A 72089-nucleotide genomic window follows, 5' to 3' on the forward strand; every position below is an offset into this window, starting at 1 on the left:
TATCTCTGGAACCCAAGTGAAGTACGCAGAACTTATATGGGTCATTAGAACTTGTCTTTATTATCAAGTTGCTAAACACTAAGGGACACATGCAGATGCTATGACAAGTATAATTTAATTAAGCTTTCCATTCTGTTTGATGAAAAGACCTGAAGGCTCTCATCTTAAATTCAGTGTAAATCCCACAAGAAAAAGTGGAAATGATTTCACTGAATGAAAGAGTTCAGTGAACTTTTTAATTCGTATTGAGCGAAATGGATTTATGCCCATAAGCCAAACACCATGAATGCACAATGCCGTGCCAGTCCCTTCACAGAGAAGTAGGATGCTTTTGCTTCACCCAGACCTTAACTAAAGAAAAATACAGTAAGCAAATGCCGCCAAACAAATCATCTATGTCAAATCCATGGATTTCTTACATCTTTGACATTACAGATCTGGAATTCAAATAAATCTAAAAATATGTATGAGCCTATTAATTCTGTAATCCGAGTAAAATCATGATAGTGTGCACTGTATGAAAATCTTACACCCACAGGCAGCCATTCAACAACATATTTCTGTTGTAGACCTACTCTACCGGGCAATATTTTAGGGGGCAGGGCTACACTGACTCCTTTAAGACTCACAGGTCCTTGAAAATATGTTTTCCTACAGCCATGACAAGCCTGGCACCTTCCTTTTTTTTCCCTCAGTCATTGAAAATTTATTTATTTATTTATTTTAAATATTTTATTTATTTATTTAACAGAGAGAGACACAGCGAGAGAGGGAACACAAGCAGGGGGAGTGGGAGAGGGAGAAGCAGGCTTCCTGCTAATCAGGGAGCCCGATGCGGGACTCAATCCCAGGACCCTGGGATCATGACCTGAGCCGAAGGCAGACACCCAACGACTGAGCCACCCAGGTACCCCAGTCCTTCTGTTTTTTGTTTAAAGATTTTATTTATTTATTTGACACAGAGAGAGAGAGAACTAGAGAGGGAACACAAGCAGAGGGAGTGGGAGACGGAGAAGCAGGCATCCTGTGGAGCAAGGAGCCCGATGCGGGGCTCGAGCCCAGGACCCTGGGATCATGACCTGAGCCGAAGGCAGATGCTTAATGACTGAGCCACTCAGGCGCCCCAGTCATTGAAAATTTATTGAGCACCTACTATGTGCCAGTTTTTGTGTTGGCGCGGAAATGCAGAACTGCACACACAAAAAGAGTCCCAGCCAGAGGCCAAGTCTTAGCCAGGTAAACAGACATTAAACAGCTAATTCTAATGGAACTGGACCATTTGTAATCATTAGAATTACTAACAGCTTGATTAAAAATGCAGATTGGCCAGGCCTTCCCTGGGAGACTAGAGGTCAATGACGCTCTGAGTGTGACCCCAAGGGAGTTAGAGTCAGGTGCTTGCAGCCTCACCATGCAGGAAGTTTTTTTTTTTTTTTTTAAAGATTTTATTTATTTATTTGAGAGAGAGAGAATGAGAGAGAGCAAGCACATGAGAGGGGGGAGGGTCAGAGGGAGAAGCAGACTCCCTGCCGAGCAGGGAGCCCGATGCGGGATGCGATCCTGGGACTCCAGGATCATGACCTGAGCCGAAGGCAGTCGCTTAACCGACTGAGCCACCCAGGCGCCCCATGCAGGAAGTTTTTAACCACGGTTGGAATAAGTGCTCAGTAGAAAAATGACGCAGCGCTGTGAGGACCAGCTTCTCCTTGAGGAATAAGGGTTGGTACTTGGGCCCCAAGATACTTTTCAGGGCCCTCAAGAATGTTTTTTATCTTAATTTCTCCCAAAGCTAGAAGAAAAATTAATGTAACAATAATGAATCTAGAATAATAGTTCAGCTGGGATTATATCCATCTTTATGCCAATGCAATGGCCAAACATAATTTTTAATATCCTTTTTCGGAGAAAGGGACTCACAAAGGCTAAAATACTTAGGGTCCCAGCTCTCTCTCCTTCTGAAACCTTCCTGATCCATACCATCTGTCTGTCCTCTCTTCACAGTTTATAAGCTGTGTGACCTTGGACAAGTTACTTAACCTCTCCGTGCTTCTGTTTACACACCTGTAAATAACTTTCAGTCTCGCTGTGAGGACTAAATTAGTTTATATGTGTAAAGAACTTAGAACACTGTCTGGCACATAATAGGTACTCAATACATACTAGCTAGTTTTATTATTTAATCACATCTTAATTATCTTATATTTTAGATATCTTTCAGTGCAATTGAAAAATCCTTTATGTGTTGATTCTACAACTTTTATCTTGCCTCTCTCAAAGCAATTAGCATGATACGACCTACAGAGTAAATATTCAATACATATTAGGGAATTGATAAAAATAAAATTTAGCACCCATATAATTAGGATTAGAATCAGTTGTGAATAATAGAAAAACATCATGTAAGAGTTTATTTCTCCTTCATGAAACATAGATTTGGGTCTGTCTAGGGCTGTGTGGCACTCCATCATGTCAGCAACTGGGCTCTTTCTATTTTACTGCTTAGCCTGTCTTTCATGTGGCTTTGGCCTCATGATCCAACCCTGCTGCTCAAGCTCCAGCCATCAGACCACATTCCAGTAAACAGAAAGAATGTGGGAAGGTCAGAAAAGGAAACATCCTCCTTAAAGACAATTCCCAGAAGCCATCTATACCACTCCCCCTTACAGATCATTAGTTAGAATACAGTCATATAGCAACCCCTCGAAGACCAAAGGAAGCTCAGGAAACACTCTTTTATCTGAGTGGCCACATGCCAACTAAAAGTTGGGATTTTATTGCTGATAGAGAAGGGGAGACAGACATTGGGGCAACTAGTGGCCTCTGTCCTGGCAGTTTGAGTTTGGTATGTGAATACCACAGAGAATGGGAATGATCTCAGCCCTCTTAAAGGAAGCTGGTAATATGAGGCCTAACTAACTTTTGTAGAGAAACTGTTTTATCTTCCTCTTAAAACTCTATTAATACTTTTAGAGTTGATACCTTTCCATTTAGAAATGTCAGTGTTCACTTATGATGGCACTCCCTACAGAAGAAAAAGAAAGACATAAAGCCAGATGATTACAAAATTTTTCTTATATATGGACAATTTCAAGCAAAATAGAGAGAAGGGTGGAATGAACCTCTATCTACTCATTATACAGCTTCAACAACTATCAACTCCTGAACCTCTTCTGTTATCTACACCCTACTTCTTCTTCTATGTTGTTTTGATGCAAATCCTAGGTACTGTATAATTTCATCTATTGATATTTTAGGATCAGTAAAAGATAAGGACCTTTTAAAAATGTATCTTTATTTTGGGGCACCTGGGTGGCTCAGTCATTAAGCGTCTGCCTTCAGCTCAGGTCATGATCCCAGGGTCTTGGGATCGAGCCCCACATAGGGCTCCTTGCTCAGCGGGAAGCCTGCTTCTCCTTCTCCCACTCCCCCTGCTTGTGTTCCCTCTCTCTCTGTGTCTCTCTCTGTCAAATAAATAAATAAATAATCTTTAAAAAAAATAAATAAATAAAAATAAAATGTGTCTTTATTTTATTTATTTTTTGAGAGAGAGAGAATACACATGTGCGCGTGCACATGAGAGTGGACGGGGAGGGGAGGGGCAGAAGGAGGGAGAGAGAGAGAGACGCCCCGCTGAGCACGAGCCCTTCCTGGGGCTCGATCTCACGACACTGAGATCATGACCTGAGCCAAAATCAAGAGTTGGACACATAACTGACTGGGCCACCCTGGTGCCCCAAGCTAAGGACTTTTTTAAAAAGCATCATCACAATATCATTATCACACCTTACAAAATTAGCAAAAAGTTTTTAATATTATCAAAGATTTTGCCAGTGTTTAAAGTTCCCTCGTCTCAGAAATGAATAAATTACATAAAATAAATTGCCCGCATCTGTCTCATGGAGTTTTTTGTTTTGTTGTGTTTTGCTTAATTTATTTGTTTGAGAAACGAAACAAGGTCTTTACGGTGCGGTTGGGATGACGTGTGTCTAAGCCCCTTTTAATCTAGCTGCACAGTTCGGCATAGTAACCACTGGCCACATGTGGCTATTTAAATCAATGAATTTTTAATACAGCAAAAAAATTCAGTCAGCCACACAAGCCACATTTCAAGCATTCAGTGGCCTCATATGCTGTGGAATAGCACCTTCCACACTGGACAATGCAGATACAGAATATTTCCATCATTGCAGAAAGTGCTATTTAGACAGCACCACCCTGGAGGATGCGCGACCCCTTTTTCCTTGCAGTTTATTTGTGGAGGAAACTGAGGGTGTTTGTCCTGCCGAGATCCACACATCTGAAACTCTGCTGATGGCAACCCTCCCATGTTAGTTATTCTCTATTAACCAGCAGTTAATAGAGTTAGAGTTGTTTCTCTGTTCTCTGTATTCTCTATTAACCAGCAGTTCGACCTGCTGCCTTGATCCAACTCAGGGTCGATTCCTTGGGGCGGTTTAAGATGACAAGCAACCCAATGCTGGTAGTGTGTTAAAAAGCACATGGAGGGGGAAAAAAAAGCACACAGAGAGATCAAAATCTGGAAGGATGTACATCAGAACATTATCAGTAGTTATTCTGGGGAACTAGAATGACTTTGTTTTTTTTGCCTTATTTTTGCTAATCTGTATTTCATTATTTATTCCACAGTGAGCATGCCTTTCTAGTGAAAAGTAAGCAATAGCTATTTATTGTACACAATGTGCCAAGCGCTGTGCTGAGCGATTCACTTACATGAGCTCATGGGATCCTTGTGACAATTCTATGAAGTAATTACTATCTCCATTTTGCAGTAAACACTCAGGAAGATTAAGTAACTTGTCCAAGGTCATATAGTCAGTATTTGGTGGAGTCTGGATGTAATCTCGTAGCTGCCTGACTCTCAAGGGATTCTGACTTTGGTAAGTGCGGTGTGGAGCCTGGGAGACTTCATTTCTGGAAAATTCTGTCAGGTTATTCTGAGGCAGGACCCAGGTCTGGGAACCGAAGAGCAGGGATGCACTGCATCATCATCCACAAACATGCTGTCTCCCCATGCTAACCCCTGCTCTCAGCTGAAAAGTATTCTACATCTGGCACGTACGGAGCTTAAAGCCTGACGCTTGCACAGAGCCTGTGCTCAGCAAATGGACCTTCCTCTCTCTTTCCCTGCTCTTTGGAGATAGCCCTTGAGAGTGGATACCACCAGATATCGTCTGCACTCTTTTCTCATGCAACAGCTTGTGTTGAGCTTCCCCTATATGCCAGGTAGATTAGGGACATCAGGACACATTAGTGCACCAAAACAGACGAAAGTTCCTGCCCTCATGGAGCTTACAGTTGGAACTTTGGGAGAAGAGATAAAAACGAAGATAGTAAGTTAAACATGGAGAAAGGGGAGCCTGGGTGGCTGTCAGTTAAGTGACAGACTCTTGATCTCAGTTCAGGTCTCAATCTCAGGGTCTTGAGTTCAAGTCCCATGTTGGGCTCCATACTTAAAGAAAAAGACAAAGAATAAATATAGAGAAAGCCAGATCATGAGACCCTATTCGGAAAGGATATGAAAAATGGGGTGTGTGTGTATGTGTACCTATAATTTGGGGGCGGACGGCCAGGGAAGTACTCTGTAAAGCAGGGGTCGACACACAAGGGACCGAGGGCAGCCAAATCCAGCCCACTGCCTAAGAATAGTTTTTCCATTTTCAACTTGTTGGAATAAAAAAATTTTTAAAAGAACAACATTGGGGTGCCTGGGTGGCTCAGTCGTTAAGCGTCTGCCTTCGGCTCAGGTCAAGATCCCAGGGTCCTGGGATCGAGCCCCGCATCGGGCTCCCTGCTCAGCAGAAGCCTGCTTCTCCCTCTCCCGCTCCCCTTGCTTGTGTTCCCTCTCTCGCTGTGTCTCTCTGTCAAATAAATAAATAAAATCTTTTAAAAAAATTTAAAAAATAAAAGAACAACATTTTGCAGCGCATGAAAATTACAGGAAATTCCATTTCAGTGTCTATAAATAAAGTTTTATTAGAGCACAGCCCTGCTTGCTGTTTATTGTTTATTAGTTGCTTTTGCATGACGATGGCAGGGTTAAGTATTGCCAAAGACCTCATGTGGTCCACGATGCCTAAAATGTTTACTCTGAACATCCAAGCAGATGTCACAGCACATTCAAAGGCCTGAGATTGGACCATGCCTGGTGTATTCTTGGCAAGACGAGGAACTCATGGTGTTTGGAGCAGAGTGGATGAGGTCAGAGAGCACATGGGGGACCAGATCATGTGCAGTCCATCATAAGGACTTGGGATCCTAGCCTGAGCAAGATGGGGTCCATGGCAGTTGTGTGGTGAGGGGTGATGTGGTCTGGCTTATTTTCACAGATTTCCCTACTTTAAGAGCAGACTGTAAGAGGGTGCGGGAGAATGGAAACAATGAAACCAGCTGTGAGGGCACCCTAATAATCTATGTAAGAGATGGTGAGGGGTTGAACTAGGAAAGTGATAGAATTGCTGGGATTTATCTAGGGGAATTCCTTTTTTTTTTTTTCCTTTTTTTAAGATTTTTATTTTTTTAAGTGATCTCTACATTCAACTTGGGGCTCGAATTCATAACTCCAAGATAGAAAGTTGCATGTGCCACCGACTGAGCCAGCCAGGCGCCCCTATCTAATGGAATTCTTGATAAATTTTGAAAGTAGCGTTGACAACGTTTGCTCTGGGTTAGGAACAGTATCTGAGTGAAAGCAGTGGTGAAGGGTGACTCCAAGGTTCTTGGCCTGAGCCAACATAAAACTGGAGTTTTCTTTAGCAGAGCTGGGAAGATTGTGGAAGAAATTGGTTGGGCGGGGGAAGAGGAGGTGTTCAGTTTGGGTTATACTCATCTGAGATAGTTTTAGACGTCCAAAAGGTGAGTAAAGACAGAAAAGAGATATAGCTCATTGGATGCTCGCCTTTCCTCCAACAGATCCAGCTCACCCAGTCCTAGGCCCTGTGTCTGCTCCCCCCTCTGCCGGGAACACTCCATCTGTAGACTCTTGCGGGGTTTGCTGGCCTACTTCATTCACAGCTCCATTCAAATATCAGCTCTGCAGGAACCTTTCCTGACTCACCTAACCAAATAGCCCCCCACCCAACTTACAACCATGCTTTATTCGCCTTCTGCCTGTAAATTCCTATCTTTAGTATTTTCTTCTGTGAGACCATAAGCTCCATAACGGCAGAAACTGTCTTATTCTCAAGCAGAGCCTGACACAGGGTAGAGACTCAAATATTTGTGGCATAATTTAATAAAGGAATAGATGAGGTATGGTAATTTTCTACTTTTTACATCCTGCATTCTCTACCCCCAAATTGTCTAACCCCTCTACCACCTACACACTCAGTTAAGAAGTCTGGTCACAGTTGTAGGCTTAGGAGTTCAACACTAGACACGCGTGCAATAACGAAGGGGATTGTGAGCAAGACATCACATCTTCAAGAGATGGCAAGAAAAAATTCTGTGTCTGGGCAGCATAATAAGATGATCAGGGGGGCACCTGGCTGGCTCAGTCGGTAGAACATGGGACACTTGATCTCAGGGTCGTAAGTTCGAGCCCCATGTTGGGTGTAGAGATTACTAAAAATAAATAAACTTAAAAAAAAAGATAATCAGGATGTGCAACTATAGAACCAGGTGAGGGGCCAGTGCTCCTTAGACACACCCCTTCCAGTTTCTAGCTTGTTTGCTCTGTCATTTTGGGGAAAGGGGCTCCCTCTTGGGTGTTTGGCAAAGCAAGTTTTGGTATTTTCCTGCCTGGGCAAAAATACAGCAGGAGAGATCTTCCAAGGATGTGTGAGTTGCAGCCATACAAAGTGGCTTTCTGTGGGTCTCTCTGCCAAAAAGGAGAATCAGCTGTCATCTACTCCTAAAATAAAAGTCTCTTGGAGAAGGTAAAAAGGGGGAGGGGGAACAGCAGTTATGTTGAAAGTACAGAATTTAGCCTTTTCTCTACCATCACGGTGAGTGCAGTTGACTCTTCCCCTCCAGGTCTTCTCACAAGACTTTCAGGATCAAGCAATTCCTGGGCAGGAAACAAAAGCAGAACCGTCCCATTCCCCAGTGGATTTGGATGAAAACTGGTAATAAAATCAGGCACAACTCCAAGAGGAGGCATTGGAGAAGATCCAAGCCGGGTCTATAAGGGATCGCGCAAGAGACGGCACACATGTTGATGCTGCGTGAAGGTCACATGCTCCTATCCCATCACTGCGTAAACATCACTGCTGCCTGAACCGTAGACACGTTTTATCAGGGAGATGATGTATCTCTGCTGCTATGCTTCTGCACGAGTAGGCTGGTTCAGTAATAAATATGTGAGACCTTCTGTTTGAAAGGAAAAAAAAAAAAGGACAATTTAGAATAGCTGCTTGCTGGAACAAAAAGGGGGAATTTTAAGGGCATTCAAACTGTTCTGTATGATACTGTTAATGATTGGATACGTATCCTTACACATTTTTGAAAATCCATAGAACTTTACGACATAAAGGATGGACCTTCATGTCATCTGTGGACGTCAGTTAACAATCAGGCATCGGTATTGGTTCATCAGTTTTATCAAATGTACCACACTAATGCAAGGGGTAAATAATAGGAAATTGTACGGGGCAGGGGTGGAATGTGTATGGCAACCTTCTGTATACTTACAACCACTCTAAAAAAGTAAAGTCTATTAATGAAAACAAATAAAAGTTTAAAGGGCACACTTTTTAATGAGAGCAAAACTTGTAAAAATACCCCTTGGTTTCAGTATCACACAAATGGGAAATAGAATGCCAGCCACCATTCATTAATTCGGAATTGATCCACTCTTCCTGAGTTTGAACTGTGTGTAGCTTTGCTTTTGTTGTTGTTGTTCTCAGTATTTTGTCATCCAAAGAAAGCCCGCAGAGGGCTATGACTCTTAAAAAACAGTATCAAAATGTTTCAACAACTGACAAACCTCAGACTTCCTGTATTTCTGTAACTTGCAGTTTTCCCTCCCCTCTTTTAATTTGTTAATGATCTCTCAGCCACAGGCTCCCTCTGTCACATATCCCTAACTAGATCAGTAGATCAAAGGTGAGGCTTTGCTAAGTAATCAGTGTAATTTCAACCATGTAGCCAGCTATTAAAAACAGACCTATAGGGTTTTTCAAGGACAACCAAGGTATTGATTTGGCATTAAAAAGAAAAAACAACAACAACAAAAAACTCCTGTAAGTGCAAGCAGTAATATACCAGGGCCAGTGTTTCCACACTGTCCCTGTTCCTTATTCACTCGGTCCCTGGGGAAATCCTGAAAGGCTCAGAAAAGGCAAATACACCCAGACCCCCCCACTATCTCAGCCCAGTTCCTGCCTTCAGAAAGGAATTTCACTCTCACAAACTAGACAAGGGAAGAGAAACCGCCTCATTTCTCTGACAAGCATTTTTCTTACTTTTTTTTAAGAGATTTTGTTTTCCCCTGCATTAATTTTCCTTCCCGGTTATTACACCTTTATGTGGAATTTTTTTAAAGAACACATTTCTTATGTAATCTGTTTTGCATTGCTGGAATGAGGAACCTTTTTTGCTCATATTGTTAAAATCTAGACAAGGCATCCGTGTGATAGATCACCCTGAGCCTTGGAAGGAAATGATTCACCACAATACTGTAACCGAAAGCGTTCTAACACCAGGGAAGAAGGTAGGTCATTAACCGTGTCACCTACACAAAGCAGCTATGGGGGCACCAGAGTCTTAGCTTAGCCTTTGCTCTCAGAGGTACCCTGAGCATGGCTTAGCCTGCTCCCATCAGCTCTGCCCCTCTTCTCTGGTTTCTCTGTCCAAATACAAACAACTGATGCTGGGAACTCAACTCCATTTTTAATTTTTTTAAAAGAAACCTACCACTTTGTGATTTTTAATTGTCCTCATCCATTCATCTGCTTCTAAAGGTCCTTCTCAGGCTATTCTTTTCTAACTGTTGTACTTAAATTTGTTAGATGAATAAATGAATGAAACCAAAATATGTCCAGAGTAAATCCAGAGTAGTAAAAGTAAAATAGATCTTTTAAAAAATTAAAAATGGAATACATTTTTATTTAAACAAACAAAAAAATGCACTAAGGCAACTTGTGGGAGAGGTGAACACTGAACACACCTATTCCTGATAAAAAATAAAAGATGTCAAACAATAAAATCAAAATAAGGGGGAAGCTGAAAAATGAAAAATGTGTATTTTATTTCTCTGTCACTGTGTTGGTGAAGGCAGATCACAGACACGCCCAGAGGTTCATCATTCTTTATGAAAAGTGATGTGAACTATTTCTCATTTTCCCTTATTTAGTCACATTTCAAAATTGAAAACTGATCACTATTGATGGAAAATTATCTGAATATTTTACACATTGAGATTCAAGCTGTTACTTTTATTCTTATTCCACATGGAAGTGACCATGTGTTTGATTTGATCCATGTGTTTTGAGCAAACATGCTAAAACTAGGTAGGGCTGTAATGTGACTTCCATGGGTCCCTTCCTTTATATAAAAAAAAGAAAATAGAATATATTTTATAACTGCATCAGTATAAAATGAATCAATGTGTTCATATCAAATATTAAAACATTTTCTTCAACCCAAAAGGTCATGTTTTTCTTCTGATTTTATTTATTTATTTTTTTAAAGATTTTATTTATTTGAGAGTTTTCTTCTGATTTTAAAAGATACTAGAACTGGGGCACCTGGCTGGGTTCAGTCGGTAGAGCATGTGACTTTTGATCTCGGGGTTGTGAGTTTGAGCACCATGTTGGGTGTAGAGCTTACTTAAACAAAAATAAAAAATAAAAGACACTTATGTTGTTTTTGGGGCCCGCTGTGTCTAATGGAGAAATCTGCCCTGGAGGACGGTCATTGTAAAGAAACATAGATTAATAATCATAAAGCCAACGACAGAAGACAGATATTTTTTAATATTTAAGAAGAGCCTGTCAGTGAATTATCACAATTATGAAAAATATTTGTATTCATTTAAAAAAAGAAAGGAAAGGGGCGCCTGGGTGGCTCAGATCGTTAAGCGTCTGCCTTCGGCTCAGGTCATGATCCCAGGGTCCTGGGGTCGAGTCCCACATCGGGCTCCTGACTCAGCGGGGAGTCTGCTTCTTCCTCTCCCTCTGCCTCTCCCACTGCTCATGCTCTCTCTCTCTCTCTGTATCTCTGTGTCTCAAATGAATAAATAAAATCTTTAAAAAAAAAAAAGAAAGAAAGGAAAATCCTTCTGCAAAATAAAAACCAACTGAGTGTTCATCCTGGGGGAATAGAAATAAATTGTGGTACCTCAATGGAACATTTTTCCATCACTAAGAAAATCAGTTTTCAATAGATAACCATTTTTTTAATGTTTTTGAAATTAAAAAAAAATTTTTTTTCAGTGGATTTTCTCTCTGGAGTTAGTGAAGGTTTGTGGAAATAAACACTCATTCATTTAGTAGATAAACCAGCATTGACTTTTTGGAACATTTTGGAAGGCATATTGGTGATATCTATTGAAATGAAAACTTCACTTCACAAATTCCACTTCTAGGCATTTATTCTATAAATCCATTTCCACAAGTGTGCAAATATATAAAGTCATATATGTGACTAACTAGAACAGCAGAGAATCGAAAAGGAAATTAGTATCCATCATTAGGGGGAAAAAAAAAGAGTCACATCATTAGGGGACTGGTTATATAAATGATGGTCTATTTTCACTATGGAATACTGTATAGTCATTAAGAGGAGTAACATAGGTATGTCCTACATGGCTCATTGGCCAGGGTTCTAGAACCTGCTTATTCCTAAGTTAGTTGTTCTCAGTCAGGTGCATTTTTGCTCTCCAGGGGACATTTGGCAATGTCTGGAGACATTTTGGTTTGGTTGGTTGTCACCATTGGGGTGGAGGGGAGGTGTTGATACTGACATCTAGAGGGTAGAGGCCAGGGACACTGTGAGATACCCGACAAGCCCAGGACAGCCCCGCAACGGAATGATCCAGCCCCAAATGTCCAAAGTACTGAGGCTGAGAGATGTTCTAAACTGATCAGTGGCGAGGATAATGGAACATCCAGATTTGTGTGTTAGATTAATCAAATCTTACCTTCTGGGACAAGGGTGGGTCCTGCCTTCACATTAGGTAAAATGCCTGAAAAGAGTCAGGGTTTGTGAACAAGAAAGAATAGAATAGAATACTTGCTGTGTTGTGTAAGCAGCCAACAGTGGGTGCCACAAACACAAAATAGAGAACAATATAAAACAAAGAACATTTTCATATGTATGTAAAATCCTGGAAGGGTTTGCACCCAAATGGTTCAAGTCCTTAGCTGGGGAGAAGTAGAGTTGTGAGTGATGTTTTTTTCTGTTTTTGCACTGCTTCATATTTTAAACATTTTCTGTAATGATCATGTCTTCCTTTTATTATCAGAAAAAAACCATAAAAATATGTCAGTTAAATTTAGGTATAAATCTGGCAACAACATAGTTTTTGAGTTTCGTTTTTTTTTTTCTATGATGCTGCTATTTTCTAAAGTTGATGGATGAAATTTAAAAACGAGTGAATGGCTCTGTGAAACCTGAATACATCTGACAAAATCTTGATTTCCCAGATTACAGCTGAAACTGAGTTAAGCTGATACAAATATTTAGTTACTTAATTTTTTTGCTTTGGGTGATCTTAGTTTCCATACATAGCCTTGAATGGAAAGAGGAGGCAAACGGGAGTCAGAAAGTCTGGCTTCTAGAACAGTTTGTTAGGCATGCGAACCTGAGAAAGTCGTTCATCTGTCACAATAACAACAGCACCCAAAGGAAACGGAATTGCTATCTCGATGAGATATCTACACCCCCATGCTCATTGCAGCATTATTCTCGAAAGATAAGACATGCAAACAACCTAAGTGACCATCAAGGGATAAATGAGTAAAGAGAAAGTATATAATATATAATGGAAATATTACATTGGAATATATATATTTCTATTATATATTATAATGGGATATTCTGGGATCTTCATGCTCTGAAATATTATTCAGTCATAAAGAAGAAGGAAATCCTGCCATTTGCAACTGCATGGGGGAAACTGGAAGACATTATGCTAAGCGAAATAAGCCAGACAGAAAGAGACAAATACTATATGGTATCACTTAGATGGAGAACTTTTTTTTTTAAGTTGAACTTATAGAAACAGAGAGTAGAAAGGTGGTTACCAGGGGCCGGGGGTGTGGTCTTTGAGGATGGGAGCAGAATGAGGAGAGGCAGGTCAAAGGGTCCAAACTTTCAATTAGAAGATGAGTAAGTTCTGAGGAGCTGGTGTCCAGCATGGTGACTGCAGTTAATAATACCATTTTATTGAATACACTTGAAATTTGCTACGAGAGTAGATCTTAAGGGTTCTTACGCACACTTAAAAGGTAACTGTGAGGCGATGAGTGTTTCAACTTGATGATGATAAGCACTTGACAGTGGATACAACAGCAAAGCATCACTTTGTACACTTTGAATATATCATCATTTTATTAGTCAATTATACCTCAATTAAGCCGGAGGAAAAGAATCATAGTAGGGGCGCCTGGGTGGCTCAGATGGTTAAGCGTCTGCCTTCGGCTCAGGTCATGATCTCAGGGTCCTGGGATCGAGTCCCGCATCGGGCTCCCTGCTCCTTGGGAGCCTGCTTCTCCCTCTGCCTCTCTCTCTCTCTCATGAATAAATAAATAAAATCTTTAAAAAAAAAAAAAGAATCATAGTAAAGACCTACATAGAACCTACTGTGAGCTGGGCACTGTTCTATGTACTTTACAGCCATTTGCTCACGGAGTCTTCACAGCTGCTTTGTGAGTTGGATGCTGCTGTTGTCCCCGTTTCATGCAGGTGGACTCAGAGCCCTAGTGCTTTTCCCAGGGGCCCAGCGCTGAGTGGTGAGTTTGAGACCTGAACCCAGGCGTTCTGGGCCCAGAGTTCATGCTCTTGGTCACCATGCCTCAGGTGCCCTACAATGGCCTCCTAACTTGTCCCCTACCCACAATCTTGGTCCCCACCAATCTGCCCCATGCCTTTTTGCCACAAGAGTCATTTTTCTAAATGACTTGCAGGCCTTGGGACCCCATGGCCCTGCAAGGCGGGTCCCCCCAGCCCTTGAAGTTCCAGCACTGGTGGCTGAATTCAGCTTGCAGACAGGTGTAGTTTGTCCTCACAGTGATTTCGTGTGTGTGTGTGTGTGTGTGTGTGGTTTCATTTTTTATAAATTACCTTTTAACATCTAAAATCCTAGAGAGGGGCCCCTGGGTGGCTCAGTTGGTTAAGCATCTACCTCCGGCTCAGGTCATGATCCTGGAGTCCCATGATCGAGCCCTATGCCAGGCTCCCTGCTCAGCAGAGAGTCTGCTTCTCCCTCTCCCTCTGCCCCTTGCTGCTTCTCTTTCACTCAAATAAATAAATAAAATCTTAAAAAAAAAATAGGGGTGCCTGGGTGGCTCAGTCATTGGGTGTCTGCCTTCGGCTCAGGTCATGATCCCAGGGTCCTGGGATCGAGCCCTGCATCAGGCTCCCTGCTCAGCAGGAAGCCTGCTTCTCCCTCTCTCTCTCCCCCTGCTTGTGTTCCTTCTCTTGCTGTGTCTCTCTCTGTCAAACAAATAAATAAAATCTTTAAAAATAAATAAATCAAATCAAATCAAATCCTGAAGAATGAGGAGATAGCCACACAAATCCCCCCAAAAAGACATTCTACAGGACGACTGGCGTGGTGCATTTAACAAGGCACAGAGGAAGGAAGAAGGGACTAAACTTGATTGGAAAAGACAGGCATGACATAATAACCCAGTTCCGGGCCTGGGCCTGGACTACATCTTGGTTTGGGTAAACCAGCTGCAAAAGACATTTTTTGGGTCAGTGGGGAAATTTGAACATGGAGCGATACCAAATAAAAAATGTATTGAAATCAGAAGGTGGAGACGATTAAGTCAATAAATCAGGGATGATCTCCTTGTGGTCAAAAATACATGGATGTTTATGTATGCATACAGAGAAAGATCTGGAAGCATAAGAGGTTGGAGTCTCGTGCTTCTATGTTTACATTATCGTTTAGCTCTATTTTCTAACTTTCTACAAAATGCTTGTGTACTATACTTGGGAAAAAAAATGTTTTGTGTTATTTTTAAGATTTTATTTATTTATTTGCCAGGGAGAGACACAGCGAGAGAGGGAACACAAGCAGAGGGAGTGGGAGAAGGAGAAGCAGGCTTCCCGCTGAGCAGGAAGCCCGATGCGGGGCTCGATCCCAGCACCCTGGGATCATGACCTGAGCCGAAGGCAGACACTAAATGACTAAGCCACCCAGGCACCCCGAAAAAAAGGTTATTTTTATTAAAAATAAAATAACCTGGAAACTTTATAACATCCAGATTTGGGGTTTATCTTGAAAAATTACCAGACATTCCTAGATTCCCTTTGGACTCAGTCAGGGAGCGAAGAACGAGGTGCCCCTTTGGATGGAGCATGGACTCCTGATAGTTCAGAACCACCCTATCTGGCCTGCTTGTTCTGCTCTCTTCATTCTTTCATTCATTCATTCGTTCATTCATTCATTCATTCATTCAACAGATATTTTTCTGAGGGCTTCCCCTCTTCCTGTCACTGTGCAAGACACAGCAAATAGAAGTAAGTCTCTGCCTTCGCATTAACTTCGGTTCTCACAAAGGCAAGCAAATAACAATCAAATGATTACTTTCCACATGCCTCAGGTGGGAATACCACTCAGCAGAAATATAAAGCCTGGTGAGGGGGTGGTTTTGTCTAAGCAGGCAGATGGATAAACAAGACCAAAGTTTGGCCTGCTTGGGGGGGACGTGCGTGACTCTTAGCAGGTAGATGAGGTGTAAAGCCAGGGGGATGGCTGGGGTCACAGAAGCAGGGGATGTGGTGTCTGTTTGGATCCAAGAGAGCTCAAAAGTGCTAAGGAACTAGACAGTGCTCTTGGCCTATGTCTTGACCCAAATGCCAGACAAGGAGGGGGAAACAAATGTGAAACAAGTGGAGACCAAGAATCCAGTGCTAGTGAGGTGATGAGGTTCTTGGCCCTGAACTCCAGGCTGGCCAGGCTCACCCCCCAGAGACAGGCAGCCCGAGACCTCTGGGGGAAGTCAGCTCAAGGGCAGGACATGGACGTGAAGCTTGTCGGTCCAAAACTTTGACAACACATGCTCTTTGCTGGATCCCCAGAGAGCAAGTGAGCAGAGGGGACTGAGCTAATCCAACCCAGGCCGCAGCTCAAGCTCTCACAGGTAGTAAATGAAGGCGTCAGGATCCGAACCCACCGCTCGGACTCCAGAGTCTGCACCACTGATGCGAGAGCTGGCGGGTAAGGCGCGTTCCCATAACAGGGAAAATGGGCATTCAGGTGCCAGTTTCCGGCAGTCACTGGCTTCGAACCTACCTTCCCTCCAGCTTGTTTCTCCCTCTAAAATGGGATGATGCTGATAGCAGGGTGCTGGCCTCAAGGGTAGGTTGTGACCGCTGAATGACTGAGCACATCTAAAGCGGGTCTCCGCAATCTCCCGCCGGAGACAAACGGTGCAGGTGCCTGTTTTTATAAATAAAGTTTTAGTGGAACACACTTGTGCCCATTCGTTTATGGATTACCTACGGCTGCTTTCTCATGGCTTGCTGTTGGTGGTTGAGACAGACTCTATGGCTCTCAAAGACTAAAACATGGGGGCGCCTGGGTGGCTCAGTGGGTTAAGCATCAGCCTTCCGCTGGGGTCATGATCCCCGGGTCCTGGGATGGAGCCCAACGTCAGACCCCCTCCTGGGCCGGGAGCCTGCTTCTCTCTCTCCCTCCACTGCTCTTCCTGCTTGTGCTTGCTCTCTCTCAAGTAAATAAAATCTTAAAAAAAAAAAAAAAAAAGACTAAAACACATGTCATCTCACCTTTAAGAATAGGTTTGCTGGGGCGCCTGGGTGGCTCAGATGGTTAAGGATCAGACTCTTGATTTTGGCCCAGGTCATGATCTCAGGGTCCTGGAATTGAGCCCCACCTTGGTCTCTGGCCCCAGGCTCAGTAGGGAATCTGCTTGAGGATTTCTCTCCCTCACCCTCTCCCTCTGCCCTTCCCCTGCTCACAGTTGCTTGTGCTCATTCTCCGCCCCCCCCCATAAATGAATAAATCTTAAAAAAATAATAATAATAAATAAATAAAAAAGAATAAGTTTGCTGACTCTTGAGCTACAATCTTTTGCACCTGGGAGGTACCTGATACTTATATTTAATGTAAAGTCAAGAGCAGACATCACGTCCTGTTTATCATTCTTTCCTTGGGTCCAGCAAAGGCCTTACATAAATTAGGTGCATTGCAAAAAATAAAGTGAGCAGGATGCCTGGGTGGCTCAGTTGGTTAAGCGTCTGCCTTCCACTCAGGTCATGATCCCAGCGTCCTCCCAGCATCCTGGGATGGAGTCCCAAGTCAGGCTCCCTGCTCATCAGGGAATTGCTTCGCCCTCTCCCTCTGCCACTCCCCCTGCTCCTGGCTCTCTCTCTCTCTCACTCACTCTCTCTCTCTCTCAAATAAATAAATTTTAAAATCTTTAAAAAAATAAAAAATAAAAAAAATAAAGTTAGCATTATTAGTGATAATAAAATGTAATAGTATGACACAGCATTCAGAGGAAATTATTTAACAGTAAAACTTCAGCACATTTCTAACTTAAACTGACCGCAATTTTTCGCAAGTAATCCGTATAAACATTGGGATGTCGCTCAGCTGGCTCACACTTACATGGAGGAGGGTTGGTTGATGTAGGAGACCAATTTTGCCATCTTTTATTATTTTTCAAGCTATAATGCTCATAAGATGAAATGTAAATATATTCTGCTAGCTTTGAATAGTGTGTTTTAATGGCTTACACCCCTACTAAAGTTAGCTTTTAGAGCAGACACAAAATAGAATAGGATACTGGACCTGGTTGATGCAGCGATGACAGGGTGGAGACAGAGTAGAACAGAGGTCAGAAGAAGAATGGGAACAGGCGTCACTATCTCACCATCCCAGCTGCAAATCAGGAGGACACAGTCCCCACCACTACCCATAACTACCCAGTATGGGCCCATCTAAGTACACTCGTGGGCATTTTTTTTTAAAGATACTTAATTATTTATTTGAGAGAGAGAAAGAGCAAGAGAAAGAGCACAAACAGGGGGAGGGGCAGAGGGAGAAGCAGATTCCCCGCTGAGCGGGGAGCCCGTTGTGGGACTCGATCCCAGGACTCCGAGATCGTGACCTGAGCCGAAGGTGGACGCTTAACCGACTGAGCCACCTGGGCACCGGGGTATTTTGTTTTTAAGGGAGGAATGTTAAGTTCCGAGCAGAACTTAACCAGAGGTAACACTTCAGGATTCCCTGGAGAATTATCAGCTTTGTGGCTTCTCCACAAATCCATTTGGGATGGCAGGCTACACATCAGTTGTAGGGGTCTTTCCCTTACCAGTCAGTGAGTGTTTCCCTTACCAGTCAGTGGGTCTTTCCACTCATTTTTACTATTGATATAAGACAAAAAGAAACAAAGAAAACCAAGACTCTTAGTCCAAAGTACTTTATTTATTTATTTATTTATTTATTTATTTTTAAATATTTTATTTATTTATTTGACAGAGAGAGGCACAGCAAGAGAACACAAGCAGGGGGAGTGGGAGAGGGAGAAGCGGGCTTCCCGCTGAGCAGGGAGCCCGATGCGGGGCTCGATCCCAGGACCCTGGGATCATGACCTGAGCCGAAGGCAGATGCTTAACAACTGAGCCACCCAGGTGCCCCCCAAACAAAATACTTTAAAAGCTAAACATAAAGAAGCTTGGGAACTAGCTAGTTTTGCATTAGCCACTTTTTCTTCAATTAGTGCAAGAAACTGTTTAACAGTGTTCATTCAACCAAGATGGCCTTGCTTTATTTATTTTTTTAGTTTTTTATGCAAAGATTTGTAATCCATGAAGATAGAAACCGGCTCACAGCTTTATTGCCAACATCTAAAACAACATCTGACAGGTAGCAGGTATTCAGGGCTATCTGATAAAATTTGGGAGTATGAACTGGTTTCATTCGAACCCATGGTGATACAGTGGTGAGCAAGAGATATGTTTTCCCTGCCCTCCTCAGGCTTATTTACTAGGGAGAAGCTGACAATGATCAAGACAGCAAACTAGTTCTTTTTGCTAATTGTAATACATGTTAGGAAAGCAACAAGGTGTTCCATTCTAGGTCCAGGGTCTAACGCCAGACTATTCCCATCAATGTTATTAGTCCCATGGAAGTCCTTAGGAAGTACTTAAGCAATAAGTCAAAATACTTCAGAACACCAAAGGGGCTAGTTACTGTATTTCGTCAAACCTAAAACATCACCTTGTAAGATGCGCCATTATTTTGTGAACTATTAAGGAAGAAAGAAATGCTTCCAGTTATAATTGCAAGATGCACACTAATTTCAGTTATGTTAAAAATGTAAAAACTAAAGTGAACTTTAGAATTGATCAACTATGGCACCGGGCGCCCCAATTCTAGCAAATTGAATGAAGCAAAAATGTGTGCCTTAAAGATGATCAATTTCCAAAAGATTGAGTGTTTAAGTAAATATATTTTTTTGAAATTTTGGCCAGTTCATATAATCAAAATTCTAGGATCCCTGAGCATCTAGACCAGTCTTGTTGAATAATGACTGTTGAACGAAAAATGAATGAATGGAAGACGAAAGAATTAGAGCTACAATTAAAAAGAGTCTCTGCTCAGCAACAGCAGTAGAAATTCTATAAAACAACAACAAATGCCCTAAGAGAGCTAGATGGAAAATTATAATGATACAAAAATAAGGGAGACTTGCAAAGACATTTTCTTAATTAAAATAGCAATGTCGACATAATAATACTGCCATGGTTAACCTGGAGTGTTATTCTTACTTCTTTTAACTTGGAGTGTTTTTAGAGCTCTACATCATTTTGACACAATGACTCTATGTTAAAATCCACTTATACACTGAGCACCTGTCCTGTCTCTATCCTGGGTATGTATATTGGTCATCAGCACTTTTAGGAGGTGGGTCCTAATAAATACTGAATAAATCTGAATAAATAAATGAATGAATTCTGTACATATGGGAGCCTGAACCTATTCTCAGACCAAACATGATATAGTCCACAAATTTAATCAGTCCAATTTTCAACTGTAGGAAAATATTTGGATTACTCCCACAGAGAGAATATTCATAGTCAGCAAGCATCCTTTCAAAGAGATTGGGCTTATTGTACTATACTAAGGGTTTTTTGTTTTTTGGGTTTTTTTTAATATTAAGGTTTTTGACATTTAATTTAAAACTGTCTATTTTGAAAACTAGTATTTCCAGACATTTTATGAGAAAGGAGTCACACACATTTCTGTAACTAATAAACTGTTTTCCAGCTTAGAGTTAAGTTTTTTACAGTCACTTTGGTTAGATCCATGAGCTAGTTTTTCCCAAGATTTACTAGTTTTTTGTGTGTTTTTTGGGAAGATTTTCATCTGAATTGCCTTGGAATATTATCACCATTCCACATTGTTGTTTTGTTTAAATACATGCCTTTGCATTTATAACATTTTGTAAATACTATTACTGTACCTTTCTAGTTATGTTCTTTTGAAGGAAGCAGGGGAAATAATTATCCCTCCTATGTTGAATTAAAAGTACACAGGCTTCTCTTTCCCCTTTTAAAAAACTGTATTTTGGCAGCTGAAAACAGGTGCTTGTTTGGTTCATTCACAATATGAGAAAGATCAATGTGCATTTGAAACTCCTCTTTCTTCAGAGCAGAAAATCGTAAGCGTTGAGCAAAACAGAAAACAGAGCCCTTTTCTAAATTTAGCAGTGTCATATGACCCCACTCGTCTTTGTACTCAGAGCATTAAGGTATTAGCCACATTGCTTCATGGATGCAGCATATAATTACTCTAGGAAAAGGGGAGCATGACCAACCAGCACAGATATAAGTGTTGGGCTTCTGTCTGTCCTTTTTGATCTAAGGAAATAGACTTTTTAGAACGCTGTTGGGACGTCCCGCATGACAGCTTGTCATTTGGGTAAACTTTCCCACTGCACACAGAAAACAGTTCTTCCATCTCTTTGGTTTTATTTTTATACCTCTTTTCAGAGCAACCGATGTTTAAACACTTTTCACATAGATTTTTTTTTCCGTTTGTTTCTTTAACTGTGAGATCTCAAACGAGGCAAATTCACTTTTGTCGTCATGATCACTCATGCCAACAGTATATAGTTCTCAATAGATCCCCTGTAATGAATCTCTGAATGTGGTGTTTTGTTTTACTTTTAAAGGATTGTTTATAGGGTAATTTGGACGTGGATCCTTAAAGCTTTTTTTTTTTTTTTTAAGAACATTTCAGGTTTACTGCACTTCTGGAACTTTCTTTTTTTTATTTCAAGTTTTCATTTAAATTCTAGTTAGTTAACACGGGAACTTTCAATTAAAGATGAAGTTGGGAATGAGAATCTCAAGAGCTATCACTGTCTTTAGACGTGTTTATCTACAAACTAAAATTCTTAAAATGCCATTTCTGTTTTGCAGAAGGTAGACCTTTCTAACCAAGGGAAGGTTTGCAAAGCCATGGTTAGGAAGAAAACTTGCTTTTGCAGCCCTGGGAGGTGGGGGGAACTGATACATATTAAAATTGAGAAAAGGCCTACCCCATCTTGGAGAAAAAGGAGTGGCTCTCACAAGGTATGAGCGTTTATAAGGGGGAAATTTTTTGCCCTCTGGGCCCATGGGAGGGAAGGAGTAGGAGGAAGTAACTAGGATTGTCCCACACTTGAAGGAAGCAGAGGCCTCAGCTAGTTGCTAAAAATTCAATAAAAAAAAAAAAAAAGAAAAAAGGTAGCTCAGGCATATACGAAGCTGTGGACCAGAATTGAGAATTTGGTTTTAAGATTCTAGTGTTTCTACTTGGAAACTTATCACCCTGTTTCCTTAACCAGCCTTTAAATATGTCTGATGATGATGCCCACTGATTAGTTTTGGATGTCCCTTATAAAACCCATTTTTTTTTCATAAACCTTTTACTACATAGTGATTTTTTTTTAACACTCAGAATGTCTTGAGATATTATCATATAGTTTGAGGTTTTTTTTTTTTTTTTTAAGATTTTATTTATTTATTTGACAGAGAGAGAGAGACAGCTAGAGAGGGAACACAAGCAGGGGGAGAGGGAGAGGGAGAAGCAGGCTTCCTGCGGAGCAGGGAGCCCGATGCGGGGCTCGATCCCAGGACCCTGGGATCATGACCTGAGCCGAAGGCAGACGCTTAACGACTGAGCCACCCAGACGCCCCGTAGTTTAAGTTATTTTTTGAAACTATTCTTGACAAATAAGAGACTCCAAATTTTTTAAAATATCTTTTTTTTTTTTTTTTAGTGATCTCTATGCCCAAGGTGGGGCTTGGACTCACCACCCCAAGATCAAGAGTCACTGGCCCTACCGACTGAGCCAGCCAGGAGCCCCTAAATACCCCTCTTTTCAAAACAACCCTCCTGAAGTTAGATTAAAAGTTGAGTTGGTCTCTGTGACCTTTACTTGTCTTAAAAAAAGAAATTAAAATTAAACTGCTGTTTTGGAATGTCCCTTGCAAAACGATAAATCATAACTTTATCAACTTCCCCAGAGGCCTTCAGAACGAAAGAAAAAAAAAAAGTTCAGCTCAGCTCAGTTGCTCTGTAAATTCATCCTAAGAGGTAGCATTCCTCGCTGCGTATTCTGTTTACAGGGCAGCAAACACACTTTCCTTTTTGACGCAGGCTGAGGCTCCTCAATGCAAGGGAAGTTTGGGCAGTCAGCAAGCAAGCTCGGCCCAGGGACTGCTCAGCTGCAGGTTTAACTTCCTCAGGTTCAGAACTGAAGGCTGCTACAGGGGGCCTGGAGTGACCGAGAGCTCAGAGTCTCAAAATTAAGGAAGTAGTCAATTCATTTCCAAAGTGGTCTTCCCAAACGACTCCTGCTTCTAAATGTGGAAGCTTCCTTTGTTTCTCAGTGTATGTGCATACACCATTTTCCCAGTCTGTGACAGACTGCTCTCTCTCTCTCTCTCTTGCTGTCTCTTAATAATCCAGAGTACTTGAGAGCCCATTAATACTCAAGAGGGTTTTGTACTTTATAAAATGTCTAGCATGTCAAGAAGGGAAAGAGTTCCTCCAATAACATTATCTATGGACATTTTTTGCCTCTTTTTAAAAAAAACCTCCCTGAATCCTACTCCTGACTACATGTCTGATTAATCTCTGGGCTCACAGTTAACTCAGGAACCACACTCCACTGGCAGTGAACTATCTTTAGGAGATGAATTCACTGAAATTCACTGTTTTGCTACTCGGATTGGCCCCCACTGCAGCATTTTTTCTCGGAAGCTAAGCAGGGTCGGGCCTGGTTAGTACTTGGATGGGAGAACATTTTCTCTTCTAATAAGATCTAGATCTTTCCATCTTTGCACTACAGGAATGAGATGGGTTTTTAAAAGACTCACTATTTCCCCCTATTTCTCTAATCGTTTTCATTTTATCTCAAAAATGGAGAATTAAAAATCTCCAGAAATATCTGGCTTCCCTTTTCTTCTTATATAGTAAGTAGGTCTGAAAACCCATGTGGAGTAATAGGAAGTGGATACATTAGAAATACATTTTAACAATTCTATCATATGCAAATCATTTCACCTTGGTTCCTTAGAACTTTTCATTGAAGTGTGTCATATTTTCATGTATATATAATGTATATTTATATATGTTTATACAAATATACATACTTAGGCTCGATGGAGTTATTGAGAAAGCTGACCTGAAATCAAAATACTAAAACCACAGCACTTGAGAACTGGAAATCATACAATTTTGTTTATCCCAGCTCTTTAGTTATACAAAGGGAAATTAAGGCTCAGGAAAGCTATTGCCCTTGCCTTAGGGTCTTTGGATTCTGGTCCTGAATTTGCCGTATCATTTCGCACAGATCGCCTACGGTCTTTTGTTTCCTCATCTGTAAAATGGGTGCACTGGGAGACATGCTCTTAAGCTATCTAATGTGTATGATTCTGCAAGCATAGGATTTGGATCACACAGAAGAGGTCATCCAGGACTCCCCGTGACTAGTCAGTCTACCTTGTCACCAGTGGGTCAGCTTATTTTGGCCCTGGACAGGTTTTAGCCCCCCTTCACTAAAAGGTTGGGTTCTGGCAGCTGGAGTTTCCTGCCTACTTGGGTTTGTATATTTTCGCCAGCCTTTGACTCGGAAAAATCCAATTCAAGTCGATTCCTTTAGCGCAAGTGGCAGTAGATACTAGAATATCCAGAATTGTTAGAATCTTGTTTCCTGCTTCCCCCAGCCTCCCTGTCTCTGTCTTGCGTGGCTCTCAGCTTTGCCAGAACGGGCCCGTTGTACTTTTGGGAATTCCCTCAACTACTCATCATTTCAGGCTGAACATGAATGATTTATCCAGCCAGAGTTAATAAAATTGACTGTGGTCTCTGAAGAAGGGATAGTTTGTCAAAGCTCTATCTTCAAACTAGTTGAATATATTTTTCATGAATTGTGATTAATGCCAGGTACTTTCAGATGGCTTTTACTAATTAATAAATCAATCACCTTGACTCATCTTGGCAGCCTAAACTTTAAAAGTTCACTACCGCCTTGTTCAAAACCAGGATCCCATCCGTACCTAGTTTAGTGGCTTAATGTAATTCTTAAGAAAGCAAGCAGATTGAGCAATACTTTAATTCAGAAACAAGTTGCTCAATGTGTGTCCACTGAAAATAACAAGCCTGAGAAGGGGAAACTAACCATAAAACACAGGCAGTAGCTAATGTATTCCTGCTTCTTGACTGATTTCACATTTATAACAAAGCTCACATTATTATAAAGGATTTGGAAAGGTCAGCTGGAAGCATCTTTCTACCCATAGAAGGATTTCTGAAGGAGCTGAAAGCACCAAATTAACTCAAAACAACAAAATAAAGAGAAAACTTTATCTGAGTTATTGTAACATGTCTGGCTCACAAACTCCACAGAACTCATGAAATAAATGCAAGTGAACTATTATTTATTTTTTTTCCTGCTCACAGAAAAGTTTATTTAAAAAGGCACTGGAGTTATGGTTTCAAGAAAGGAAAATGGTTCATGTTTTTCTTATCACATCAAAGGGGACGTACACGCCCTTTAACAGAAAGCAATTAGGGGCTGTTCAAAGAAAGCTTCCCTGCAGCGAGTAGCAGTTGGTTCTGAACCAGGTAATACACACACCTAGAACCTTCCAGGACCAAAAGAGAGAGACAGATGCGGGGGGGGGGGGGGGGAGGAAGAGAGAGAGGGAGAGAAAAGAAATAGTTAATTCAATCACCCCATAAATTAAACCTCAAATGACATTCTCAGGATCTTTTCTGTTTTCTGTTACTAGGTTATTGAAAAAACTTCTCACGGAGGAACAGGTATTCAATGAATGTCTTTATACAAAAGAAAAATGCCTGGATCCCAGCCTTAGAGGGGTTCACAACCACACAGAAGGCTTGGAGGACTATAATCCTGCCCTTCCAGGATATTCACTGAAGTAGACCCCAGTGATCCTGGGCCCAGGACCCCATAAACTTCTTCTGCCCTGTGTCTCTGGATGCGGCTAGGACGCCTGGAGTGAGAGAGCACAAAGAGCCTCGCGAGGTGGGAGAGTGAAGAGGGACAGGGAGGAGATGAGTTTAGAAGGATCCAGAGCCTCAAGAACATTTCTCCACACCTCCCCTGAAAAACTGTGGCACGGAGAATTCTTCTCCTTTGGAATGCAAATGTAGCATTCACAGCCATCCCGTCTTCTGAGTGGATTAACATTTAGACGGTCATTTTTCGTTTGGGGGAGGAGAAAAGGAAAAGAAAGAGGAAAAGGAATTTTCTTTTAATTAAGAGGAGGAAGAGCTAGAGTAATCAAAATCATAACGGACATGATGACTTGTAAGGATCGTTTCTAAAGTGCCAGGTCTGGGCTAAGTAAGGGCTTTTTATTCTTATTCCCTAAACTTACGGTTAGGAAAACCTCCCCTAGCTGACACTCCCTCAGTTTCCTAAAATCCTTTAGTCATCTTTCCCGAGGGCATTGGATGTTTTTCCTACCTTAAACACCCACTGTTGCTAAGGGCCATCTATGTAAGACAGGTAACAGCATCCAGGGTGAAATTGCAAGGTTCCCAGTTAAAAAGCGGTTAGGGAGAAATCGCTGGATTCCTCTATGATATAATGTACGGGCTTTCACACCCTCAACAGTCATAGCCTTCCTTAACCGGGATCCCCATTCAGCCACTCACAGCTGTGTGACCTTGGGCAACCCTCCACACCTCAGTTTCACCATCTATAAAATGGGTGTAATGATGGTATCAAGCCCTAAACGTCATCGTGAGAACCAGATACACGAATCCGTATAATAAATAAAGGCTGGCCATTGTTTTTGTGCTCGTTTTCAGGTTATCTGTTAAGAAACTTTCCATAGTGCTAATGTCGTGACCTTCTTCAGCCTGGAACTGGATTAATTAATATGTGTCTAGAAATATATTAAAAATCAGTGATTCTTGAGAAAACTTTATCTCACCAATATCATGACTTAGCCACTACAGGAACTTCTAAAAGCTTGATGTTATTTTTATATACGAAATTCTAAACACTTGGACCCATCTCGTCTCCTCAGGATAAAGTCATTCCACGAGAAAAGTAACAGTGTTTCTCCCCCGCACCCCACAATCTCCTACGGTGAGCATTTAACATACACTACATCAAACAAGCAGGTAAGGAAAAATAATAGTTTCAGGTGTAAACAGAGCGGCTGACTGGGCTAATTTTGGTAGTTCGTTTTTTTCCCCCTAGACAAAGTAGATTTTCAAGCCAAGTGGTACATAATAGTGTCTACAAATGTAAAGATTCTGCTCTCTACATTTAATTACATATGTGCCTATTCTTGATGTTGTTTGTGTGTTCCCTCTGTTTTTCTTACCCATTCCAGCCAAAGATCTGACTTAATTTTATTGGACTTTGTGAAGAACCAGGAATTGATACTGGGTGGTGGTTGTTGTTGTTTTGGGTTGTTTTTGATTTATGTCAAAATTTTCTGCTTTTCACTTTGCTAAATCCCTTCTTCTATTTATATTGGTAGATAATATCCACATTTATATCGCGGGAAGGTATACTGAGAATCCCACTTGGGGTGGAGCGGACACCAGGAAGATAAAACTTAAGAAAAATACACTTAGATGATTTCACCCCTAACAGAAATGAGGGGTTTTTTTTGGGGGGGGGGAGGACAGAAGATTGTTTGGCTTTAAGATTTTGCTTTTTTTACAAGAATGTATTCAGGTATAGCGTGAGGAATGAAAACTACAAAGAACACCCTCCAAGAGTTCCTAAGCATCTAAGGTGGGGTGGGCTCACCTGCAGGGTCCGGAGGGCAGGAAGCAGGGAGGGGGCTGAGCAGGAGGGCGGAGAGGGCGGTGGGCGGGACCAGGGCGACTCGGTTGCTTTCTCGGGTCGCCTGGTTCTCTGCCGTTTTGTCTCTCCCACCCACGAATTTCACCCAAGTGTGCAAGGACCTGCATACACCTCGCAACACGCTGCAGGGGCCACGATGACGGTGTAAAGGTTGGGGTGCACAGCCGGGCTGGAGGGAGGAAGGAGAGATAGAGAGGGAGGGAGGGAGGCAGAAGGGGGGGAGGGAGAGAGCGAGAGAGATCACGTGATTTTCTGGAACGCAGACTAGCTTCTTTATTTTGATTCTCTAGCAAACTCACTATCTCCAAAATGCGTTGAGTGCATGGAAAGAGTAAAGTCACGTTCCACTGGAAAGGGTCACTTCTTCAGTTCACACGAACTTATTCTTTGATCCTCCCTCATTGCTCTGAAGATTTGCTTCTCTTTCAAATCAAATAATTTGTTTCTCATTCTGAGAAAAGCTTTCTAGATGTGATTTCCCTTTTGAAAGAGCGACTTTGAAGTCTTCCTCGGGCACATCCTTTCTTAAAGGGATATGGAAAGAGGAGAAAGGCCTGCGGGGAGCTTGCTTTAAAAAAGTCACTTTCCGGATACCCTGTCTTTCCATTAAAGACTCTTGAGCTGAAACCTGCCGGCTGGCAAGGAGACTATTTCAAATGCAGCTCCCGGGGCTGGAACACCCCTGCTCCCCACGGGGAGCACCCAAACTCTTTGGACCCAGGAGCCCAGGGAAGGTAAAGGTGGGCAGAGCCGAAAGGAAGCTGTGTTTTCATTTTTGAGTAAAGCCACTTCCGTGGGAGGACTCTTGGCTCTGCATTAGCAAGGATTGCCAAATGCTCTTAGTTCTTGTCTCCCAGGACTTCAGGGCAGGGACAGCTGAAATCCGGGCTTGTCCGTTTCCTGGGATGGTTAGATTTCAGGCTCCGGGGCTGTGGAGGATTTATTACCTTGGTCCAGGGTTGGAACCGCTCGGTGGACCGGGCCAGGCCGAGCACCTGCCCCACCGTGGCCCAACACGCTGGCAACAAATTCAAGCCTCTCAAGTGCGGAATGAGCTGTATGCACACGAAGTGACCTTTAATTGTGTCTTAGAAACTCATGTCAGATCAACATGTGGTTTCACTTATTCAGCAGAGGTGATTACATTTCAAGCTGTTTTGTGTTAGTTTTCAGCATTTAAATAAAGCATTTTCTCTGTCATATATTTGATGTGGCTCAAAGAAGCTCGCTTCTTTTTTTTTTTTTTCCCTCTCATAGATTTTATTGTTTGATTAGTTCTTTTTGTCAAGTGAGATCAAAGATGGCTTTCCTTTCTTTAGGAGAGATCTTTTCTTAAAACAAATCAATGAAATGGATTCCATGGCAAAGAGGAATTTTATTTAAAAGATTTTGAAAAGGGAAAAGATTTCAATGGGAGTGAAGAAAAGATGGTTTTATGTCTGCATTATATTTATCTGTCAGAGAGTTCAATGAAAGTAAATACTAGGAGCGCCTGGCGGGCTCAGTCAGTAGAGCATGCGACTCTTGAACTTGGGGTCGTGAGTTTGAGCCCCACATTGGGTGTAGAGATTAGCTAAAAAAATTTTTTTCTTTTTTTTAAAGAGAAAAACTAAATACTGTGGCATGCTGAACTTTGGGTTTACTATAGGAAGGCTTTTGCAATCTTAGCTGGTAGAACTATTATGGAAAATATCCACTTCACATTTTGTGATCTGGGAATATTAGGGAGCTGCCCATCTCCACTTCTGGCTTTGCTATGGAGCGGATGCTGGCCTGCTGGTCTTTGCTCATGCTGTTCTAGACAGCTGGAATGTCCTTTCCATGCCTCTGCTGGACACTCCTTCCTAGACCTCAAGAGGAAACCCGGCAGTTTCCAGAAAGCATCTGTGTTGTAGCTACCTCTATCAAGGACCGACCATGTTATCTTGAAATTATGTATTTACTTGTGGACCTGTAGGCAGGAAATGTGCTCTTAACTTGTGGACCTGGAGGCAGGAAATGTGTTCTTCACCTTAAAAAAAAAAAAAAAGATTTTATTTATTTATTTATGGGGGGAGGAGCAGAGGGGAGAGGGACAAGCAGACCCTGCACTGAGGGCGGAGCCCAATGCAGGACTCGATCCCATGACCCTGAGATCATGACCTGAGCCAAAGCCAAGAGTCAGACACTCAACTGACTGAGCCACCCAGGCGCCCCATGTTCTTCACCTTTGTTCCTCTCTCTTCCTGTGCTTGTTGGAACTAAACGCATATCTGTCAATCCGAACGGAACAAAGACAGAATTGTGGTCAGCATTCACTTCGCTATAAAAAAAAAAAAGATGATTAGGATCATATCGGGAGTATTTGGCAGTCACACAGTAAATAACATGTGTCAAATATCACAAATAGAATACACAGATGCTCCTAGACAGCACTTACTATGATCCTCAAATGGTAAGTATTTTTCTCATTTACTGTATTAATCCGTCTTTTTAGCTTAAAATGTCTGCTCCCTGAGGGCAGGAGTTTTTGTCTCGTTTTCTTCACTGCTCTATCCCCAGCATTTGGAACAACACCTGAGACATTGCAGTAGATCCAAAATGATTTGTTGAATGAAGGAAGCAATCTAGACACCATCTTGCCCACTTCCAGTCATGATGATGGTGGGGGGGATTGAGATAGTCATCCAAATAATTCAAACCAGAGATTGCTAAATAGGTCTTGGGGATGTGGTGACTATAGTTAATAACACTGTATTGCATATTTGAAAGTTGGTGAGAGTAGATCTTCAAGAAGTTTGCATCACAAGAAAGAAAAATTTGTAACGGTGTGTGGTGACGGATGTGAACTAGACTTAATTGTGATCATTTCACAATATATACAAATATCGGATCATTATACTGTATATCTGAAATGAATATCATGTAATAGGCCAATTATATCTCCATTCTTTTTAAAAAAGTTTACTTTCTTTTGAATTAGCTTTCAAGGGGCCTCAGTTATGTGGGTGGTTCTTACAAGTCTCCAGTTGCACTGAATGGGAGTTTGGCTTCAGGCTCCCAACTAGTGCATCACATGGTTGATGCCTCTTCAAGGCTCAGAACAATACATTCTTTGTTTATTCAAAAAATCAGGGGCGCCTGGCTGGCTTAGTCAGTTGAGTATGTGACTCTTGATCTCGGTGTTGTGGGTTCGAGCCCCACGTTGAGTGGAGAGATTACTTAACAATAAAAAATCTTAAACAAAACAAAACAAAACAAAAAACCCCAGGTAATTGCCTGAAAAAAAAAAAAGTTATCAGGAAAATGAATTATTTGGTATCCTAAAGCATCACCAAGACAACATTTTAAAATTCTTCTTTTGCTCTCAAAGTGTAGATGCTTAATAGAATTTTCTAGACTTGACCTCAACCAAGAAAAGTAAAAAAGTCAGAATCTTCAGTGTATAGAACTCCACATGCTCCATGACGCCAAGAACCAGGTAGGTTGTGGTCTCTGTTGAGCATCCCACACTCCCTGGCAGAGGGCCTGGCCCACAGTAGGCCAGCAAGAACTATATTGATGGGGGTGCCTGGCTGGCTCAGTTGCTGGAGCCTGAGACTCTTGCTCTTGGGGGGTTGTGAGTTTGAGCCCCACATTGGACGTAAAGATTACTTAAAAATAAAATCTTAAAGGGGCACCTGGGTGGCTCAGTCGGTTAAGAGTCTGCCTTCGGCTCAGGTCTGGGATCAAGCCCTGCATGGGCTCTCTGCTTAGTGGGGAGTCTGCTTCTCCCTCTCTGTGTTCTCTCTCTTTCTCAAATAAATAAATAAAATCTTAAAAACAACAACATCAGAAACAACTGTGTTGATGAGTGAATGAAGGAATAGTCTATCTCAGCAACTGTTGTATAGGTTGAACTTTAGGCATCATTTGAGATCGTGAACCGCTGTGGAAGAAATTTCCCCTGCCTTTACAAAGTAGTGGTTGAATGGCTAACCATTTAATTTGAACATCTAGGTGGCCACTTGTATGCCCAATTAAAAGTTTCCAACCATGGTTTTGCTTGTGTACATATTGCCCCTGTAATTAACCATGTGTGTAAAATACATTGGGTTTTCTGTAATAGAAGAAACAACAAGGAAATACATATACCTATGGGAGAGAGGTGAGCATTAAAAAAAAAAAAAAAAAAAATCCCAGGAGTGAGAAACAACAGGAAAAGAAAAACTTTTTTTTTAAACAACGGAAAAAATTAATGCAAAAATTAGTGCACTTAGATAATGTTTTGTGTTTTGTGTTTTGTTTTTTCCTTAGAGCACAAAGCCTCTGAGAGAGAATCTAGGCCTTGGCAAAAAAAAACACACCAAAAAACAACAAAAAAAAACACATTAAGGCCCATAGGCCAATGCAAGATCTGGCCATCTAAATATCTTTACTCAGTATTTTGGTTAGTTTTTTCAGCATAATGAAGTATACCAAGATGTGGTAACTTAAAGCAACCAACTGTTTAGAAACATTATTTTAATTTTTAAAAATTAAAAAAAAAAATTTTTTTTAAAGCAGTTTTGGGTTCAGAGCAAAATTGAAAGGAAGGTCGAGAGATATTCTGTGTATCCCCTGCTTGCACAGTGCACATGCTCCCCCCAACCTATACACAGCCTTTCCCCAACCATTTATTCTTTAGATCATATTCTTCTAGATTAAGCCAGACAGGCTGATCACTGTTGGATTCTCTCGTGTATCTGTGAGCAGCTGCTGGATGATGAAGCATGGTCTCCTTTGTGTGACTGCTGGCTGTCCAGCTCGATAGTCTAGCAGTCCTCAGCTGAGATGGCTTGTCTCTATTCCATATGGTCCCTCCAGTACAGTAGCCCAAAGTTCCTCACCTGATGATCTCAAAGTCCCAAAGGGCAATGAGAGTACAATGTACGAAGTGCCTTGAGGCCTGGGCTCAGGGCCTGTGCCTATCACCAGCGCTTGAAGATAATGCTAACAAAGTATTGCCATTGGGGAAAACTGGTTTAGGCAAAACTAAATAATATAATCAGTAAATCAACTGAATCTGGCAGACATCAACCACTGAATGTAAACACGGGAGAGAGGTTAGCATCACGAGATCTAGCTAAGCACGATTAGCATGCAATAGTTGGGCCAGACTTACACTAAAACATGATTAGTTGTTTATCTGTAAGTCAAATTTAGATGAAAGCCTAAGGTCTTATTATTTTCATATAGGAAGCAAATAGAAATGGAAGTTTTAGTATGTTCCTTTGCCACCCAAGGGCTCACCTGGCACTGACTACCCTCTCCACTTTGGAGACACTACACTCAGAGCTTTTAGGGTAAAAGGATCACTTCTCACTGGGTTTTGTATCCCCAGGGCTAATTGTGAGCTTCTAATAGACCACAGGACCCTGAGTAAATGTTTAAATCTTCTGTTTCTCAGTTTCCTCATCTGTGAAATAAAGCTAATAATAGTACCCACCTCACAAAACCATGTGAGGATCATATGTAGAGTACATGCAAGATGCTTAGAGTGTCAGACATGTGGTAGGCCCTCGTTACATGTTATTTATTTATTATATTATTATTATTGATCTCATTGTTATTGGCAATCATGGTTGGTCAAATTCTACTACAAAAACGCTGTTATAACTAAACAATTTTTTTTTTAAAGATTTTATTTATGAGAGAGAGAGTGAGAAAGAGCATGAGAAGGAGAAGCAGACTCCCCGCTGAGCGGGGAGCCCGATGCGGGACTCGATCCCGGGACTCTGGGACCATGACCTGAGCCAAAGGCAGTTGCTTAACCAACTGAGCCACCCAGGTGCCCCTAAACAGTTTTTTATATTTTATTTTTAATTTTTTCCCCATTTTTTAACATTTAAATTCACTTAATTAACATATAATGTATTATTGGTTTCAGTGGTAGAGGTCAGCAATTCATCAGTCTTATATAACACCCAGTGCTTATCACATCACATGCCCTCCTTAATGTCCATCCCCCAATTACCCCATCCCTCCACCCCTCTCCCTCCATCAACCCTCACTTTGTTTCCTATGATTAAGAGTCTTTTATGGTTTGTCTCCCTCTCTGATTTTGTCTTGTTTTATTTTTTCCTCTCTTCCCCTATGATCCTCTATTTTACTAAACAGTTTTAAAAAAGGAATCTTAAAATTATTTTCAAACTCCACACACACACATTTTTTTTAATATCTAATGCTACCAAAAGTACACAGAATTGGTATTCTCAAGACAGCAGGACTTGGGGCGCCTGGGTGGCTCAGACGGTTAAGCGTCTGCCTTCAGCTCAGGTCATGATCCCAGGGTCCTGGGATCGAGCCCCGCATCGGGCTCCCTGCTCCACGGGAAGCCTGCTTCTCCCTCTCCCACTCCCCCTGCTTGTGTTCCCTCTTTCACTGTGTCTCTCTCTGTCAAAAAATAAATAAAATCTTTAAATAAAATAAAATAAAAAGACAGCAGGACTTTACTTCCACTTCAATTTAGCACTGCAGTGGAGATCCTGGGGGTGCCTGGCTAGCTCATACGGTAGAGGATGTGACTCTTGATTGTGAGTTCGAGCCCCATGTTGGGTGTGGAGTTTACTTAAAAATAAAATATTAAGGGACACCTGGGTGGCTCAATCGTTAAGCATCTGCCTTTGGCTCAGGTCATGATCCTGGGGTCCTGGGATCGAGCCCCGCATCTGGCTCCCTGCTCAGTGGGAAGCCTACTTCTCCCTCTGCTTGTGTTCCCTCTCTCGCTCTCTCTCTGACAAATAAATAAAATCTTAAATAAAATAAAATCTTAAAAAGATAAAATAAAGTGGAGATCCTGGAGCATTTTCGTCTATATACAATTCTGCATACACACCCTAGTCTTGGGAAAGTATATTAGATGTTTTAAATTTGTATAAAGGGATATGTCCCAGCTCCCTGGAGGTGTTGGGATTGGCATATGACAATAATAATAGCAATAACATCATACTGATACCTGAGTGGAGGTCACTGACTGTGTGACCTCATGCCTGTCACTTAGGCCCCTGGAGCCTTGGTTTTCACATCCTACCTTCCTCTAAGACTTACGAGCTACATGAACACTGTGTGAGCAAGCACATTATTTTAAATTCCAATATGCTACTCACACATTATTAATTATGCCTAGGAAGCACTTGCTTCTTTGAGGTTGGATAGTATAAATCCATTTTCAGACTCCAAAAGGATACATTAAAATTATTTTCACGTTTATGGTTGAAAATCAAACACCTTACTTAATTTTAAATACCAAGCTCTTTTAATTCAATGTTGTGAGGACAGTCACTGTGTTTGAGTGAGGATCATGGTACCTTGCCTTTGTGAGCTGAACATAGTATTCGTGATGTGGGACACAATACCTGGGTTCTAATATTTAGGGGCACCTCGCGGGCTCAGTCCATGGAGCATGCGACTCTTGATCTTGGGTTGTGCGTTCAAGCCCCACGTGGGGCATAGAGAGCACTTTAAAAAAACATACAGTTCTTGAACAAAGGATAAAATGAAATTCCTGTCCATGTTTACGGGGCTTATTTCACTATTGCAGGTCATTATAAACCTGGCTCCATTCAGAGCTGGTTCTTCAGTGTCCTTCATCTGTGGGACTGAAGTCCAATCTAGCCCAGAGAACCACTCCCTTAAATAAAGCATTTAGCACAACATAAGCATAATAATAGCTAGCCAGTGAGCTTTTGCTTTTGCCAGGCTCAGGGCTTTGTCCCTTAAAAGTTTTTCTGGTTAAGAGTTTGAACTCTTGGATCAGCTGATCTGGGTTTTAATGTTTCACTCACTGTCTACTCCTGTGTGAATTTGTGTGACTTGGTTTAATTGTTCTGGACCTCCATTCTCTCATCTGTAACCTGAGGGAGCCAATAGGGCCCATCTCACTGAGTTACTGTAATTATAAGAATGATCGTGTTTGTGTAATATTTATTGGTACTTTTTTAAAAAATTTTATTTATTTATTTGACAGAGAGAGACACAGCGAGAGAAGGAAGACAAGCAGGGGGAGTGGGAGAGGGAGAAGCAGGCCTCCCGCGGAGCAGGGAGCCCGATGCGGGGCTCGATCCCAGGACCCTGGGATCATGACCTGAGCTGAAGGCAGACACCCAACGACTGAGCCACCCAGGCGCCCCTATATATTGGTGATTATTAAATGTCAGGCACGTTCTCATCCCTCACATCGCCCTCAGGATCCATCGAGGTAGGTAAATGATGTCATAAAAATATATCCCACCCAACGCAATAAAGCTATTTCACTTTGAATGACGTATGTGTGTGTGTGTATATATATATATATATACTTTTACAAACATTTTCATTTTTTCTGGATTGTCACTTATGCAGAAATATTTGTACAACCCTGGTCTAGGGTATAGTGGGATGAAGAAATAAAATAGCCACAGATCAGTAGGAAATAGTAGTAGAATATAAAAAGTAAGGATTTTTTTTTTTTAAAGCAAGGATGACTCACATATTATTATCCTTTGGAAGAACTTAGTTGTTCTTTTTTTTTTTTTTAAGATTTTATTTATTTATTTGACAGAGAGAGACACAGCGAGAGAGGGAACACAAGCAGGGGGAGGGGGAGAGGGAGAAGCAGGCCTCCAGAGGAGGAGGGAGCCCGATGCCGGGCTCGATCCCAGGACCCTGGGATCATGACCGGAGCCGAAGGCAGACGCTTAACAACTGAGCCACCCAGGCGCCACCAGAACTTAGTTGTTCTTTGGGGAGGGACTAGTTCCATGGTCAATAAATTCAGGAAACACAGTCTCCTCCCTCTGAAAATCCACAGCACATGTCCTATGCCAATTTGACCCCAAAAATCGTTGTTGTCGTGTCTTCTATCCTTACTACCATTGTGGAACAGCATCTGGAAATCTCTAGCATACTGCTATGTGTGCAGGAACTCAAGCAAACATGGAGTATGTGCATCTGAACCCGAAGGTACCTTCCTGCGAGCTGGGGGGTTACATTCCAGGAGGCAAGGGCAGGCGAATGACCATCTCATTAATTTTTCAACTGATTCTTGTGGTTGGGTGCAGAGTAGCTTTAAAGGCTGAATCACAACGGCAGAAGACCTGGGATTAGCAGCTAGTGACAGGGAAAAAAAAAGGTGCTGTTTACAGGATGACAGAAGCCCCAAATGCTCTCTGTCCTTGTAGCGCGTCCCCACGCAGGGTCTCGCTGTGTTGCACCACGCGGAGGTGCAGAGGTGAACCTCTGCGGTACGGTGTGGTGCCTGTTTGTATTGTAGGTGTGAACTGTTCTAACCTCAGGAAATCGCAACCAGGGTGATCACTCAATTTGGGGTCAACACTCACTGTTATTTAATTGAGAAAGTTGTTTATTCAGCTTTCATATTTATACTTCTTTGCTTTTTCTCATTCCCACTCTGCACTAAATTGTCTCTCTGCTTAAGGCATGCCTAATTCTTCGGAAAAGAGATTTTTATTGTTTAAACCACCTGTGTGCAGCCTTTTTTTTTTTTTTTTTTAAGATTTTATTTACTTATTTGTCAGAGAGAGCATGCACAAGCAGGGGAAGCCGTGGGCAGAGGGAGAGGGTGAAGCAGGCTCCCTGCTCAGCAGGGAGCCTGCATCCAGGACTGGATCCTGTGACCCTGGGATCATAACCTCAGCTGAAGGCAGACGCTTAACGGACGGAGCCACCCAGGCGTACCTTGTACCTGTGTGCAGCTTTAAAGAAAATACACAGAGAGTAAAAATCATGAAGATTCTCCCACACGGGAAAGGGCCCTCTCAACATCTTATGAATGTCATGCTTGACTTTTCTTGCACACACAGTAATTTTACATGAATTCTGTGCTGTATGTCCTAGACATTTTTTTTTTACAATATAAATATAGACATTATTTTTGTTAATGGCCCAAAATATTCCGCTGTGTGGATTTGTCGTAGTTCATGTAACCCTCTGTCTGCTTTTGAGGGACCTTCTGGTTGTCTGCAACTTGTCATTATTCCAAATTGGGCCTTGTTCAAACACCCTTGTGTAAGTAGCTTTTCACACTTGAGAGATGTTTCTTAAGGTAAATCTCTAGAGGTAGTATATCTGTATGGAAGCATATCTGTATCTTATATTTGCCTCCATATTGCCAAATTGCCTTCCAGAAAGGTTACACCAAATGACCCCCATTCCAAATGTGCAAGAAATTGCTTCTTTTGATACCTGCAATTTTTAAACCATTTATAAGACCCCTCAAGATCTCCACTTTAATGTGTGACTATCCCAAGGGGAAAAGACTAGTTCTGTTGTAAAGTGGATCACTTCCAGGGGGAAAAAAAAGGCCTACAATACAGAAACCAGTTAATTTTCCATTTTGTCCACCTAATGCCAAAAGATAAGCGTGAACGTCCCTTTCAGGGAGTTACTAGTGTTTCAAGCGGCACAGAGATCAAATCTGAGCTCCGTACTGTAACACAAACACAAATGAGATAAAGTTGCCTCTTTTCCAAGATTTCCAAGGCTTGGGAAATCCTAAATGAGTGTCTTTAAATAGATATGAATCTATTAAGTCAAAGATTAAATTATTTCACGGACAACGGAGCAACTTGCTAATGCAAGAGTGCATACCATCTTCCAAGCCTGCCTTATATAACCTTTCTGGAATTATTGATTGGGTATGTCCAAAAGAACAGGTTTCTGAGGCTGGGTTTCCCTTTAGACAAGAGTACCTTATACAATGCCTCGTTCCTGGCATCTAGTAAATATTCAGTAAAGCCTAGTTGAGTGGATACACGGCATATGGCAAAGTTAGGAAAGAAAGTATCCACCCTATCAGTCAGAATCTATCTAATCAGCCAGAGTTATTCAGGAGCTATTAGTAGATAACCGAAGGGTGTAAGTATATGCTCTGAACAATCCTTCCTGGATTCTCATGTTTTCCAGAAGTAGCGACAGCAAACCTGTGGCCAAGGTTTTATTGTTTTTGTGTGTGTGTGTTTTTTTTTTTTTTTTTGCTCAGGTGGTATTTAAACATTTTGAAATAGTTGCCAACATTTCTCAAGTAAACTTTGCAAAAGAATCTGGATTTCTGGCTTTTCTCAACAAAATGTGAGCTCTGGCCACACCAAGTCTGAACATGCAGCCCCATGGCAATAGAGGGCCAGGGGTGAGGACGTAGGCTTCTCCTCCAGACTGCCAAAGTCCCCACCCTGCTGCCTGGCTCACCTCTCTCTACCTGGCTGGTCTCTCAATGCAGCTTGATTTTGCCACACCTTTTTTTTTTTTTCTTTAAGTTTGGAATGTGTTCCCTGGAGACCTCCTTATCTTAGATTATTACCCCAATTCAAAGAAATTTACTTGCTTTCTCTCTCCCTGATTTTTAAAAGACCGTGCTACTTCTGAGCTTTCCTCGATAGCTTGCATCTTGTTCTTTGTCTTCACCAGACGAGCAGGGAGGGACAACTCTCTAGAGAGACTGTCTCTCAGCAAACTCTCTACTGTATGTTGGTGATAATCAAAAACATTGGAATACTTTCTCCCGGGCACGTGGAGTGGGGGAGGGGAGATTCCGAGAAGCCAAAAGACACAAGATTATGGAGGGTTATTGCTCAATCTTCATGCTCTCGGCCAATCTTGGTTGTCAGATTAACCCCAGCAAGACATTTACTTGAAATACTGATTTTTTTGGAGGGGGGGGAGGGAGGTGGGAATCTTGATTCTACTCTGCTTTAAGAGAAAAAAAAAACAAAACTGTTGACTATTATATAGACATCAAAATACAGAGAAACATTCTTAATATTTTGCTATCAGAAAAGCAGACATTTTAGACATCGCAGATCACATACAAGATAAACACATCTGCCCATCCCCCACCTCCCCTAATAACGTAAGAATAAATGCCAAACTTCTATTACCAATTTGTAGATCTAAATCGACTTTATTTTTTCCTTCAACAGTAGGTGTTTGGTGTCAATGTACATTTTTTCTGCCAAAAGGCTTCCTGTCCCCAAACTATTAATTTTGTTTTTATGAATAATACAGTATGCCCCAGTTATTATTTAGTTTGATTGTATGCTAGCCTCATGCTCTGCATTTTAATTTAAGTGTAACTGCTCAGGAAAAATGCAAATCTCTTCTATTCAAATTCAAAAGAAAATAAATGGATTTTTTATGGCCTAAAGGATCTATTCATTACCAAATCATTTATCTTTTCAGAAGGAACAGTTTATATATCCAATATGCTCTAGTGCTGTCTTTATTTTCTTCATTTTTTCTCCTTTGATAAATATGCTTGCTCTTTCAAATCTCTCTTGAATCTCTGCTGATAGGGGCAGCTTATAGCCGACTGAACAAGAATATAATTAATAGCATCAAGCAGAAAGCAAAGGTTGCATAAGAAAGCTGGAACATATCGGATTTGTAAAAAATAATAAACAAATCTAAAACTTGGATTGCAATGTTAAAAAAAAACAACAGAAAGAAAGATACACGCCTGGCCTTATCAAAGTAAAATGACATAAGGGGAGGGAAAAGACAGAAGTACGCGTCTCTTTCACAGACTTGCTTTTTGTGAGTCGTGTTGCTGACAGCCTTAGGAACACGCATCATGCACTCTGATTTTGCTTCTAACATTACCTATTAGAAGTTTGGCATTTCTGGTGCCAGCCTTTTTTTTTTATTATTGAACACCGGTTTATGTTTATATCTTGATTAGAGAAACCAGTTTAGAGAGCATTGCTTCTGGGGGGGCGGGGGTCGGAATACACAGACAGCTGTGATACACAAAACAATTTCCGCTAAATCCCTTTCATCATAACAGCTCCAAAGGGCTCGACCGGCTTCCTCCTGAAATTAGGAAAGCCCTTAAGTGAGGAATAGTAATGGCAGGTGTGAGTTTATGGCCTTTTTCTTTTCTGAGACATTTGTCTTTCTTTGACATACCGGACTTTAAAAATCATATGATTGCCTTAAAGTTACGCAGAACGTTGACTTTCCCCATTCATGTTTTATGCATTCAATCGGATTTCAGGGCGAACTGAATGGATTTCTTTGTTCTGACTAGATTGAGTCCAGATAGATAATCTAGTTTAGTTATGGCTACATTGTTCAAATAATGCTAATTACAGTGCTTACAATACAATGGCAGATTTCAATGTTCATTTGGAAGAAGGGAAGAATCATCTGCCGAACTCAAAAATGTGTCGTCCTCTAACTTGCTCCCTGAAGGCCAATTTAAAGACTGGTTTTCGAAGAACAGTTTACCTTGAACTTCTTAAACACCAGCGGGGCTTCCACACACGACAGCCTGTGTAAGGGATTGGTGGTAATCCTGGCGGGGGGCCGGGGGGAGGCGGACTCCAAGAGTCTTTTTTTTTTTTTAAAAGATTTTATTTATTTATTTGACAGAGACAGAGATAGCGAGAGCAGGAACACAAGCAGTGGGAGAGGTAGAGGGAGAAGCAGGCTTCCCACCCTGAGCAGGGAGCCCGATGTGGGACTTGATCCCAGGACCCTGGGATCATGACCTGAGCCGAAGGCAGACGCTTAACGACTGAGCCACCCAGGCGCCCTCCAAGAGTCTTTTTGGCTGAAGGCTTCCCAAAATAAAATTCGGGCTTCAAAGAGGTGAAAGAAGGATCTTTGAGGGAAGGACAGGTGGAGCTGGTGCTCGAAGGCCAGAGACAGAGCCATCCAGAGAATATCTGGTAACTAACTCCTCCAGAGACAAAAATAAAAGTGCTTCTAGTAAGTGCTGTGAGTTTTTTTATAAGGAGAAATTATGGGATTAGGATGGGAGGGGAAATGAGGGGACATAGAAGGAAATGTTTCCCTAGGCTACTTCACTTCTTTCTGGAGGCTAGCTTGGCTCTTAGCGCCATTTGCCCTCCATTTTGTGATTTATTTGGGAAATTCCTGAGGTGGGAGCCAAGTGATAGATGAAGCTCTTGGCACCAGAAACGAAAACAAATAACGCACTGGAATAGATTTAGCAGGTGATAATGCAGAATACAGAAAAATAGAGGGGGGATTGATTTAATCATAATCATAATCATAAAGGATTTAATCATACAAAGAAATAAGTATTGCCATGCTGATTCTAAAGCACTAAAATACTGAATGCAAGGCACAGATTAGTTAGGGAATGTGTGTGGAATTTTTCTACATAAATCACCTATCACTCAGGGTCTGGGAGACTGGATGAGGTGAATAGACAAAAACAGCTCCTCTTGAGGAAGGAAAGAAAAGGCGAGGCTCACCATGCCAAGGACCGCTTTCTTTTAATGTGTCAAAAACAGAGAATAGATTATGCTTTAAAAAAAAAAAGAAAATCAGGTGTAACCTATGAATAGGATCCTGGATCAGATTTTAAAATATTTCCTAGGAGCACCTGGGTGGCTCAGTCGGTTAGGCTCAGGTCATGATCCCAGGGTCCTGGGATCAGAGTCCTGCGTCGGGCTCCCTGCTCAGCGGGGAGCCTGCTTCTCCCTCTCGCTCTGCTGCTCCCCCTGCTTGTGCTTTGTCTCTCACTTTCTCTCTCTCTGTCAAGTAAATAAACAAAATCTTAAAAAAAATGTTTCCTGTAAGGGACATGAACTGAACAATAGGCAACATTTGAACAAGACTTTCAAATTAAATAAGGGTACTGTATCAATGCTGATTTCATGATTTTGATGATTATCCCGTGATTATATAAGAGAATGTTATTTTTAAACAAACAAACAAAAAATACACTAAAGAAGGGACCAAAAAAATGGGAATGTGGGAAGAGAGCTAACTTTTGCTTGTCACCACATTTCCAGGAATTGTCCGTGACTTGGAGATCCTGTGATTTCACACCAGATGATAATTTTGGAAGAGAAAGTGAACTCTTACCCACTCTACTGGTTAAGACCTTGGGCAAATTAATTAAGCACTTGCTTTGCATCTCCATTCCCTTGGCTCTAAGACTGGTTTAATAGTAACTCATCCCAGGGCGCCTGGGTGGCTCAGTTGGTTAAGCGACTGCCTTCAGCTCAGGTCATGATCCTGGAGTCCCTGGATCGAGTCCCTGGATCGAGTCCCTGGATCGAGTCCCGCATCGGGCTCCCTGCTCGGCAGGGAGTCTGCTTCTCCCTCTGACCCTCCCCCCTCTCATGTGCTCTCTCTCATTCTCTCTCTCTCAAATAAATAAATAAAATCTTTAAAAAAAAAATAGTAACTCATCCCATCTACCGCTGACCTTTGAACAACTGTGTGTGGATGCTGACGCCCCCCCCCACAGCCAAAAGTCCAGGAATACCTTTTTTTTTTTTTCTTAAGTAAGCTCCACGCTGCCCAACATGGGGCTCGAACTCACAACCCTGAGATCAAGGGTCGTGTGCAGGTCTACCGATTGAGCCAGCCAGGCTCCCCATGAATAACTTTTGACTTCCACACAACTTAACTACTAACAGGCGACTGTTGACCAGAAGCCTAACTGGTTTTGTATGTTAGGTGGATTATATGCTGTATTTTTACAGTAAAGTAAGCTAGAGAAAAAATGTTATTAAGAAAATCATAAGGAAGAGAAAATACATTTATAGTACTGGACTGTATTTATATATCTATAAAAAAAATCCGTGTATAAGTGGACCCGCACAGTTCAAACCTGTGTTATTGGAGGGTCAGCTGTGGTTGTTGCAAGGATTCAAGGAGAAATGCACACAAAGCATTCCCTGGCACCTGGCTCAAGGCAGGTATCAGAAGTTGTCTGGTAGATGGTCACGATTATGCTTAACATTATTTCTAGAGCTTCCATTTTGATGAGTTGGCTTTTGTGTGTTTGGGAATAACTTAAAATAGCACGGCTTGCCTGCAAATCCATGTACCTGGAAAATGTTCGTATGCTTTAGAAAATACAGTGTTTGGAAGTCGGACTTAATTCTTACCAAGATAAGCACCTTTGTGGGCGCCTGGGTGGCTCAGTTGGTTAAGCGACTGCCTTCAGCTCAGGTCATGATCCTGGAGTCCAGGGATCGAGTCCCGCATCAGGCTCCCTGCTCAGCAAGGAGCCTGCTTCTCCCTCTGACCCTCCCCCCTCTCATGTGCTCTCTCATTCTGTCTCAAATAAGTAAATAAAATCTTTAAAAAAAAAAAAAAAGATAAGCACCTTTGTAATTACATGGAGGTTATGCTCTTTCCTGGTGGAAAAAGATTTTATGAAAAGCATAAGTAGGTCGCCTGGGTGGCTCAGTCGGTTAAGCGTCTGCCTTCGGCTCAGGTCATGATCCCAGGGTCCTGGGATCGAGTCCCGCATCAGGCTCCCTGCTCAGCGGGGAGCCTGCTTCTCCCTCTGCCTCTCTCTCTCTCTGTCTCTTATGAATAAATAAATAAAATATTTAAAAAAAAAAAAGAAAGAAAAGCATAAGTAACTTGGGCTTGGAGGAATAGAGCTGTACGGGTAATAGTGAGCAGCTATTGGCTTGTGTGTGGACGAGGAAGAGGGAGGGGGCGCCTGGCTGGCTTAGGCGGTAGAGCCTGTGACTCTTGGAGTTGTGAGTTCAAGCCCCACCTTGGGTGCAGAGCTTACTTACAAAAAAAGGGGTGGGGGGAGGAAGATGTCCGTGAACAGACACTTAATAGTAATGCAGTAAGAGCATTGGGTGTATTGGAGTCCAGCTTCCAGACCCTTCTACAGTAATGTTTCTTGAGGGGCGAGCCCTGCAGGTTCTGTAAGTTTCACAGCTTCGGCCAATTTTTCACAATCTAGATTCTGGGGGTGCTGCGAAGGGCAAAAGAGCATTCCAAATATAATTTTAGCCTTTACTTTTTGCCCTCTTTTTTTGGGACCAGAAGGGTGCTAGCTGCTAGAGGAGAAAACTAGGAAGGCTCTACGACCACCAGCACGAAGTAGGACGGGGACAGGTCTCCACAACCCCCTGCCCAGAAGTGTCAACGTTTTTGGCCGTTGGTCATAAGCAGCGGACACGTTTCCTGAACATCTACTTATCTACTTGCTAACGCACTTCGGTGTCGTTTGAGGACAGGAGTATCACCATGTCCCTTTCTGCACCGTGCACATCTCTGCGGGAGCCGTCAGCTATACTTGAAGCAATTGGAGTATCAGATGATACGGGAAGGCAAGCTCTGAGAGGGACAGATAAGGCCTCGGAGGGGCTGTTCAGCAAGCACAGGGCTGATTGCAAAAGACTGAAAAGGTCAAAAGTGTCAGGAGAACTAACCAGTGATATTATCACAGTGTCGCTGTTAGGCGCGTGAACTTTAGATCCACCTGCCCTACGAAAGAGTCGCGATGACCATCGTTTACAAGCCGCGAGACCTCGAGCCAGCTAGTTAGCGTTGGGAAGCCTTAGTTTTCTGATCTGTAAAATGGGGTGATGATGGCCTCTGCCTAAGAGGTGACAGAAGGATTAAATGAGAAAATGAATGGACAACACCCTCGAGAAAGGACCGCCACTATTTCTGTTATTATGGGTTATTTAACAGTTTTGGAGAATGCATTGGGTAGAGAAGGCAGGATGTCACCATTGCTGGTAGAATTTAAGGCTGCCAATGGTGACCCAGGAGGCCTTATTGCACTTGCAGACCTGTGTTTGCTTCGCTGAGTTTTTAAATGTTTTTGGAGCGAGGCGGGTTCACACACACATTCAGACATTCCCTAGAAAAATAGGAAAAGCAGGCAACTTTGGGTTCACATTCCCCCACATGGCAAGGATAGCTAACTTTGATCAGCATGAACTTTGCTAGGATCCATTATCCTTCAGGATCTTCCCCTATTCTTTTGGCATTTGGGTTTCAGACTCTTGAATTAACTTCTTTCTGTAATACTTGCATTGAAGGTGATTGATGTTAACACAGATGGAACTGTATGATTCAGCCACAAAAAGAATGAAATCTTGCCACTGGCAATGATGTGGTTGGAGCTAGAGAATATCATGCTAAGCGAAATAAGTCAGAGAAAGACAAATACCGTATGATTTCACTCATATGTGGAATTTAGGAAACAAAACAAATAAGCAAAGGCGGGGTGGGGGAAGAGAAGCAAACTAAGAAACAGACCTTTGACAACAGAGAACACACTGACGGTCATCAGACGGGAGGTGGGTGGGGGATGGGGAAACAGGTGATGGGGATGAAGGAGGGCACTTGTCATGAGCACAGGGGGATGCATGGAAGTGTTGAAGCATTATGCTGTACACCTGAAACTAATATAACACTGTAGGTTAACTGGAGTTTTTCAAACTCCAGTTATGTATCAGAATCCCCTGGAGGGCTCATTAAAGTGCAGGTCATGGACCAGCCCCAGAGTTTCAGATTCAGTAAGTCTGGGGTGGGGCTGAGATTTTGCATCTCTCTCAGGTTCTGGGGCTCGGGGGTGATGCGGATAGTGCCGCCTGGGATCCACACGTGGAGATCCACAGACCTCTAAAATGTGTACCTTTACTTCGCTTTCTTCGCAACAACAGTATTTGCTTGCTTTAAAATAAATACATACACTGCGGGGAGGTATACAGTAGAAAGTGACCATCTAGTTTTTCTACTAGGTAATTACAGTCAGAAGTTAATTTCTACTCTTTAAGAAGAATTAAGGAAAGAAGTTAATTTTTTTTTTTTAAAGATTTTATTTATTTATTTGACAGAGAGAGACACAGCCAGAGAAGGAACACAAGCAGGGGGAGTGGGAGAGGGAGAAGTAGGCTTCCCGCGGAGCAGGGAGCCCGATGTGGGACTCGATCCCAGGACCCTGGGATCAGGACCTGAGCCAAAGGCAGACGCTTAATGACTGAGCCACCCAGGCGCCCCAGAAGTTAATTTTTTAAAAGTTTCTGTTTGTTTCTTTATAAACCAATGTGATAAAGGCCATACTATACAATTTAAGAGCTGTGAAGTTTTCTTTTTCTTTCTTTTTTTAAATTTAATTTAATTTATTTATTTGTCAGAGAATGAGACAGAGAGGGAACACAAGCAGGGGGAGTGGGAGAGGGAGAAGCAGACTCTCCACTGAGCAGGGAGCCCGAGGTGGGACTCGATCCCAGGACCCTGGGATCAGGACCGGAGCCGAAGGCAGATGCTTCACGACTGAGCCACCCAGGCGCCCCTTTATTTTTCTTTACTAGACTGGCTTGAAGTTATAACAAGTGAAGCAGAAGCAACATGTGAAGGCCGGAGGAAAGGCAAAATGAATACTGGCATAGATTGAGGCTCACGGCGTACCTGCCGCTATGCTCAGCGATGATCGCAGTTTAATTGCCACAGCAGCTCAGTGTGCGAGGCTTAGCAAGGCAAATGACTCATGCAAGGTCACACCTCTAGTGACAGTGGAGTTGGGATTTGAACAGAGCCAACTTCGTAATCGAGTGACACGTTCCCCTACCCACTACCCATTCCTCTGCCTACCTTTTCTAGCTGCTACTGACTGATTGTTCATTAGATGCCGGACACCGTGCTGAGCATTGGGGAGCACAAAGATCTCAGGGATGTAAACCCCTGTGGAGTCCCAGCTCCTCGTTCTTGTGGTCATGGATTTTCCCCATGGACTGTTTCCCCAGGGAAAGGGACACATACACACACACACACACACACACAACATTTGGGGCACAATTTCAGGGGTTTCACAGACATCCCCCAATTTATTATGAGTCTCCTTGCCTCCCAAGCGAAGGACCCTTGATCTTGTAAAATCATGCCCAAGTTTTGCCCCTGTGGGCTCCCAGAGTGACGTGACTCGTGCATGAAACTTAGCTGAGGCATAGTTTAGTGTCTTATAAACTATTTGAATGAACATTTCAGCTCAGCATTCTATCTCTAGTATATGGAGTTATTAGACACAGGTGTCCTGGGCAGGTGCATGGACTCTCGCCCTCAGAAGGGCCCCGCATTTGATGCTCTGCTGTTGCCGTCTTTTGAGATTCTTAATAATTTCTGAACAAGGGGCTTCACATTTTCATTTCACACCGGTCCCTGTAAATGATGCAGCTGGTCCTTATTAGACATGGTGGCACCCACGAGAGGCCCTCCCAGAGGCCCAAACACTTGAAAATAAATAATTACTGGGCAGATACTAGTTCATTTCACTGTCACAGTGACCCAAGTGCGATAGGTTCTAGTTTTACCCCTACTTTATAGGTAAGGGAAGCATTTTGCAAATGCACTCAGTCCTTGAAATGGCTAGCGTTTAGCGATGAGTGAGCCTCATTAATGAGTAATGAGTCTAGAATTGTGCCTATTTGTATAAATTCCCCATCTATTTTAAACACAAAAAAGTTGAATCTCTGGGGACCTGGCCCAGCTGTACAGATATTTTCTTTCTGAAAACACCGAGCGGTTGATTCGCATGTTCTAGTGCTAATTCAGGAGGTATTTTGATCTTCATTCAGCTACCAATCGTGTCAGAATCCAGCTCCCAGTAATAATGGATGTGATTCGAATCCCCCAAATTGAGCTCGACTGTCTGCAGGGAGTTCTCCAGCCTACTGAAGATGGTGGTGGTGTGCCTGGCGGGGGCAGGGAGGAGGGGGATGGTCTGTGGTGTTTCACAGCTGGAAGCAGGTGGACTGTGGGTGAGGACATTCCGTGCTGTGCTCAGGAGTGCTTCTTATTCATGGCAAGTTCTGTGAGGAAGCTGGCCCATCAGGCCACAAGTTAGAAATTCAGATTTCACCTCCAAAGCTATTCAACCCAAGCCAGTTCACTGCCCGTGTATCTGTGCGTTGCCGAATTGTGAGGATTTAAAAAACAAAATGGATTGCTAACTCAAAAGAGAACTGAAAGTTTTCTATTTTTGTACTTAAAAAAAAAAAAGAATCTGATGCCGTTAAATGCTAAAATACTACATTTTCTAATTAGTCTTCTCTAATAAAATACTTCTCACCTTTCTCTGTACCAAATGGCATACTGTTCCCATAACTATTTGACTAAGAAATAAAGAAGTTTTGTTAAACTATAGTATTGTATTATTAGAATTAAAATTAAACTTGTCATTCCATGCTATATGGCTTATGGCGCTTTTGACCGTTCTCATTTTACCAGTTTGTGAGGTTTTTTTCCTTTCCGTGGGAAAACCCTGTGGCTTGCCCTCACTTCTTTCTTTCCTCCCTCTTTCCCTTCCTCTCTCTTTCTCTCTTTTAAAATAAATCCAACTAGCTTCTCATTTTTGTGTGTTATGAGTTTACTTCATAATTTTGGGCATGAGCTGGCTTTCTCTCATGAGTAACTCATTAATAATAATAATAAGCTGCATTTAAAAATATATCTCTTAGGGGCGCCTGGCTGGCTCAGGCCGGTAGAGCATGTGACTCTTGATCTCAGGGGTCGTGAGTTTAAGCTTCATGTTGGGCACAGAGCTTACTTAAAAAAATGTATATATTATAATTGAGCTTGATTGCATTAAATATAACTTGCAGACTGGAAATTGAAATAAATTCCCAAGTGTGTTTTTAAACACCCAAGTACTAGGTTTTGTGAGTAGCACTGTGAACACCGAGCCAATGAAAACTCAGGTTGAAAAATAATTCCTTCATTCTTAACATTTATTGAGGTCCTGTGCTAAGAACTTTCCTATTAAAAAACATTTTTTTTAAAAATTAAACTCTATGCCCAACATGGGGCTTACGATCCAGAGTTCAAGAGTTGAATGCCATAGAGACTGAGCCAGCCAGGCAGCCCCTGTGCTAAGAACTTTAAATGGATTATTTTTTTAATCCTCACAACCATCCAAGGAGATGTTATTATCATCCTTGTATTATCCCTGAGAAAAACCCAGAGAGGTTATATACCTTGTCCAAGGTCACACAGCTATTAAATTGTGGTGTTGGATATTAAAGCAGATCAATCCAACCGGTGGATACCTTATTAAGCTCATGTGCTCTGCTTGATGATTAAAATTCTTTTTAAAAGTTGACAAATTTAATAATCAGAAAATCAACTTAATATTTAATTTTTATTTTTTAAAAGACTTTTTAAAGCAGTTTAGAGCAGTTTTAGGTTCGCAGCAAAATCGAGTGGAAGGTTCAGAGATCTCCCATATACCTCTGGATTGTGCACAATCTTGCCCACCATCGATATCTCACACCAGATTGGAACATTTGTTACAACTGACAAACCTACGTGGACACATCATTGTCGCCTGATTTCCATAGTTTACATTGGGGCTCACTCTTGGTGCTGTCCATGCTATGGGTTTGGACAGATGTGTAATGACATGCATCCACCATTATAGTATCATGCAGGGTATTTTCACTGCCCTCCAATCCTCTACCTCCTCTCGCTCCATACCACATCTGTTTTTTTTTTTCTTTGATTTTTTTTAAAGTCCTAGATTTCTGGCTTCTAAAATATTATACTTGTTGAAATTGAAAAAAGAAATGAACTTTCAAGAAGAACTTGGAAGATGAAATTCAGAATGAAGAGATAAGGAAGAAAAGAGTATAGGAGGAAAGTCATGGAGGTGAGTTTGTGTAGGAGTCTTTAATTAATGGCAGGTAGTTTCTGAAATTAAGGAGTAGTTTATAAACAGGTTACAAAAGGTCTTCAATAAAAACAAGGTTTGGGAAGCAGGAACCCATTGAAGGTTTTTAAACACCAATGTAGCATGATTCAATTGGTATTTTAGGGAGAATCACTTAGGGATTTACTGTTGACTGTTTACATATTTACTATGTGCCAGCCACATAGTAAAATAATTTGGGAAAATAATGATGAGTCAAAACAGACCAATGTCTTTGATAGGCAGCCTCTAAGATGGCTCCAGTGACCCCCAAGTCCCGGTATTTACACCCTTGGGTGTGGGCTAAACACAGTGACTCAGCTTTAATAAATAGAATAGGACAAAGGTGAAGGGATGTCATTCCAAAGGTTAGGTTGCCCAAAGACTGTGACTTCCATCTTGCTTGCTCTCTGTTGCTCTTTCTCATGTGCATGCTTGCTCTGAGGGAATCCAGCTGCCATATTGTGAGCTGCTCTATGGAGAGGCCCACCTGGCAGGAACTGAGCAAGGTCTTCAGCCAACAGCCAGAGAACTGTGTCCCTCAGTCCAATAGCCTATGAGGAATCAATCCTGTGAACAACCGTATGAATGGTCTGGAAATGGGTCCTTCCCCAGTTGAACCTTCCCATGCAGCTGCATCCCTATCCAACACTTTGCACCTTGAACTAGATGCATCCACTTAAGCCACATCTGGATTCCTGACTCACTGCAATACCAACTGCAATAATAACCATTTTTGAAGCTACTATGTTTGGGGATAATTGTTATTCAGCAATGGATAACTAATACAGTCATTGTCTTCATGGAACTTATAGCCTAGTGGGGGCAAAAGATGTCCATTCAATATGAGAGCAATTGGTGTGGGCTTGCAGCTGTGCCAGGTGCGGTGGGAGAGAGATACATGGACTTACAAGGCTACACCATGGAGCAGCCTGATGGTGTCTGAGTGGCCAGTGATGGCTCTGCTGGGAAATGATGGTGAAGCTGGGATTGGAAGAGTATATCACATCCACTTGGCACTCTGGAATGGGAAGAACAGTTCTGACAGCAGAACTAAGCACATGCAAATGTCTCATGAAAGGAGGAAGCCTGAAGGATGCGGAGGGCTGAAAAGATACTTGAGGCTATAGTCCAGACGCAGCTGGAGGAGGCGGCTGGGGCTAGACCCCATAGCTTCTCATAGGTCAAGTTGAGGAGTCTAGTCTTTATTCTCAGCCCAAGGAGAAGGGTTCTAGCAGGGAAGCAGCATGCTCAGATGTTCAATTTTATTTTATTTTATTTTTTTTAAGATTTTATTTATTTATTAGAGAGAGAGAGAGCACAAGTAGGCAGAGTGGCAGGCAGAGGGAGAGGGAGAAGCAGGCTCTCTGCTGAGCAGGGAGCCGGACGTGGGGCTCGATCCCAGGACCCTGGGATCATGACCGGAGCTGAAGGCAGCTGCTTAACCGACTGAGCCACCCAGGCGCCCCTCAGATGTTCAATTTTAAAAGTTCACTCAGGCAGTAGAGAGAGTGGATTGTACAAGGACCAGGGTGGATCAGGAGACCAGTTTGGAGGCTCCTGCAATTGTCCAGTCTAAGAAACTAGATTGGATGTGTGCCATTGGGGAGATGAAGATGGATGGACAGTCTTGAGACATTTCTAGGAGGCGAAATTGGTAGGACTTGATGGTTTGAACAAGGAAGGGTGAGGAGGAAGAAGTTGTCAAGACTAACTCATAATGTTTTTAACACAGGAGAGGCAGGAAGAAAGGAAGATATTCAATTATCTATGTAAGAGGTCATGAAGATGCCAAGGCATTGACAGTAGAATTGGCAGAAAGATCCCCAGGGCATTGTAGAAAAAAAAAAATCAATAAGCTTTAGTAGCTGATTGGCTGTAGGGTGAAGGCCTTTTGGGAAAAGAAAGACTCTAGAAGGACATCAGCCCCAAGTGTTTTTGCTACCTCTTTCTTGAATATGCAGAGTGTGATTATGAATACATATTACATGAAATACCCTCAAATCTGTCCATTAATACAGAAGGGAGCAGGTCTGTGAATGGTTAGGGGAAGCAGCACAAGAAGAGAATAATAAAGCTTTTCAGCATCAACAAAGTATGATTATTAAAGCCAAAGGGAAAAAAAACAACAACACTGTTTTACTGGATCCATTAGACACGCTTTGGGACTTACTGCATCCATAGAAACTGACCTGGATGCACTGAATGGTAGAAAACCACGTTCCTACTTGAACAGGGTTGTGCTGATTCTTAGTATAGAACTCTTAGTCCCAACGTATTTGAATGATTTTGATTTGGGGGGACTCATTTGCAGCAATTGCAAACTAGATACAGTTCCATGTATAGAGGATCAAAGGATATACATATATATGTATATATACACACCCACAAATGCATTTAGTATATGATATACCAATATTTAATATACATATCATTACTATAATATATAATATTATATATAAAGGGCAGATATAGGTAATATTTTAAATAAATATGTTAATTTATAATTTAGTTTATTATTTAAAATGTATTTAAAATAAATAAAAATTTATTCAATTTTAATTTATGTATTGATGTATTTATAAATGAAGGGTGTAATATGTAATATATGTAACATGTTTTATATATATATATATATATCTCCTCCCTTAATTTATAGTATTCAAATCTTTAGTAATCATTCAACCCATTTGATGTCTGCAAGCAGGTGAGTGACATACACTGTCACACTCACATTGTAGGACATTGGGGCCTGGTGAATAATGTCATTCACCCATAAAAGCATTCGATCTGGTCAAGATTAAGAACTTACATTCATGCACAGATAAATTTGGGCATAGAGGCCTTCTGCATTTCAACTCACCCCTCTACGTTATTGTTCAAGCTGATTAGGCTTGTAGATAGTTGGGCGACTTTAACAACAAATAAAGGCCCTTCACTCTATTTTTGAGAGGAGAAAGACAACACAGAAAAGGATGGCCACTGCAATCGTCTCCTGAGTGATCTCTCTGCTTCACTCTTGCTCCCACAATCCGTTCTCCACAGGGCAGTCAGTGTGGCTTTCAGAAAGTTAAGTCACATTCTGTCACTCTGTCATCAAACCTTCTACAGTTGCTTCCCATCTGACTTGAAACGAAATCCTTACAACAGCCTTGGAACCTAGGTGAACAGGACCCCTGACTGCCTCTCTCTTTCCATCTCTTGCCTCACTCATCCCTTGCTCATGATCAAACCACACCAGTTTTATTTCTAAACCTGGACCATGTCAAACCTGGCCCTGCCACAGGGCCTTTGCAATTGCTGTTCCCTCTGGCAGGAACACACTTTCCCTGGAGTTTCTGGTGGCCGGCTTCTTCTCATTCAAGACTAGATCCAAATGGAACCTCAGTTGAAGGCTCTCCCCTCCTCCTCTGGCCCTGTGTTCCATGATGCTGGATTACCATAGGAGCACTTTTATCATTTTCTGAAATTATCTTATGTATTATATATCTTAATTATTAATTATATTATGTATGTATTCACTGGTTTTTGGCTGTCTCTCTCAGTTGGGTGCCACCTCCATGAGGTGTCCTTTTCAGTGTTCTTCGTTTGAACATTGTTGTATCTCCAGATTCTTATGACACTTGACACTTCATAGGTCTCAAAAAAATTTTTTTTGAAATGGAGTCATTGAATGGATTGGCCTAAGCCACTCCAAATGCTTCAAGGCTAGTTTTGGGTGTGTCATGGTGAGCATTCTCCTAGGTAAAGCTTTGAACATACTCAAATTCATTGCCATACAATCCCCGCCATACAAACAGAACCCCATGGTGACCGCCAACCTGGCCCATGAGTGAATGGGCTTGGCAAGGCAGCACTTAGTTACACATTCTAGTGAGGTATCGTATTGGTCATCCAACTCCTCCCAGGGCATAAGTTGGCTATTTTAAGAATAGTTTTATTGAGATATAATTCATGTCCCGTACAACTCATCTATTTAAAATACATATACAGTTTAATGACTTTAAGTATATTCACAGAACTGTGCAACCATCACCGCTGTCTAGTTCCAGAACATTTCCATCATCCCCAAAAGAAACCTCTTAACTCATTAGCACTCACTTCCCATTTTTCCCAATCTTACCTCCTTCTAATCCTAGGGAATCCCTAAACTACTTTCTGTCTCTATGGATTTGCCTATTTTGCACATTTCATATAGACAAAATTATACAATATGTGATCCTTTGTGACTGGCTTCTTTTTCTTAGCATAATGTTTTCAAGGTCCATCCATTTCGTAGCATGTATCCATACTCGATCCTATCTTATTGCCAAATACTCTGTTTTGTTTGTCCATTCATTCATCTGCTGATGGATGTGAGGCTTATTTCCACTTTTGACTCTTCTGACTTTATGCTTTCAATCATCTTGGGTATACCCCCAGGAATGGAATTGCCGGGTCATATGGTAAACTCTGTGTTTATCCTTTTGAGGAACTGCCAGACCATTTTCCAAAGTGACTGCATTGTTTTCTAATGGGTGCCTGAGCTCTGGAGGGCCGGCCCGCTTGGCCAGCAACAGCCCTTCCAAGAGCCAGACACCAGGCCAATGCAGAATGCTGGCGAGGGCCTGTAAAGGAAGTGGCGATCCCCGCCAGACAAAAACCTGATTGTGGTAATGTGAATGGAGATTTGATGATATAACAAAGTGTTTCCCTGTTTGTGGTCTGGGAGAGGACTTCAGTGGTACAGGGACAAGGCATTAATCACACAGAGTCCCAAAGTGAGAACATAATACCCTTTTCATTGTCTGGTCCCTCCTTATGATTACACAAAGAAGAAAGTCTCAGTGTGACGCTAATATGTCTTTAACACCTCTCTAACACTTGCAAATCTCCCTTTGGAAATGAGTGCAGGTCGCTGGCTCATCAGAGCCTTCAGCAGGCAATGCTATGTGGCTAGAATTTAGCCTAGATGTACCTAAGCCATATATATATATAAGGCTATTTATTATATATATAACTGCATTTCTTTTTAAAACTTGTTTTAAAACGGGGGCTGGCTCAGTCAGTTAAGCGTGGGACTCTTGGTCTCCGCTCAGGTCTCGATCTCAGGGTGGTGAGATCGAGCACAGTGTTGGGCTCCGCGCTGGGTGTGGAGCCTACTTAAAAATAAATAAATAAATAAATAAATAAATAAACAAATAAATAAATAAATAGATAAAATAGTTTTCATTGTTTTAATCATATATATATAACTATATATATATAGTTATCTTCTATTTGTGGAATACGATATTGATGTTCCATTGATAGCAGAGATACAGAGTTTCTTTTTAAAAATTTATTTAAAGTGGAAAAGTATTTTTAAAAATAAGCAATGGAAATAATTTTAGGTGGTCCATAGGGGATTTAAAAACAGTAAAGACTCAGGGCACCTGGGTAGTTTAGTCTGTTAAACATTTGCCTTTGGCTCAGGTCATGATCCCAGGGTCCTGGGATGGGGCTCCCTGCTGAGCAGGGAGCCTGCTTCTCCCTCTCCCTCTGCTGCTTGCTCTCTCTCTCCAATAAATAAATAAAATCTAAAAAAAAAAAAAAAAAAGTAAAGGCTCTTAGCAGAATAATAGCCAAGTGTTCTTTTAAAACCTCTTTACTCTATGACAATCACAGTTGTAAGATTTTTTTTTTACACCAATCAACTTCGCTCAATACTGAGGAAACAGGGCACAGAGAGGTTAAGCAACTTGTTCAGGGTCACACAGCTAGGAAGTGGCAGGGCTGTGATATGTACTCAGGAAGTCAGTTCTACCCCTCCCGTCATGAAGGTGGCATATGAATGACTGAAGTTTGGAAAGCCCAAGATTAGTGATGCACTTCGGAATGCCACCAGCTCACAGTGACTCTTGAACTGCCTTCTCCACGCCTCCTTCCATGGAGTGGGTCCCAGCCATGCGCTTGGACTGCAGGACCATGCTCTTCTAGCTAATGTCCACGAAACAGTGACAAGACTTGCTCCAGGCAGGGCAAGTCCAGCTCTCCCCTGAGAGTTTGGGGTTAGCATGGCAAGGGATGTGGTCTCCACAGTGGCACTGAAATATGTCAGCCAGGGAGCCTTGGACTCCTATATTTTCTGCAGACTTTAGTCAGTCTAGAAAGAGAAGAACGAAAACATGCAGAGAGGCAGAGTGGAGAGGTAGGATCTCCCCGGATGCCACGTCAGTCTGCACCCAAACCCTTGCTCTGGACTGATCACCTGTTTTCTGTGATAAATGTCCCTTTTAACTTAAGCTAGGTTTTTTTTGTTTTTTTTTTTTTAAATGAAAGCAATTTTCTTTTCTTTCTTTCTTTCTTTCTTTCTTTCTTTCTTTCTTTCTTTCTTTCTTTCTTTCTTTCTTTCTTTCTTTCTTTCTTTCTTTCTTTCTTTCTTTCTTTCTTTCTTTATTTTTAAGTAGGCTCCACACCCAGCGCGGAGCCCAACTCGGGGCTTGAACTCACCACCCTGAGATCGAGACCTGAGCGGGACTAGGAGTCCCACACTTAACCGACTGAGCCAGCCCCCGTTTTAAAACAAGTTTTAAAAAGAAAGGCAGGGGCGCCTGGGTGGCTCAGTTGGCTAAGCCTCTGCCTTGGGCTCGGGTCATGATCCCGACTCCCAGGATCCAGCCCTGCATCAGGCTTCCTACCCAGTGGGGAGTCTTGCTTCTCCCTCTGACCATCCCCTCTCTCGTGCTCTCTCACACTCACTCTCTTTCTCTCAAATGAATAAATAAAATCTATTTTTTTAATTTTTATTTTTAAAAGATTTTATTTATTTGACAGAGAATGAGAGAGCACATGTAGGGGGAGGAGCAGAGGGAGAGGGAGAAGCAGGCTCCCCACCGAGCAGGGAGCCGGATTTGGGGCTCAATCCCAGGACCCCGGGATCATGACCCCAGCTGAAGGCAGACACGGAACCGACTGAGCCACCCAGATGCCGCAAATAAAATCTTTAGAAAAATAAAAAAAGAAATAAAAAGAAATGCAAAGTATGTGGGAGCAAAAGGGGGAGGGGAAACTCAAGATCTGCAGGAAGAGCTTTCAGGACTGGGATGAGTATCCTCAAGGGTAGATTATTCATTCTTTCCTTGATTCATCCCAGCTAGAATATACCGAGCATCACGGTGTGCCCAGAACGCTTCCTGGCCTTAGCAACACAGGGGTGAATGTGATAGTAAGGCCTCCATTCACAGGCAGCTTGTCTCCGGGGTGGTGAAAGACACTCTTGAAGATCATGTACGCACATGCTTGGGCATAGGGAGCCCCCTTAGATGTTTCAGCAAGAAAGTGATTTGATTAGGTCTCCAATTCAGAAGAGTGATTCTGGCAGAGAAGTTTGTAGGAAATGGGGGGTGGGGCGGGGAGAAGACACCAGGGGTAGGAAGACTGGGAGATTTGAACCCATGATCCAATGGTACATCTCATCATGGGCAGCGGAATGCTTATTATATGCCGGGCGTGTACCAAAAATTTTACTTCTACCATCTCAGTTGAGCCTCACAGCACCTCTGTGAGGCAGATACAATGACTACCCGTATTTCAGAGGAATTCTCCAACTAAAGAAAAAGTCAAAAGGGAAATTACAGTCCAATGGGGACTGAAAAATGGGAACAGAGCGCTCTATACGCAAACCTGTGGGATGAGGACAAAGCAGCATGCCGAGGGAAAGGCACAGTTTTAAGATGCATATACCAGGAAAAAAATTTAAAGAAATTGGTAATAAACATTTTAACTCAAGAAACTTGGAAAGAATAACAAAATAATTTCAAAAAGAATAAAAGACAAGAATGGATAAAGTCAAATGTAAAAATTGATAAAATAGAAACCAAAAATAGTGGGGTGGGTGGGGGCAGAGAGGGTGGGATTTGATCATTTCACAGATGAGAAGTTGAAGCTCAAAAAAAGGTTAAATATGGAGAGCCTGGGTGGCTCAGTTGGTTAAGCATCTGGCTCTTGATTTCAGCTGGGGTCATGATCTCAGGGTCCTGGAATGGAGCCCCGAGTAGGGTTCCCCACTTAGTGGGGAGTCTGCTTGTCTCCCTCTGCCCCTTCCCCTGCTTGCGCATGCTGTCTGTCTCTATCTCTAAAATAAATAATAATAATAATAAAAAGTTAAATAATGTGTCCAAACCTGACAGTTAGCAAGGGGCAGAAGAATTGACACTTGGATCTGGACCTCTCTAGATTCCAGAGCCTGATTTTCTTCCCTTTCCTTTCCTTTTCTTTCTTAAGATTTTTATTTTTTAAATAACCTCTACACCCAACGTGGGGCTTGAACCCACAATCCCAAGATCAAGAATCACATGCCTCACTGACTGAGCCAACCAGGCGCCCCCAGAGCCTGATTTCTTAACTACAGAGGGTTTGACCTATAAGAGCTCTCAGATGCTGACCATTCTTCTTTGTCTGACAGAAAATGCCCACTATTTGGCCCTTGGTGGCCCCTTCTGCCAGCCCTGCTATGTGACGTGAGTGCTGAGGTGGGGATCCTGGAGTGGGAAATTCACTCTGTTCAGCCAGCCTCACCTGGGGAAGTACCCAGATGACGAACTGAAGGACCACTGATGTTTCTGTACATAAAGGAGCAACTCTGGACAGTCAGTCGCATCCTGAACTCAGAGGGTGACCATCTGGTTCTGATGGGTCCAGGACTTCCCCAGTTTTAGCACAAAAATTTCCATGTACTGGAAAACCCCTCAGTCCTGAGCAAGCTGGGATGGTTGGTCACCTTAGCAGATTGCCCCCAGTGCTTGGGAATTCCAGAACATTCTGATGGTAGAGTCCCGAGAGTCTGGGCCAGTGGTCTTCAAGGATAGACTAAGCACGAACATCTGTGTACCCAAAGCACCTACTGCAAATGAGCATGCCTGCCCCGCCGCCCTGTACTGGCTAATGGAGGGTTTACTGGGATGTGGCCCAGAGAAGACTCTGCATTTCCCCAGGGAGTTTTTATACACACTTAAGTTTGGAGGATCAAGCTTCTTTTTTTTTTTTTTTTAAGATTATTTATTTATTTATTTGACAGAGAGAGAGCACAAGTAGGCTGAGTGGCAGGCAGAGGGAGAGGGAGAAGCAGGCTCCCCGCAAGGAGCCCGATGTGGGACTCGATCCCAGGACCCTGGGATCATGACCCGAGCTGAAGGCAGTTGCTTAACCAACTGAGCCACCCAGGCGCCCCGAGGATCTAGCTTCTTAAATTGTAGAATTCCAGGCCCATGATGAAGACTGATAGCAGCCACTGTGGTCAGGGTTGTGGGGGAGAAGGAGGGCACAGCAAGAAACTGGGCTTCAGATGTGAACAGGCACCTGACTTCCCATTTGTTCAGGTGCAATAAAATGAGCACCCCATGCCTCAGTTTTCTTATGTATAAAATGGGGATAATTAAAGGATATAGTACATGCCCACCCCCCCCCCCCCAGTCGCCCGGGAACTGCATGATAGATTTCACTTCCTCTTTTTCGACTGTGATCGAGAATCAGTATAAGAAATGGGCAGAGGAAGCATTTCTGCACATGTAGACACAGCTTTTCAGAATATGTTTCCATTATGACCCCAATTTAAAAAATCTCCTATGAAGTATCTTTCAGAACTTAGCATCTGAAAAATAAAGTCTTTCCCTGCCCTCCCACCCTCTTCCCCACCCCCGAATTTGTTCTGTTTTCTTCCAGATTTCTCCTCTTTATGGCTTGGCTCTTAGAAATTTCAAATGCTGAAAATGTAATCATTTAAAAGCAACCCTTGGGTGAGTGGGTGGGGGTGGTGCCTGGGTGGCTCAGTCAGTTAAGTGTCTGCCTTTGGCTCAGGTCATGATCTCAGGGTCCTGGGATCAAGCCCCGCTTCGGGCTCTCTACTCAGTGGGAAGCCTGCTTCTCCCTCTGCCTCTGCCATTTCCTAACCCCCACCCCCCACTTGTGCTCTCTGGCTCTCTCTATGATATAAATAAATAAAATCTTTTAAAATAACAAACAGCAGCCCTTGGAGTGCCTGGCTGCCTCAGTTGGTAGATCTTGTGACTCTTGATCTTGGGGTCATAAGTTCAAGCCTCACTCTGGGTATAGAGCTTACTTAAAAAAGAAAAATTTTCTTTCTTTCTTTTTTTTTTTTTTTAAAGAAAATCTTAAAAAAAAAAGCAATTCTAAGTCGTCTGTCCTCCTTCTAAGGGGCTCAATATCTATTGAATTGTTCTTATTGCATGCATATTATTGATTTTTTAAAGCTCTTTATTTGGAAGTCATTATAGTATCATGGGAAGTTGCAAAGATAGTGGAGTGAGCTCCTATGGATGCTTCCTCCAGTTTCCCTTTGGTGACGTCTTCCTTATCTAGAGGACAATATGGTAACCAGGCAACTGACAGAGGTTCCATATGTGCCTGTGGAGTTCTGTGCCTACTCTGTTACGTGTGTGAGCACCACCATGGTCAAGGTTGGGCACTGTTCCATCACCACGAAGATCTCATACTTTCCTACCCTCCTGCTTTCAGTTAGACCCACTCGTCACCATGCTAACCCCAGCACCACTGACCTCTTCTCTGTCTTTATTATCTTGTCATTTCCATATAAATGGAAGCATACAGTGTGACCTTGTGAAGTTGGCTTTTTTTTACTCAAGAGAATGTTCTTGAGATTGACCCAAGTCATTGTGTCTACCAAGAGTTCATTCCTTTTCAGGGCTGAGTAATTTTCCACGTATTATTATGCGTAATATATCACATTATAAATATCCTACTGTATTAGTAATAGTGTATTTTGTAAGTCACCACAAAACCATTCTGAGCTAAAAGCGAAGCTACAAGTAGGATATTTTACCAAAAATCTACTCTTCACTGTGTGTCAGGCAGTGTTCCTGGACTGACTCATTGGATTCTCCAAACAGCTCTGGGAGCTGTTGGCTATTGCTTATCTCCCTTTGATAGAGAAGGAAAATGAGGCCCAGAGAGGTTAAGACACTTGTTTGAGGTCACAAAGTCAGGCAGTCTGGGCCAGAGCCCAGGCTCTCGACCATGACCCCTACCTGCCTGCACCGCTGTGCACCTGCCATCTCATCCACGTGTCTCCTGGGCACACCCAGTGGGACCTGCTTCCCTGGGAAATCATTGGTGCCATGGCTTGCCAAGCAGATGTGATTCAACACATTCAATCCAAGTTGTAGGGGTCAAATTCCGTGGGCTTGCTTTCTTTTCTTTCTTTCTTTCTTTCTTTCTTTCTTTCTTTCTTTCTTTCTTTCTTTCTTTCTTTTTTTTTTTTTTAGTTAGTAATCTCTATACCCATGACCCCGAGATCAAGAGTCACATGCTCTTCCAACTGAGCCCTCTAGGCACCACCGTGGGCTTGCTTTCTTGACTATAGAGCATGTCTGTGGATAGAATACCAGACAGTAAATAGTAAGATTTTAGTTGAAATTTGAGATTCACAGAACCAAAGGTGAGTGGAAGGAACATGAAATATGTCAATCTTACGGGTATCACCTGTGTTTTTACATAGAATTATAGAAGATTCAATTTTTTTTCCCTGAGGTTTTTTTTTTTAAGATTTTTATTTATTTATTTAACAGAGATAGACAGCGTAAGTAGGCAGAGCGGCAGACAGAGGGAGAGGGAGAAGCAGGCTCTCCGCCAAGCAGGGAGCCCGATGCGGGGCTCGATCCCAGGACCCTGGGATCATGACCTGAGTGGAAGGCAGATGCTTAATGACTGAGCCACCCAGGCGCCCCACATTTAATTTTTTATAGTGTCTTTTAAAAAAAAATGTTTTTTTTTAAAGACTTTTTTTTTTTTTAAGATTTTATTTATTTATTTATTGGAGAGAGAGACAGATATCATGAGCAGGAGGGGAGAGTTAGAGGGAGAAGCAGACTCCCCGCTGAGCAGGGAACCTAATGCTGGACTCGATCCCAGGACCCTGGGATCATGACCTGAGCCGAAAGCAGATGCTTCTTCTTTTTTTCTTTTTTAAAGATTTTGTTTATTTACTTGACAGAGAGAAACACAGCAAGAGAGGGAACACAAGCAGGGGGAGTGGGAGAGGGAGAAGCAGGCTTCCCGCTGAGCAGGGAACCCAATGCAGGGCTTGATCCCAGGGCCCTGGGACCGTGACCCAAGCGGAAGGCAGACGCTTAACGACTGAGCCACCCAGGGGCCCAAAAATGTTTCGTTTTGTTTTTTTTTTTTAAAGATTTTATTTATTTATTTGACAGAGACACAGCGAGAGAGGGAACACAAGCAGGGGGAGTGGGAGAGGGAGAAGCAGACTCCCCACTGAGCAGGGAGCCCGACATGGGGCTCGATCCCAGGACCCTGGGATCATGACCTGAGCCGAAGGCAGACACTTAACGACTGAGCCACCTAGGTGCTCTAAAAATGTTTTTTATTATGGTAAAATATACATGACATGAAGTTAGCCACTTTAACCATTTTTTTAAAAAAGATTTTATTTATTTATTTGACAGAGAGAGAGGAGTACGTGAGATAGAGAGCACAGGGGGAGGCGCAAAGGGAGAGGGAGAAGCAGGCTCCCCGATGAGCAGGGAGCCCAACGAGGGGCTCGATCACAGGACTCTGGAATCATGACCTGAGCCGAAGACAGATGCTTACAGACTGAGCCACCCAGGCACCCCACTTTAACCATTTTTGAATGTACAATTCAGTTACATTAATTGCATTAACAACGCTGTGCAACCATCACCCCTATTTCCAGAATTTTTCATTACCCCAAACAGAAACCGTCCCTTTTAAGCAATAATTCCCCATTCCTGCAACTACTTTCTGTTTCTATGAATTTGGCTCTTCTAGATATTTCCTGTAAGTGAAATCATACCACATTTGTCCTTTTGTGTCTGGTTTCTTTTACTTAGCTTCATGTTCATCCATGTTGTAGTGCGTGTGAGAACCTCATTCCTTTTTGAGGCTGACTAGTATTCCATTGTATGCACACACCACATTTTGTTTGTACATTCCTCTGTGGATGGAAACTTAGGCTGTTTTTACCTCCTCCTTCCTCTTCTTCCTCCCTCCTCCTCTCTCCTCTTCCTTCTTCTTTTAAAGTAAGCTTCATGCCTAGCACGTAGCCCAACGCAGGGCTTGAACTCACGACCCTGAGATCAAGACCTAAGCTGAGATCAAGATTCGGACGCTTAACCAACAGAGCGACCCGGATGCCCCTTTACCCTCTGATATTGTGAATAGTGCTATAATGCACAAGGGTGTACGAGTTTCTGTTTGAGTGCTTGTTTTCAATTCTTTTGGGTTCCAGCTAGGAATAGAATTGCTGGTCATATGGTAATTCTATGTTTAACTTTTTGAGGAACCCCCTGATTAAATTTTTGAACAGAATGTTTCCCAAAAGGAGGAGAAGAAGTAGACAAAGGGAAAAAAAAAAAAAAAAAAAAACCCACACCTAAACCTCAGAGCCCGGCTCAGAAGAGGTGTTTTGCACTGATTATGTTTTTCCCCTTCCTATCAAGCATTCCATCTCTAATTCTGCTCGTTCACATTCAGAAAGAGAGACTTAGAAAAATATAGCTTGGGGTTTTCTTTTAAGGCAAGCCTTTTCTTCAGAAGTCCTGATAAAATAAAACTTCTCTAGAACTTGAAACTGTATTTGAAAACCATGCTTGATCCTCAAGCCAAAATAAGCCTCTTTTTCTGAGCATACGTTGGCTTTACTGTTTGAGGATACACATGAGTGACTGCACACAATTACACGCTAGACCAGTATGAGGCAAACTGTATTAATGCATTTCTTTTTCTCAAAGGTGTGTTCCCTTGAATTTTCAAACTTCCTGGCCAGATCACAATGAGTAAGTCAATTTTCCTCATGAGACCTCGCTTTATAAGTAGGCAAGGTGCTAATTATCTTAAATCTGCAACATTTGATTTCACTGCCTATGTGACTTTTCTAAGATTGAAACTCAGTCACCAAGGTATAATCAATTGACGATAAAATTCTTTAGGAAAGTCAAAATATTTCAGGAATCTTAAATATTCTATGTGCAGATAGGGTGAAATATGCTCTCAATCCATGGGACCAGAGCATGTGGCAAACACAACTCCCCAAAGAAGGAAAAAAAAAAAATCCACCCTGCCTCTACACTGGGCACACTTTGCCGTAAGTATGTTCTTAGATCGAAAGCTCCCCTAGACGAGTTCTGAGAAGCAATTTGTTATTTTTCTCTAAACCTTTCGGTCATGGCCAGACTTTCCTACTAGTTGAATCAGTCTGCTGCAAGAATGTGCTTGCGTGATATTTAATCCCTTACTGGGAGCCCAGAGAGGGTTTCTTGCCAGAACTAGAAATTGCCTCTTTTACAAATTCCCTTTCCTAAGCAAGCTCTGATAATTTACATGTGGGGCTGCTAACACCCTATCAGTGTATTTTTAAACAAGAGAAAAGGGCTCCACCTTGTATCATAAATTACAGTAACATCATTTCTAACTACAGAGGTGCAGTCCCGTGAGCAGAAACAAGTCTATTTCAGCGTCTCAGGGATAGCAGAAACTTTCTAATACAATTGCAGAGCTATCCGACCAGCGGCAGGCTGGTAGAAGGGCTCTGGGGGTGGGGGTGAGGGAGCCTCGTTTGCCTCGTTTCCGTGGTGGAAATGCACCCACCATGCTTGATGTCTGACTTCTACCTGATGTTCCTAGAAGCGGAGTCGGGAAGACATGTATCGATCAGAGTCAGTACAAGGGGCTCTGAGAACCACCATACCATGCCCTCCAACTCTCCTTTGACTCAAGACATAAGGACCTAAATCTCCGGAAGCAGGAACATCCCATTCTTCTTTCCTGGACAAAGTTAAAACAGGTTTTGCTACACCAGTATTCTGTCTCCATACAAAATCCCAGAGGCTCTGCTAATCCTTTCCGAGTAACAGAATTTACTCAAATTGTTCCAAAGTTAATATTAAACCTCAACCACTGTTCTGATCCAGAGGATAAGCATTCTGAGAAATCAAATATTTTTTTGTATTAAAAAAAAAAGCGTCTCTCATTAATGCCTCCCTTTTGTGGAGCTAATGCCATTTAAAAATAATTGTCACATGTACTTTAGGCTTTAGAGTTATTTTAACAAAATGTTCTGTCATGTTGATGTCATTCTAATGACATGTTATTGGTATTTTGGTTCTCAAAATGTGGATGTTTCCCAGGAAACTGACCAGTGGGAAGGAAGGTGGGTGGAAATTGAAAGTATGTCAGAAACGGCAAGCTAAGGTTCTGGTTAACTCTCCTAGCTTAGGTTCTGGGGTGGCTAAATTTTCTAGGGAGGAAAAGCTTTCTGGTTTCTTTTGACAAAAAGGAAAGAAAAAGTCCCTTCTCTGGGCTCCTCTGAGCTTCCTTTGCACCGGGTGCAAATCTTTGTGTGAGATTTCTCTAGTGTTTTCCACGCAGATTTGGTGCTACTGATCTCTCTCTTTATTCTGTTAGATGAGGCTCTGCATCCAAGAGCTGGCTTCTTTGTCTCCTTAACCCTCGCCAGCGCCCAGAAAACCACCTGGATTTGTTCGTGGAATGAGTGACATGAATGACTTTTCAAACTCAAAGATGCCATTGGGCTTTCAAGATTCAGATGGGCTCATCTTTCTCATGAATCCATCCTGCACAACTGAGCCCCCTTTAAGCCCACTACCATTATGGCTTTACTTAGCGATGGATTCAATTGCAGGTTGCACAGGGTGAAGGTTTTAGCAAGCACAGGGCCTGTGGTGTGGGTTAAGGTGGGAAGCTAGTGAGTGGGCAGAGAGCAAGGAGTGTGGGGTTGAATCACAGCCTCGTCACTCACCACCGAGAAAGGCACTTGACGGGCCTGAGCATTGGTTTGCTCATCTGTAAACTGGGATCATATTTAATGTGAAGGATGTTGTAAACATTAGATGAGATAATGTATGCAAAAGGCTTCGCGGCTGACTGGTCCAAAGTAAGCTTCACTCACTAAATGTTGTTCCTGTCTCTGCCTTCCTTCTTCCTCCCTCCTCCTCCTCTTCCTATTTTTTTTTTCCAGCTAATTTTAAAACTTGTGGCAAAATATCCATAACCTAAAGCTTCCCATTTTAGCCATATTAAGTGTATTGTTCGGTGACACTAAATACATTCCCGTTGTTGTGCAACCATCAGCATCGGCTGTCTCTGAAGCTTTGTCATCGTCCCCAATGGAAACTGTCTCCATTAAACTCGAACTCCTCGCTCTCCCCAACCCCCGATGCCCCTCCCCCAGCCCTTGGCAATCACCATTCTGTTCTCTGGCTCTATGAATTTGTTCTGGGTACCTCATCTAAGTGGGATCATATGCGATTTGTCCTTTTGTGTCTGGCTTATTTCCCTCAATATAATGTCTTCAAAGTCCATCCATACTGTAGCCTGTGTCTGAATATCATTCCTTTTGAAGGCTGCATGGTATTCCGTTGTGTGTATCCACCCCATTTTGTTTATACACTCATCTGTTGATGGATGCCTGGGCTGTTCCCACCCTTTGGTCGTTGTGAATAGTGCTGCTATGAACATGGGTGTGGACACATCTGTTCGAGCCACCTCCCCCTTCAAAAGTGGGCTCTAGGGCGCCTGGGTGGCTCAGTTGGTTAAGCGACTGCCTTTGGCTCAGGTCATGATCCTGGAGTCCCGGGATCGAGTCCCACATCGGGCTCCCTGCTCAGCAGGGGGTCTGCTTCTCCCTCTGCCCTCTTCCCTCTCGTGCTCTCTGTCTCTCATTCGCTCTCTCTCAAATAAATAAATAAAATCTTTAAAAAAAAAAAGCGGGCTCTATTCTCACCCCAAATATTGTTGGTATAGGTTCTGGAACAACCTCACACCTCCTCCTTCCTCCTAGAGGTCTTCCTCGGCCCCCCCTTTCTTTCTTTCTTTCTTTCTTTCTTTCTTTCTTTCTTTCTTTCTTTCTTTCTTTCTTTCTTTCTTTCTTCTTTCTTTTCTTTCTTTCTTCCTTTTTTTTTTTAAAGATTTTATTTATTTACTTGACAGAGAGAGACACAGCGAGAGAGGGAACACAAGCAGGGGGAGTGGGAGAGGGAGAAGCAGGCCTCCAGAGGAGCAGGGAGCCCGATGCGGGGCTCGATCCCAGGATGCTGGGATCATGACCTGAGCCGAAAGCAGATGCTTAATGACTAAGCCACCCAGGGCCCTCCCCCGCTTTCTAAAAGAGCCCCCCTCCCCCACCGTCACTCTCCAGCCTTCCCCTTGCCTTTCTATTTCTCGTACCTTAGATCTCGATCTGCTTATTAACTGTCTCCAGGGACTATTATGTAAATTTTAGGACAGCAGGGATGGGTCTTGGCTATATTCCAGCTCTTAGAAGAGTGTCTGGCATACAGTAGGTGCTCAATAAAAACATGTTGAATGACTAAGGGACAACTGGCTGCCTTATTTCTCCTATCTACCACTCACTGCACCTGGACCACAGCTGGGGCCCCGACCTAGTTGAAGAAACATACCTGTAAGGCAGGTAGAAAAGTCGGCAGCCCTGCCCCCGAGGTGTCTGGACAAACACCAGCGTAGGTACATCTGTAGCCAGAGGCCTGAGCCGAGCTTTTGAGTTGTTGGACATTTTGAACAGTCCAGGTGGAGAATCACTGACTCTTCACCTTGCCCTTCCTAGGACTTGGTCTGACACATGGCCTTGATGCCCAAGGGCCGGAGCAAGCTCTGACTCACACCTGCTAACGAAGGTGAGTCAGGCTTCCGTGAGGCTAGCTCATGGCACGTGACAGTCTCATTTCAAAACAAACCCACCTCCTCTGCTTGCTTCAAATTGTTTTATGCAAAAACATTGCCTCGTGGTGTCCCCTGGCTCAGCCGACTGCTGTTTCCTTCCAGATGGGTCAGTTTGGGGAACTTTTCCTTCTCCCTCTTTCTCTCTTTTCTTTCCTGTTCTTGTGGTTTCTCAAAGATCCCCACTTGCTTATGTACAGACCAGCTGCAGGGGCAGAGGGACAACCCTGCTTCCTTCAGCATTTAGGCAAAGCAGAAAGCCCCAGGGAGCAGGCTGGAAATGGGAAGTGCCCCCCTCCGCACCCCTCCAGGCCTTACACTCAGCCACCTGCTTTGTCTGAGGTCGAAGGGGACTAATGAATGCCCTTTGCCAACTCACAAACCTATTATTTGGTTTCCTACTATTTTGTGTATGTTAGAAATAAGCCATCCACCAGCTTCCCAACTAGCTGTGTAAACTTGGACAAGTTCCTGATCTCCTCTGGGCCTTAAGTGTCTTCATTTCTAGAATCAAGCAGTTGGATAGACAACAAACCACAACAAGAAGGAATATCATGAGCGTGGGCATGACACTGATGAGCTGGAATTCTACAGAACTCATTCTGGAAAGGGTCTTTGCAGGAAATCGATGGAGTCCCAGCTTTGCTCTGACGTTCTCAGCTTGGATGTCTCCAGAGCTCCCAGACCCATCTGTGGAAATCCTGGAAACCAGGGTCTTAGCGGTGGGAAATTAGAAGGCAGTTTATCTCAGAGCAGGAGTTCTCTGTGGGGATTTTGTCCTCGGGGGCATGTGGAGATGTCTGGAGGTAGTTTGGTTGTCCCAACTCAAGGGAGGGCTGCTAGTGGGTAGAGGCCAGGAATGGTGCTAACCCTCCCGCAGTGCACAAAGCAGCTCCGCAACCAAGGACTATCCAGCCTCGAATGTCAGTAGTGCTGAGGCTGAGAAATGGTGCCTGCTGGTGGGTCTGGTCCGGGCCGTCTGTAAAAGCTCCTTTACTCTGGCAAGCGCTCTCCTTCGTTTCAATTTAGGGACCAGATCCCAGGCCAGGACTTCTGCAACGACTCTTCTCCCAACTGAGATTCCCCTTCCACCCAGGTGCCTGTTGATTAAACCACATGGATCCATGGGATTCAGCTGTGATTTCTTGATTTCATTCATTCACTCAACAAACATTTCCTGAGCACCCCCTCTGCACCTGACCCTGCGGTAGGAGAACATGAGAGGGGGCGATGCCCTCGGCTCCCCTACCTTCACCAAATGATGATTTGAAGGACAACAGAGGAGTCCCCCCAGCCGGCTCAGGGGCGTGGGTAAGCAGGGACCAGAGTGCCACACCACCACCCATACTCCTTCCGAACCACATCCCTGCAGGTTGCGCCGGGGCTCCCAGGCCAGGCTCAGTGTGTGAGTGACCGAGCTGTGGAAAGCCCAGGGTTAGCGATGCGTTCTGGAAGCCACCAGCTCCATCAGCTGCCTGGCTTGAATGGAGACCCTGCTCTTCCAGCTGCTGTTGACTGGACTAGGGGCTGGCAGAAAATATGGGCTCTGCGGGAAACTTTGCAGGGGAGCAGGGGCAGGAGGTTTATGTGGCAAACCCTTGTACTCTTGAATACACCTTAGACCTAGTTGGCTCAAACTCTTCCACCTCTGCTTCTTTCTCCTCACTCTCCTTCCCTCGTCCCATGTCGCCAAGTTCACCCTTGACTTTCCCTTCCTTCCTCCCCCGTCCCCCTCCCAAGCCCCCCAGCTCTCCAGATTAAGAACCTATTTGTTTCCTGTCCCGTAATATATCGACTGCTGTATTTGCTTAGAGCTACCACATCTGCTGCTTCTCATTCATCCACACAGAGCTTCATCTCATCTAATCCTCGAGCCCTTGCTAGACGAGGGAGGGTCTATACATGGAAGCTTTGCAGGAAACACAGCTTCTTCTCTCAAGGAGCAAAACAAAAGTCATGAACACTGACCCAAAGACATTTCGTTTGGCCTTCATCAGCAAAGTCAGCTTCATGCGTGCACGCACTGGGCAGGCCCCATGCTTAGTTGAAGGCTCGTTCTGCTGTCAATATCTTAAATTTCTTAATAATTTCAAACCAGGGGCCCTGCACTCTCAGTCTACATCGGGTCCTACAAATTATGAAGCTGTTCACAAGTTGGCAGGCAGAGTTAATTCTTCTTCTTGACAGCTATTGAACTGCATTTAAAAATTGGGAGATTTCTCATAAGAAAATATCTAGCTCCTTTGAAGAGATCCTCAGGGTGGACAATGCTGAGCTGGTTTTTCAGCACAGCAAAAAATTACCTGGAACTGAACATCACCTTCCTCTTTGTACTTCCGGCAGGCTTCACTTCTCTCCTGCGCTGTCTGCATTGTGGGCTCTGGAGTCTGTGTCCCCAGATCTACTCTTTGCAATGCTCACATGAGTCACTTTACAGGATAGAGCAGTGTGCAAAATGGCCCATGCACAGAGCTCTAGCTTTTCCTTAGAACCAGAACTGCCTCCTGTGTGGTCCATAGACAGGGCTGGTCTGCTGAATTTGATAGATTAGCTTTATGTCTCTGGAATCCAAGAAAACATTGGACTTGTACTTTGTATGTCTCTGCTTTTTTGTTCCTTTTTCTAGTATTCAGTGCCTGTAACTGATTGGAAAATAAAAAGAAACTGGGTCCTGCAGCTTAGCTAGACCCGATGGATCTTTCCCTGCATCACGCTCCTCTCTGACTTTCTGCCTAGGCCGCCTTCTTCACTTCTAACCACAGGTAAACAGAGGTTTATATCCAATAAACAAAAAAGCAAACAAACAGAATCAAACAAACAAAATGAAACCTTTTGTAGATGGAGCCCCTGCTAGATTCCATGTCCTCAAGTGAGTTTCAAAGCTTGAGTTGGGTTGTGTTATTCCCACTTAATGGGGAAACTGAGCCTGAGAGAGATAAAGTAACTTGCCTTATTTACAAATTATGCTCTTGTGAGTAGACAACGAAGTGGGAGCCAGAAGCCCCTGTTTCAACACAAGTTCTCATAAAATGTGAGTTGGATGTAACATGTTCCCTCTCCTGGCCTTGGTTTTCACACATATGACAGGGTTCTGGGGGGTTGAAGGAAGCAGTAGAATACACAGGTTGAAGTAAAAGAATCTGGATCCGGCCTGCTTCAGGTTAAACTCAGTGTTGCCACTAAGCGATTGTGACTTTGGGTAAGCCACTTAGCTTCTGGAATCCTCAGTACTTTTAAAAAAAATTTTAAGTATATATTTTAGAAGATTCTATTTACTCATTTTATTATTATTTTTTTAAGATTTTATTTATTTATTTGACACAGAAAGAGAGAGAGAGAGAGAGAGCAGGGGAGGAGAAGGAGAGGGAGAGGAAGATTATCTCCAGCAGCTTCTGCACTGAGGCCAGAGCTGGATGCGGAGCTCGATCCCAGGACCCCGAAACCATGACCTGAGCTGAAACCAAGAGTCGGTTGCTCAACTGACTGAGCCACCCCGGCGCCCCATGGAATTCTCAGTACTTTCATCCATAAAATGGGGTTAACGTAATCTCTGGCCACATGGGGCTGTCGGGGTGTTCCAATAATGCTTCGCATGGTGCTCTGCAAATAGAAGGCACTCAATAAAATTTAGCTGCTGTCATCAGAAATCCTGCTTGGCACATCACCCAGGCAGGCGCTCTGCCAGAAGATGTGCGGCTTTCTGGTTTCTCTCGTGCCCAGACTCATTTGGAACATCGCGGCCAAGTCCAGACCCAGGCAGGTCCTTCCCCCGACCCTTCCTATTGGCTGAGAGTGGAGCCAATTATAAAACAGACTGTCACTGATTGGAGGAGGCGAAGGAGCCACGAAGACCAGCGCCGTGTGCTCTCTGGATAGGATCCTGGGACAGAAGGAGGACATTGGGAGAAAAGCTGGTGAAATCAGAACAAAGTCTCTAGTTTAGTGACAAGTATTGCATCGCATCAGTGTCAAATTTCTTCATCTTCATGAGTGAACTGTGGTTCTGTAACATGTTAATAACAGGGGAAGTCGGGTAAAGGTGACACAGAAACTGTATAATCTGTTCAGCTCTTTTGTAAATCTCAAATTATTTCTATATAAAAATATGGGGGGCGGAGGGAGAAAACAGTAAGTTTAGACTGTTTCCCACCTTCCACCAAGATACATTAATATTATAGTCATACATTTTATTTTGGGGGGTATTATTTAACTTTTAAGTATCTTATTTATTTTTTAAAAAAAATCATTACTTGTCATAGTACCAAGTTCATCAGATAGAAAAGGTTTTTGAATCTCCTTCCATCCCTTGCCTCAAGTGACCCAATTTCCTTCCTTGGAGAAAAGTTATCTTACAGGTTTCTCATGTATCTTCCCAGAGTTACTCTATGAATAAGCAAGCAGTCTCTGTGATGTGCGCTGTGCACGTTTGG

The 72089-nt window shown here is 42.7% G+C and overlaps 1 protein-coding gene across 1 annotated transcript; it reads left to right on the top strand.

Annotated features, from left to right (window-relative positions):
* Window positions 1-7618: 7618 nt before the first annotated feature.
* On the top strand, window positions 7619-8476 carry LOC123852128 (large ribosomal subunit protein eL39-like). Its single transcript, XM_045886277.2, has 2 exons — window positions 7619-7638; window positions 7993-8476. Exons 1-2 carry the CDS (start codon window positions 7619-7621, stop codon window positions 8144-8146), a joined length of 174 nt encoding a protein of 57 aa, XP_045742233.1. The 3' UTR covers window positions 8147-8476.
* Window positions 8477-72089: the final 63613 nt, after the last annotated feature.

The sequence above is a fragment of the Mirounga angustirostris genome, unplaced genomic scaffold, assembly GCF_029215605.1.
Source record: "Mirounga angustirostris isolate CCGP_5_RB_7025 unplaced genomic scaffold, mMirAng1.0.hap1 SCAF_10, whole genome shotgun sequence".
NCBI classification, from domain to species: domain Eukaryota; kingdom Metazoa; phylum Chordata; class Mammalia; order Carnivora; family Phocidae; genus Mirounga; species Mirounga angustirostris.

What these genes read in the sequence shown, in the direction of transcription:
- LOC123852128 (XM_045886277.2), top strand. Translation starts at nt 7,619, where the DNA reads ATGTGCAACTATAGAACCAG. An exon ending in ATGTGCAACTATAGAACCAG is followed by an intron (nt 7,639 to 7,992) that starts GTGAGGGGCCAG and finishes CTTCCCCTCCAG; the next exon opens with GTCTTCTCACAAGACTTTCA.